At 39.1% G+C, this 70,618-nt stretch overlaps 5 protein-coding genes and 1 pseudogene across 7 annotated transcripts; 3 read left to right on the forward strand and 3 right to left on the reverse strand.

Annotated features, from left to right (window-relative positions):
* Nucleotides 1-1,653: 1,653 nt before the first annotated feature.
* On the reverse strand, nt 1,654-10,168 carry LOC126493240 (C-type lectin domain family 2 member E-like). Its single transcript, XM_050130181.1, has 5 exons — nt 9,872-10,168; nt 9,284-9,370; nt 4,983-5,170; nt 4,398-4,507; nt 1,654-2,579 (listed from the first exon to the last, which is right to left on the reverse strand). The coding sequence occupies exons 1-5, from the start codon at nt 9,939-9,941 to the stop codon at nt 2,465-2,467; spliced, it is 570 nt and encodes a 189-aa protein (XP_049986138.1). The 5' UTR covers nt 9,942-10,168; the 3' UTR covers nt 1,654-2,464.
* Nucleotides 10,169-14,575: 4,407 nt separating this feature from the next.
* On the forward strand, nt 14,576-27,931 carry Clec12a (C-type lectin domain family 12 member A). The gene is made up of 6 exons (XM_050130210.1): nt 14,576-14,885; nt 18,111-18,209; nt 18,860-19,048; nt 20,210-20,361; nt 22,829-22,935; nt 26,337-27,931. Exons 1-6 carry the CDS (start codon nt 14,795-14,797, stop codon nt 26,503-26,505), a joined length of 807 nt encoding a protein of 268 aa, XP_049986167.1. The 5' UTR covers nt 14,576-14,794; the 3' UTR covers nt 26,506-27,931.
* A 5,723-nt stretch (nt 27,932-33,654) lies between these two features.
* Nucleotides 33,655-34,516, forward strand: LOC126493251 (40S ribosomal protein S2-like; annotated as a pseudogene).
* Nucleotides 34,517-42,323: 7,807 nt separating this feature from the next.
* On the reverse strand, nt 42,324-50,623 carry Clec12b (C-type lectin domain family 12 member B). Of its 2 annotated transcripts, none has more exons than XM_050130205.1 (6): nt 50,533-50,623; nt 49,199-49,297; nt 46,990-47,205; nt 46,199-46,353; nt 45,820-45,935; nt 42,324-42,387 (listed from the first exon to the last, which is right to left on the reverse strand). In XM_050130205.1, exons 1-6 carry the CDS (start codon nt 50,621-50,623, stop codon nt 42,324-42,326), a joined length of 741 nt encoding a protein of 246 aa, XP_049986162.1. The 2 variants fall into 2 exon arrangements, with proteins under 2 accessions (XP_049986162.1, XP_049986161.1); XM_050130204.1 differs by having other exon boundaries at nt 42,324-42,474.
* A 5,121-nt stretch (nt 50,624-55,744) lies between these two features.
* On the reverse strand, nt 55,745-56,186 carry LOC126493238 (40S ribosomal protein S27-like). Its single transcript, XM_050130177.1, has one exon. The coding sequence runs from the start codon at nt 56,108-56,110 to the stop codon at nt 55,856-55,858; it is 255 nt and encodes an 84-aa protein (XP_049986134.1). The 5' UTR covers nt 56,111-56,186; the 3' UTR covers nt 55,745-55,855.
* Nucleotides 56,187-61,979: 5,793 nt separating this feature from the next.
* On the forward strand, nt 61,980-69,127 carry Clec1b (C-type lectin domain family 1 member B). 2 transcript variants are annotated; one of them, XM_050130180.1, is made up of 6 exons: nt 61,980-62,203; nt 63,487-63,582; nt 64,639-64,761; nt 64,906-65,057; nt 67,031-67,137; nt 68,897-69,127. In XM_050130180.1, exons 1-6 carry the CDS (start codon nt 62,140-62,142, stop codon nt 69,039-69,041), a joined length of 687 nt encoding a protein of 228 aa, XP_049986137.1. In that variant the 5' UTR covers nt 61,980-62,139; the 3' UTR covers nt 69,042-69,127. The 2 variants fall into 2 exon arrangements, with proteins under 2 accessions (XP_049986137.1, XP_049986135.1); XM_050130178.1 differs by having other exon boundaries at nt 61,986-62,203; nt 64,636-64,761.
* Nucleotides 69,128-70,618: the final 1,491 nt, after the last annotated feature.

Below are 70,618 nucleotides of genomic sequence, written 5' to 3' on the forward strand. Positions count from 1 at the left end.
TTAACTAATTTCTCTGTTTGTCATTTTATCTCTTTATGCACACTAATATTCAGTAAATCAGCTGAAATCTGCTTGCTATCTATTACTGTAGACATTCAAGTTTTATTTTATGTCAGTTTTCATGCATGAATTTTAGGGACAAGTATTATATGTAAGCATTTATGAATACACTAATATATATATAAATACATAGGTATTAATGTATAGCATATGGGTATACACACATTTACATATACACATTATTTAGGGCACACATAAAAACACATGGTTTTGAATACATGAGGACAGAGTCCTGTATTAGTAGAACTCCTCTCCACATCTCTAGGGGTGGTTATATTTGTAAAAACTGTAAAAATTAAAGCTTATATATTAAACACTAAATTATAGAAGATATGAAATTCTACATTGAACTCTCCCAAAGCATTGCACATATTTTCAAAAGAAACAAAATTAAAACCAATTCTATGACCCTAGTGTTGTGGGAGGCCCTTCTATGTGTTGCTTTTATTGGTTAATGAATAAAGAACTGCTTTGAGCCCATGGAAGGGAAGAACAGAAATAGGTGAAGAAAGCTAGGCTGTATGCTGGAAGAAAGAAGGAAGGAGTCAGAGAGAAGCCACGGAGCAGCTGGAGACAGAGTTAGGAGCTTTAGCTGGTAAGCCATGGCCATGTGGTGATACACAGATTACTAGAAATGGGATAAATTAAGATGTAAGAGCTAGCCAATAAGAGAGCTAGAGCTAATGGGTCAAGCAGTGATTTAAATAATACAGTTTCTGTGTGGTTATATTGGGGCTAAGTGGATCAGAACCAACAAGTGGCCTCCCTGTTACATCCTAGGATACTCCCTCAAACTTCTGAAATAGAAATAAGAGTCATGAGAATTTACATAGTGGGTCTACAGAGCTAGTGCCAGGACAGGCTCCAAAGCCACAGAGAAACCCTGTCTCGAAAAACCAAAAAAAAAAAAAAAACAATAAATCATATGACATTTTGCTGTGCAGCAAACTCTAATTAGAAAAAGAAAGAAAAATGTTGGTTGTTGATAAGATAATGTACCAAGGGCTACAATGCTGTTGGAATGACCATCACTGAGTTGGAACTATAGTGAACTTGAGAGTGACAGGGAGAGACATGCTGAGCATGAGAGAATATCATTCTGGCACGAGAGTGTCAAGATGCTAAACATTATATATTATATATGCTAAGCATATATAAGGTTACCCTGTATAAAGGGTAGGAAACAAATTATATCTGAAGGAGAGGGAGAATGTAGTGAAAGATGGCTGCAGACAACAGGCCAATTATGATTTTGCCATTCTAAGGTCTCTGGTTAGCACTTCGAGGAAAATGGTAATATGGAAAATAATTCAGTGTTGTGTGATCCAATATGTATGTGAGTTCTGCTCTGAATACCATCACTGGAGTAAGTTTCGGAGTGGATGAAAGTCACCCACCTGTCCTCCTGAGGGTCCCAACACTCCTTTTGGTGGTCTTCCTGGTTTCATGTCACATGCATCAATTACCTTCTCCCCTTCTTCAGAGCTCTTCACCCCACCCATAGTCCCTTTTTGGGTTCATGCCCTGTACATCTCCACACCTGCATGTCCATATAACACAAACCCTAGGATCAGATATGAGAAAAGACCTGTGGTAGTTGAAGAGATTTTTAATGATGACCAGTGTTAACCTCTTCTCCCTCTTTCCTTCAAGACCATTTCAATATTATCCAGAATCTGAGTGAAACGGCTTTGGGGAATCCATGCTAATCTCTACGGATCCTTCGAGGTCACCAAGGTTCTCCCTTCGTGTTTCTCTCTACTTATGACTGCTCATGTTCAGCTCACAGTGACTCATGACAAAACTTGCCTCCTTTCGCTCTTTCCGAACGATGGCAACAACAAATCCAGGTTATCGTTAGTCCTTCAGCTTAGCAGTATGACTGAGTGTCTAGAGACCTGTTGAGAGGTGTTTGGTCTCCAGTGACAACTCAAGGCTCCGGATCAGAATAGTTTCCCATTATGCCTTCGTTCACAGTTCCACATGAACCTTGTATTGAGGACAAATGAAACACTTCCCAGCTCATCTCGTCTCACAGCTCCTTTCTCCTTTATTCAGATTTCAACCAATTTCAGACAAACAAAGGATCTTTCTTTCTCTTTTCCTCTGCTCTCCCGAGTGATCCACCACAATGAATAAATTCCAAGCAAGGCCCTTCGTTCCCATAGCCTCAAACCTGCCAATTTCGATGACTCAGCAAGTACCATCTCAATCTTAGCCTTCTCTCTAGGCTTCTTAATAACTATTTCGTTGAAGATAAAATTTATATGCATGTTCTTCAGTCAAATTAGATTTCAAAGCAATGTTGATGTGAAGGAAAACACATCACCATGGGTTTAACATGTACAATATAAGACATTGTTACTCTTTTTTTTTTTTTTTTTTTTTTGGACTGAAGAAACCTTCAAGGACACTGGCCTACTTTCATACAGATATAGTCTCTCAGGTCATCACAGGTGGTACTGTCTATGCCCCGTTTGTGCAGGAAGGCACACTCTCCGTAATCATGAATTTCCTTCCTGGAACGAAACAAAGGGTTGGCATCTTTATTTATCAGACTCAGCACAGCCTCATATAATGAATCTAAACTTCAGTGATCACAGTTCAAATGTACTCTGTGAAGAGGATACTACGTCAGCTCTTATTGTCCATCATACTTAACCTCTGGACTCTGCTGGGGAGGTACTATGTGAGTCCACCCCTCAGCAGCACAGCCAGACACTCCATGCTGCCAACAAGGAAAAAACTATCATAATTTTTCAGAGAGGGGTCAGATTGTTCCGTTTATGTTGGTGATGAAAATGACTAAAGGAACAAATTAGGCATTTAGAGATGGTGTCGAGAAGAGTGTAACTCGCATTTCGGGGAATATTTTTCATTTACTGTTATGGGAATCCCATAAGTGGAATGCCTACTCCTCGGGGGTGCAGACGGTAACTGCATTTAAATATAAATCTTTAAAAGGACTGATTAAATAAGATAAGATCTTTTTAAAATTAATGTTTTTGAAATTAGATTCTAGGCACATCACCATCCTCGGCTCAAAATAATGTCTTTTGGGTAAACACTAATCCTATAATCTGAGTGTTTTTCTTTTTCTTTTGCCATGTTGAGAGCAAACCCAGGGGCCCTTTGAATTGCTAGGTAAGCTGTCTACCACTGAACTACACTCCCCTACCCCTTGTGCCGCTGATGCTCTTTGAAGTAGAAATGATTCAAGCCCTTCCTTGAGTGTGTGCACAGGCTGAGGCACTGGAAGTCAGAATGAAATGTCAGGCACCTACACACCAAGGCAAGAGGTCAAAAGAAACAGACCCTGACAACACCTTGACTGTGGACTTCCAGAATCCAGATCAGTTGCTTTAGCTGCTCAGTCTGTGTCATTTATTGTGGTGACCCCAGCAAAGTAACACACCAACTTTAACCAGCTCATACCTTTCCCTCAAATTTCTTTTAAATAGGAATGCATAACATCTTAAACTGTCATTTTTTTTTTCAAGAAAACACCACAGGAATTGTGTTTTGTGCTCAAAGTTAACTTGCATCATAGATTTCTTACATTGGTTTTCAAGTGAAAAACCACAATTATTGGTTATATTGTTGCTTTCAAGTCACTGTGTGTTTTCAACCTATTATAAATAGAATGACCATGGAAACTTCTCCTAGTTGGGGAAACTTTTTTGGTGAGGTACAAAATATTAATACTGCAGAGTGAGCACCATGAAAAAGACATGCAGTGCGTGAAACTTTGCGGAGCCTCTGTGAAAAACAGAATTATTCCACTCTGAAGTTAAGGAAAATTTAAATGTTTCCAGAAAAAAATAGAATCTAAGGATACAATTAATTCTTTACACTTGGGACAGCAGAGAAGTTTTGGAATTTTCAATAAAAGGAAATTCAACATCTCTCTTCCCAATCTCTTCTCATCCATATTGTTAGGCCCCTGGTGGGTAAGGACAATGTAGCCATCATTACATCTTCAGATACTCACTCTTTACCAATGAGAAGTGAAAGACACACACACACACACACACTCAAGTATACACAGACACATAAGCGTAAACTGTACTCAGGAAAGACTTAAACTGCCTAGACTTTTCAAGTCTAGAATGAAAGGAAGATAGGTACAATCCAATTAAACACACAGAAATACACAGTGGCGTTAGAGGGCAGATGCTCCCAAAAGACTACCAGTTTGCATGAAGGTTCTCCTCAGCATCTGCTGAAGGCCCTGGTTAGGAAATGTAGTAAAAGAAACAGTAGATGTAGCTGTCTATAGAGTTAGAATTTTGACCATGATTTATAATTAACACTAAGTCAATTTCACAAAGACTTACAAATCATTGTATTTTGTTCCATCTGTCCAAAGCCAGAGTTTGTCCAAATTTTGTTTGTTCAGTCCAATCCAATATGAAGATCCTTCATTCACAAGGCTCATCAAAGCTTCCTGTGATAAAGAAGAACACTATCAGGAGCATCATCTAGAAGTCTTACTCTCAGTATGTGAAAAGGTACTGCCCTAGTCTGAGTCCCACATGCTCTTACCACAGGCCCTGCAGGGAGCCAAGTACCTAAAGTCCTATCTTTAAATTTGTTATAGGAAAGAGAGTGAATCTGTTAAGACTGAAGTTAGAATGTGGCACTTTTGACCCTAATTCTGAAACACCTCCTGTTTTGCCCGACGGGGGAAAAAAAAATAAAGTCTTTGTACTCAAATGTCATCATTTCAAGGAAATGTGAACTTTTCTCCAATCTACCCTCCTCTTGGAGAAGTGATAAACACTTTGATTGTATCTAACATGCTGTGTCATTTTCATATTTTCTGTATTTCTAGCTTTCTATCTTCCCTGCTGTGCTCCAACTTCCCCAAAGGCAAAAGACCTGTGTTTTAACTACTGGGCATGCTCATTTGGAAATCTAACCAGTTCATTCTTGTTGTTGAACTTAGCCAGGTGTGCTTCTAAGTTTCCACAATTCAGCTTTGCGACGGGCCATGAGTTTTCATGTTGGGCAAGGAAGAAGCAGTTCTGGTTAATTTTATGCCAGGCATTCATGCATATCTTTGCTTCATCGTCACACGTCTTATTTCTCGTTGTTCTTGAGGTTCCAACTGAAATGAGCACACAACACGAAAGACACTGTGAAAAAAGCGAGCCTGACTGTCATTGTAAGAGTCTCCTATATTTCACACTGATGAAAGGAATTCCACTTCCACATCCCATTTCAGTCAAATGGCTGAAATGACTTTTAAATAAATTTAGTCATTTGCTCTGTGATGACAGGTCAACCAAGAGCACAGAAGGAGAGAAAAAAAAAAAAACACTGGAGAATTAAGATCTCCATGTAACTTAAAATAGTAATGAGCAACTTCCAGAAATGTAAAGTCCCCTGACAAATCTTTCTCTGGTATTTTCATACAACTGGAATTTATTTACTAATTCACATCTCTTATAATTGGATATGGTACCTTAGATATTTTACCACATACTAATGGATTCCTCTTTAGTCATAATATCAAAGAGTTGGTCCTTTCCTGTTGGCCTATCTGATATTCAGTTGTTTCTCAGAAACAGCATTTCCTCAGAAGTTGAAGCTATAACTTTGTCCTTTGTTTTAGGGAAAAAAAATCAGGAAGGGGAAAACACTGAAATTTAACTTTTACACCATTTCTCATTTTCTCCTTAACTCACAGCACTGGATATATTAATTTACTTGTTTGTGACTAACCCTGAGAGAAAGTGTTTAAGGTACTTTTTTACCCAAAGACTGGAAAAACAAACAAGTGACCGCTTCCTACTCAAGCTTATGAATGGGAGCCTACTCATTTGGAAGCATTAACTAGCAGTAAGATTCTGTACACATAAAACCTGATGTGATAGCACAGTAAAAACACTCATTTCACTGAAATTACTTGGAAAAGCCCCAACTTACCATAAAATATTGGGTTCAAATATACAACTATGTCAGGAACCAATTTCCTCCTAATATCATTACAGGAACCATCGCCCTGGGGAGTCTGCAGAGAACCCCACACCCATAATTATGTTAAGAATCCTTCTATTGACAGAACCTACCCCACACCCAATTAAGCTGTTAATGGAGAGCTATCTGTTAGCGGAACCCACCCCACATTCCAAACTATCTAGAGAACTAGGTGTGTCAACTCGTGACTTCTTGGCCTATGTGACCTGACCAAACGTAACCTCCTGGCCTACGTGACGAACGTGAACCACGTGACAAGAATCCAGGCCCCTGTGCCCTCCCCCAATTCCTTACCCTATATAAACTGTAAACCTGTCTCTAATAAAACAGGGGCTTCTACAAATTTTTGCCTAGCCTCCTTCCTCTTTCCTAGCTCATATCTTCCAGATAGTGCCTCTCCGTGACCCTGGAATAACTGAACTGCAGGGTGGGTTACAACCCCTAGGGACTGAGTAACCCACCCAAGGCAATCAACACAACTCCTACCAAACAGTTGGCTTAAAACACAAACTATCAGAAATGCAGTTTTATAATTCATCTGCTAGCTTATATTTTCTTTCATTTGTACATCCAACTACACCCAAACTGAGCACTTACCCTGTGGCAGACATTTATCTTTTTGTAGTTCTTGGAATACAAAAATAAATACACCATGAAAAAAAATCGCTTTCATGTAAGTTGCATACCTGAAACCATATAGTTTCTCATGAAGAGCATCCAGGTCAAGGGATAAGTATGACTGTACAACAGTCAGGTTGGGTTAGACACAGGTGATGCCTAGTACCTGAAGAAAGGTGGACTGGGGAGGTAAGTCTGCCTCCAGGGTAAGAACACATTTTTCTAAGCAATGGGAAAAGGTGAGCATGCCTGGCTTGTTCACCAAATAATGAAGATGCCCACGTTCCTATAGATTAAGTGAAGGATTCTGTATTAAGTGAAGGATTCTGTAGTCCTAGTGAGGGGTCCCTTTCTCTAGAACAAGGTGAATGAGTCCTGAAGAAAGACATCCAAGGGTGACTTCTGGCTTCTATGGGAACCTACACTCCTGCATGCACGCACGCACACACACACACACACACACACACACACACACACACACACACACATACAGGTGAGGGAGAGATATTTCAGCATAAACACAATTGAGTTTGAGATGAGCAAGTAGTTAGATTTTATTTTTTTAAATGATTGAATTCAAAAAGTGTCCCAGTTTAAAGATGTTTTTATGTCATAAAATTTTGAGATCTGTTCAGAAGGCCAACAGGACAACAATGCTTCAAAGACTGGGTGCATGAAGAGACATATTGGAACACCGTGCAGGGGGGAAGGAGGAAAAAGTAAGGGAAATAAAGTCAGTTGTGATAGAGGCAGGGCACAAGCAGTAGGACTAAACTGACTTGAAAGCCAAATGGAATTATTTCTAGGAAGGGATTTTAAATGGTGTGAAGAACCAGAGGTTATCTTAGTTGATGCCATCAAAAGGCGAACAATGCACAGCTCTCTCCCCCTTTCGTCAGTGTTAGAGCTCCACTCTTCTGTGATCGTCTATGAGCCTTGGGTGGGGGGAGGGTGGTATAGATGATTTATCCAGAGCTGAGTCCTCATATTTATTACACTGGGCAGCTCAACCAGTTACCTATGTGTCTGCATCAACCACTGCTTGCTTTGAAAAGATTTTTCTCAATATCAAGTTAGTGAAAATTCCAACACGAGTTGGGGAGGCCTTCCCTCTGAGGCCTATCTTTTTTGCATTGAGTGTGGACCCTAAAGAGAAGGGAGTGACTCGCCTTTGGGGACATGGCTGCAAGAAGGCTATCCATATCTAGATATAGGCAGTGCTAATTGGATTGAGAATCCCCTCAATCATCACAGCAACAAAACAAAGAGCATGAAATTGAAAGGGAGTTTCTGTGGATGGTACAAAAGAGATGGATATGACCAAAATACATTGTATAATAGTATGAAATTTTCTAAGAGAAAAATAATTTTTAAAATGAACATGGAAGGCTGGAGAGATGGCTCAGAGGTTAGGAGCACTGACTGCTCTTCCAGAGGTCCTGAGTTCTATTCCCAGCAACCACATGGTATCTAACAGCCTCTATAATGAGATTTGGTGCCACCTTCTGCAATAAAGGCATACATGGAGTCAGAATGTTGTATACATAATAAACAAATAAATAAATCCTTTAAAAAATAAAATGCATGTGTATTGTCAAGTAACATTGAACAGATGATGGCTACTAAGTAGTGGCACTGACTTTTTGGTAAACAGCGACAGGTTTCACAGAAAAGAAGAAGCAGAAACCTGATCAAAGTGGATTTAATAGAAAGTTTGAAAAGCAAAGGCACTGGGGTTTAATTCCACGGCAAGAGCCCATGCTTAGCACGAGCAAGGCTCTGGTTGAACTCTAAACACCATCATGTTTAAGCAAAAACTTAGCCATCTGAGCTGCAGATGTAGTCTGTTGGTAGACCGTGTGCTTGGAATACACGCTGTCCTGGAGAAAGGAAGGACCTACAGACGAATGGAAAGGAGAGAGGTAGGCAGGGAGCAGAGGAGGGAGAGGAAAACAAAATCACAGAAAAGATTTCAAGAAGGTTTCTGTACTAAGCAGCAAACATAAGCAGCACTTATAGCAAGAATAGGGGCTAAGGAGAATTTTTTGTTTTTACCCCATTTGGGAATAAACTGTGACCTTCATTCTGTCGCTGAACAACAGTGGTATACGGGAGACAAAAGGGCAGAGCTAGTGACCGAGTAAGACAATACAGGGTCTAGCATAGAATCTGGACACCCCACTATCAGGAAAACCTCTTTGGTGGTTGGGGGGGGGGAGTATCTCCCACCATTGCTTCTGTTAGAATAAGGTTCCACACACTCACGGGTGGCAGTAGAGGCTAACACACTCCACCGCCATTACAGCCGGCTCGGTTTTCCGACGTGAATACTGTACCTACAAGGTCATGCCCTGGAGTACACACCCAACTCCTGATAAGGCTTTATCTGACCACCAGGACTCACTTTCCTCTTGCTTCAAACTGAACAAACTTCCGCCAAGTAATTACTCTGCCACAGCTGATTGCTTGTGATTGTCGCTGTCCAGTTAGAGAGGGGGATAAAAGCCTTTCTAGGCATGAAGTCCCATTTTGGGATGAATCAGCAGTAATTAGGTGCAATACATATTTATCCAAAGACTGTTTTTTCTAGGAGGCAAACGGACAGCAGAAACCAATCACTTACATTTTCTAGGGAAACTGAAAAACCCCCAAAGAAGCACAACAACACCACCACATAGCAGGGTCCACAGGGTCAGCAATTTCTTCGCATCTGCACATAAGGCAAACAGACATGTCACTATTTATCAGAGAAAAACAGCAAGCAAACAAAACCCCCATTAAACAACCAAAAAAAATACATATTCTCTGTGTCCTATTCACAACTCAGTCTTTGCTCTGAGTAGCTCAGAAAGGTGCTCAGGAGTAGCTTTGCCTCTAAGTGTCATTTCCAAGAACTGGGCGGTGTATTCTCCAACAAGGCTTGCAGAACAAAAACCCAGTCCCCGCCTTCCCCAGAGGGTTTGGTTTCGTTTTGTGGTTTTGTTTGTTTTAATGGTACGTCCTTTTTTTTTTTTTTTTTTTTTTTTCCAGCTAGGGAAGGACGGATCTGGTGGGAAGGTGGTGTTCCTTTTTCCTTTCAGTTTTGAGCCTTTGTTTTGTAGACGACGACAGTGATCGTTTTCATTTAAGGTCCACGTGCGTACCCTCTGCCTCACAGGCTAAGCAAAGGCTACCAGTCTTAGCCAGCAAACAAACCCTGTCATCTCCTTACCAAACTTTGTCCTATGATGTACTGATACATGGCTTGTCTGGGATGCTCTGTATAAATTTTCCACCATCATCTTGAAGGCGCTCCAGTGACTACCGAGACAGAGAAATTTCTTAGGTCAAAAGGAGAACTGATAATCATATCCGTTGTCAAGCCTTTGGACTCTGAGGGCCAAGTTTCTCTGGGGTCAGGGACGGAGCAAGACTGGTGGACAGATGATACAGCACCGCTCCAGCCTGATGGTTAAGCACTGAAGCTGCGCTCGGATCCGACGGGCCACAAGATCTCTCACTGGGCCTGTCCTCGCTCCTCTGTGAGAGTAACGGCAGCGGGACACACCCCAACGGTGTCTGCTAGCAGCCCCGGATTGGCTAGCAGCCACCGTGGGGGGCGGGGAGAAGCTTGATTGGCATCAACTCAACCTGCCGTCCAGTCAGCAGATCAGGGTTCGCCCTTCCCTGGACTTTGTATAATCCTCCCCAAATCTCCAATCTGATATACCTGTGTAACTTCGGGATTGTTTCAACTAACTGTAAATTGCATTTATTCTCTCGTGCATTTTTTGTTTTGTGTTTCAGTATCTGTTTGTATTTTCAATTGTCATGTGGATTGTATAGTGAAATTTGGCAAAGCAAAACCATTGATTTTATGCGCGTTCATGGTAAACTAAGGCTTGTTTCCTACATAGGCACTATCCTCTGCACAGAGGCCTAGCATGATAGATTCCAGCATAAGATGGAATTACGCCTACGCTTTCATTTCGCTAATGCTTTTCTACGTTCATATTTTGAAACAAATTACTTTAGAAAGAATAGTTTTAGACACAAAGGAAATACAGCTTGTTGTTTATAGCTACACTGTGAGATTTAGAATCCAGTTTCCTGGCAGAGCAGTTACTAAAAGTATGTGATAAAATGCTCTAACAGGGTCTGCAATAGCTTGTGACAATGGTTAGAACTTGGTCTGGAGTAAAGCTGGTTGCCTGGAAACATCGAAAAAGCAGTGGCACAGAGTTGGTGGTGCCTTTGTCCCCATCATATCTCTAGTTCTTTCTGGAAAACATAGAGATGATTACAGCTGTACCAAGTGTTCTGTTGTATAGTGCACACACACACACACACACACACGTGTGTTGTGTTGCTTTTACGTTGCTGTGGCAGCCTGGATTTAAAAGCCGGTGCTATGATGTTGCTTTTGATGGAAGCTTACTTTGCAGAAACCTTGCTAGTGGTGTTCTTCCTTACAGTATGGATTAGATCTTCAATGCCTGTGAAAGGCCTATGAGTTATAGACTTAAGCCCTCAGGGTGGCATTAGGGAGAGGCAGAGGAATGTATGTAAGGCAGAGTACAGAGCTGGAAGGGTCCTGGGAAGGTTCTCTTGAAAGGGGGTGACAGGGTTCCTATCCTTTCCTTTTCTGCTTTTTGCTTCTGAGGTGGATGGTTTTGCTTTACTGTAATCCTACTGTGAAGCTCCGCCTCACCCTCACACCCAAACTATGCTGCCATCCAGCCAGCATCTGAAACTCCAAAACCATGATCAAAAAGGAATATTTTCTCCTTGTGCTCTGGATCAGCTAGCTGGCTTGGTCGCATTGTGTACTCAGCGTCATGGGTAGTCAAGAAACAACTCCCTGGTGGTCATTGTGGGCTCTTAGGTCCTGAAAGCTAGCAGACTGGACTGACAGACTCAGAGGCTTGTTTAACTCCAAGCTTTGGGAACATGCTCCAGGCCTTAGGACCCAGAGACAAGCAGTCATCAGTGCTTCAGTTAGAGTCTTAGTGTTTGGCGCTCCTGTTGTCGGTAGCCTGGGGCATCAACAGCTAGTTAAACCTTAACCCAAAGAAGTAGTAGAGGATGACTGCAGGCAGCAGGGTGTAGCAGAGGCTAGTTTTGTAGCTCGGGCTGCAAGTGCTGAGACCTATTATTGCTAGTGATATAGTTCCTTGACCTAGGGTATTTGGACCCTTGGCCTTTGAGACACGGCAGCATTGGAAGTGATTGGGGAGAGTTTGGAATGTTGCAAGTCCAGAGACAAATTATCTTGGTGTATTTTAACTCCTTAAATAGCCACATGTGTCACTTCTGTATATGACCTAAGGTCCTGTGATCATCATTTACAGCCTTTTTCAGTACACTAAAAGAATACTAACTTGTCTTGACCCCGAAATAAGAACGTCATCAGACAGCACTTTAGGCCCTTAGATTTCCCAAGTTGCTGGAACCTACCCACCTAATACGTTCACCTACTGTATTTGGGAAGTTTGGTGGCTGATAGTTTTCTTTGTTCTGTTACTTATAAAACATATAAGATTGTTGCCACGTTGAAAAATGGAATTTGAGAGCAAGTTAAGAAATATAGTTCAGGCCCATTTCTGACAGTAAAGGTATCTTCCCTTCTGCTCTCTAGCTTGGAAACTTGACGCATGGTCGCTCCATGTGTTGGGATTTTACCATTTCTAAGGATGTCCCTGAGCCTTATTAAAGACCAGGTTAACCTCCAAATCTACTTCTTTAAGATGTAAATCCAACTTATTCTGGCAAAACTCAAACCTTTGAAAGTACAGACCTGAGATTATTGATACCACAAAGTAGAAAATCAAAGCAACAATCTAGCTCACAATTGATAGAGTTAAACAAAAGCTCTAAAACCTTGTCTTTAAGATTTGTCTTCATGTAAGATCTGTGATTATTTCATATTATATTGGCTTGTAGGTGGGTGCTTACATAAATTGAGTTGTTACACTAACCCATATTCATTTATGACTGTAGAAAAACTAGAATTTTAAAGGAACAATGAAACAAAGCAAATGCTTCAACAGCCCCTAACGGTTAGACTTGGCCACCTGTTCAAGAATGCTGCATAGAGGGCTAGAGTAATAATGAGGGACAGGAAGGAGTTTTTCAATCTGTATGGCTACGTTGGGGGAATAAATAGAGGAAACTGAGAGGCATTTGGAGAGGTAAGAATAGATCTTGGAAGAGTTGGGGGCACCAGCAGAGCAAATATGGTCAAAATACATTGCACGCATGCCTAAAATTGTTACAGAATTGATACAAATATCACAATACAAAAGGATCCATTGAATAAGAAAATGAGATATAAAGGTTAGTGCCAGGCCTCCTTAGCCTTATTCCTCAGGGAAAGGTGAATGCCCTATCTGCCCATTCTGCAACCCCACAACACAGGACAATCAGATGTGATAGGGAGCCAAATCAAAGCAGGAATTCAGTTTATTACTGTGAGCATCAGCTTATATAGGTTAAGTGACATTGTGTGGTATTGGGGGTACCTCTAGCTAATGACATACAGCCAATCCCTCCCTCTGGCTGGAAGGGTGTCTACCTAGATTTCTGTCTCACCCCCACTCAATAGCTTTGATACTATCCTTCGAACTCAAGCCAGGCTTTTCTCTGTTCTACAAGTCTCAAGGTACAGGCCCTGAGATAATCTTAGCCCAACAGGTTAGAAATATAAATGTAATTTTGGTAAAAAAAAAAAAAGGTTGGAGGAAAAGGAAATGCATTTATGTGAAAAAGGATTTCATATACTAAATTTTAAAATTTTTGTTCAATGCTAAAGGACTGTTTCAAAATATAAAGAGATGAGGACAAAATTAAAATTTTAAATATATTATAAGAGGTTGTAGGCATTAAAACGTAAAAAAAAGATGTTATAGGCATAAATAAATTGATAAAAATAAAGATTATTAAAATTACTAGGGTCAAAATTTAACACCCTGAAATAAAACTGATACCCGAATCTCAGTCTCTAGTAAGGAACCTTTTAAAAGTTGCTCTGGTCTTAATAGTGTTTACTAAAAATATTGCTTGCAAAAATGAACCAGGGGCACTGAACCCCAACTGGAAGTTCACATGCTTAGAGGAACAATCTTTGTTTGCGGCTTCCATCAACAACCCTGCAGGCCAGGAAACCTAAAACCAGACTTAACCTTCTGCACATAGTCTCAATCCACACGCGGTGCTTCAATACGCCACGGAAAAGGGGAAGGAAACTGGTACCAGAGTAACACAGGTCATGGCTTATGGCTTTGACTCAGTATTAGCAGGTTTGAGCTTATTCATTTACCAGTTACACTGTGGTAGTGGTGTCTCACATTATTTATTTATTTATTTATTTATTTATTTATTTATCTGGCTAATTAGTTATTTCAGGGGTGGTGGTGGTTTGAGACAGTGTCTCTCTACATAGTATTGGCTGTCCTGGCACTCACTATGTAGAACAGGCTGACTTGGAGCTCACAGAGATCCACCTACTTCTGCCTCTCCAGCACTGGGAGCAAAGCTCCTGTTAATATAACCAGAACATTTGCACCAGAGATCATAGTGCTTCATTACTCACTCTCTGCATGTCACCTCTTTGTATGTTCAGGTCTGACTAAGCCAGTCTTTCTCGGGGAACTTTGGCAGTTCTACGTACAGAACACCATGCGTGTCCTCTGTGGTTGTATCAGTAAGTAATTGAGAACCGAATCATTCCAATTATTTTCGTGCTAGGCAGGTTAATCCTATGCTGTACCTGTATCATGGGGTTAGAGTGAGTTTTTCAATTTGCACAAAAATAAATCCAAACACAATTTCTAATTTTACTTTGTGTAGAAATGAGAAAAAGGAAGAAATATGAGGAAGAAAGATCCTTCCTCTTTTGACTCTTGCCTGTTCTTATCTGAGACAACAGACGATTTGTGACTCTTGGGCACATATTTGAGAGATTGGCACAGTGGGCTTTTAAAAAGAAATTCTGGCTTGTGAGGTTAGCTCCAGTTTACACAGAGAAAATTAAAATTTCAGATGGACTCATTCAGCCTTTAGCGCTCTCTCTCTCTCTCTCTCTCTCTCTCTCTCTCTCTCTCTCTCTCACCTTTTCCAAAGGGCAATTTTTGGAGCTTTCTTAGAATATTCATCAATGTCTGAAGAAATTGTTTATGCAAATCTCAAATTCCAGGACTCTGATAAGAAAGAAAATCTGCAGACATCTGGCAAATGCGGTGGAAAAGGTAAGATTTTGAGCCAAGGCTGTGGCAATAGCTACAGTCCCACACTTCAAATCTAGCAATAATTCAGTGTGGATTTTTAATTAAGCTTTTTATTTAAACCAAAGTATCAAAGTGATTATAAAGATATTCTTACTTACGGCATAAATTCCTGCAACAAAACACTATATTTTACATTGCAATATGTTTTAAAATACGAAACTCAATACAAGTGACAGGATCTTATTTTCAAATGCTGGTGTTTTTTCTTTGTTTGCTTTTTTTTGAGACAGGGGTTGTCTGTGCAGAAATGTTGGTGTTCTAGTATGAAGATTTTTTATTTGGTTTTGTTTTATGTGTGTGTGTTCATTCATGAAGACATGGAACTATGATTATACATTGTGCAGGAAAGTCATGGACTTACATGTTACTGTTTTTAAAGTTTTGAAAAGTAAAATGCTTGCAGAATAGGATAAAGAGAAATAGAAAGAGAACACGTGTGTGTGTGTGTGCATGCGCGTGTATGTGCACTTGTATATGTGTGTATCCAGAGACAATATTTTTTATCTGACCTCTTTCCTCATTGTTCATGGAGCTTGCTCTATTCAAGGTCTTTTGGGGCTTCCTTGTTTTATCCTAGCATTTGGATCTCTATTTTTTGTTTTAAATTTAGATTACCTCCAGGGATTTAGCTTAAGTTGTCAGGCTTGCACAGCCAGTGCCTTTACCCCCTGGGCTACCTCATAGCCTCTTTTTCCACCGCTGTACCCTCCTACTGTTTTCATAATGCTAACCAGTCTCTTTTAAAATTGCTTTCCTCTCTAGCACTGAAGGGGCAACATTTTAATCTCAACTACTAGAAAGCTTGAGGCAGGTGGGTTATAAATTCAAGACCTGCCTGAGCTGCAGAGTGAGTCCAACGTCAACTCAGGCAGTTAGTTTAGTGAGATCCTGTCTTAAAGTAAGAAGTAAAGAGTGTGAGGATAGAGCTTTGTGCTAGAGCACTTGCTTAGCATGTGTGGGGTTCTACTTTCAACACAACATAACACAACATGACACACTCAACACAACCCTCATACCACACCAAAACCTAAGTGAAATTCTTTCACACCAGGCATTCTCCAGGATACAACCTCTTGATCTTCACTTTTTCTGTGGTTGAGCTGGTTTTGCTGTTCTGTTTGTCCTGACTTCTTGCCTGCGCTCTTTGGTGGCTCACACCAGGGCACTTTCCAGGTCTCCTTCTCCTGTGCTACAATATGCATTTCTAAATCATCTCATGCCTTTCAGCTTCCAGTACCACGACTTCCAAGTATCTGCTCATGACCTTTACTGAGCCCTCGGCATTTGTCCTCTCCTCCACAGACTGGCTTGCTTGGCTTTGAATTTTTCCTGAGCATTCCTTCTCATACAGAGCAATCTTTAGCTACTCTCAATGCCTTCTGTTCCACACATAAAAATCCCCCCCTAAATCAGAGTCAAAGAGCTGGATACTCTTACTCTCATGTTATTCACCCCAACTCTGCACATCTCTTCCCCGTATCCATGACATCTGGACCACATACTTTCTAAAATAAAAGTGTTTCAAAAGCTGTCTGTCTGTCTGTCTGTCTGTCTATCTCTGTATCAAGCACTTAGCTGTTTCTTTTCTGTCACTTTAAGATTCATCTGCATGACAGCATAAACTTGCACATTCTATTACTTTGTTTTATGAGCAGCCACAAGAGTGTCTAGTACCTAAATGGCACAATATGATAACTTTTAAATAATTCAATACATCATAAGTAAGAAAATAATTTTGACAAAAGATAACACATGAGCTTGATTTTTAAGCCTCAGGTAAAGACTGGAACAGTATTTATAGTACTTTCAATAACGACAATTTTTACAAAATATTAAAAAATCAAGTTTTTTATATGTCACTTTTGTGAAATTTTACAACACTGTTATGCTACTAGCTGTTGCTGTAAGACAATTTCCGGAACAGACTAAGAATATTAGGTAATTCTTGAACTACATTCTTAAAACAGTTGTAGTGGCATCTCATTTGTGCTTTAATAAATAAAGCTTGCACGAGGATCAGAAAAGTAAAACAGTCACACTGGCCAGTCTTACAGACCAGGCAGCAAAGACACACACCTTTATTCCCAGTAGCTACACTAGCTTGCCATAGAAACCAGGCAGTAGTGGTGCACACCCTTAATCCCAGAACTAGAGAGGATTATATAATGGGAGAAAACAGCTCTCACTCTAAGTCTCATTCTGAGATTCCTGGAGGCAGGATCGTCATTTCAGACTGAGAGAGAGGAAAGAGCCAGTGACTGACTATTTTGCTTTTCTGATCTTCAAGTTGAACTCCAATTTCTATCTCTGTATTTTTAATTATTCGTGCTACAAACAGTCTTTTCATATATTCATATATGGTGATAATTTAAATCATGGAATGCCTTACCAGTGATTCACAGTTACTTTTAGGAAAATGATCTACTCTGTGATTCTTTGTTCAGAAAATAATAAAGATCATTCCATCACAATGTTTTGCTAGAAAATCATAGAAAATATTGAAAAAGTAATGAGAAGTGCAAATGAGGCAGGGTGTTGTTGAGGGATGCCGACACATAACCAGTGAGAGCCTGCTCTGCTGTTCAGCAGCTCCACCCTTGGTGTTAGAGGGGAAAGTGTTAACAGCTGGGATTGCCCATCAAGCCTCACCTCTACATCCCAAGAAGCTCCTCAGACTGACTTGGCTTCCCTCAGCCTCCAGACAATTGCCACAATGTATCCAAGGATACACTCTGCCGCCAGTCGTCTCCATTTTCCTTCCTCCTCTCTATTTTATAAATTTTCTCTTTCCTTTTTTGGTATCTTTTATCAGCCTAGGGATTAATGTCTTTGTCTATGAGACTTTTTCTCATTCAAAAGAATTTACTACTTTTCTTACTTTAAAAATTCATTGTCTTGATCTTATTAGTAAGAAATTTGAGACATTTAATGAACAAAAGATCTGGACAGTAAAACAGCATAGATCTTAAAATAAAACCTGATGCCTTACTTATGGTTTCCTATCTGATTATTCTTGAAAGAAATTAATGTCTTTGGGTTTCGAACAAATTACTTTTTTATTAGAAAAAATACATAGGAGAAAAGAAATGAGGAGAGGATGAATGAATGAATGAATGAGACAGGATGAATGAATGAAACTGAGGTGTGAACTGCTTCTTGAACACTGTGCTCTTTTTCTTTTCACAGTACCTTCTGCCCCTTCCTATTCACAGCATAAAGCAGTCTTGATTCTAACTGTTCTATGCCTTCTGCTGCTCATTGGACTGGGAGTCTTAGGAGGTTTGTGTATGTATCACATCATTCTTTAAAAAGAAAATCTAAATTTAATTAAAATATAGTTGCACCATTTCTCCCTTTTTCCTATAATCACTCTCATGCCCTTGCCTGCTCCTTCTCAAATTCAGAACCTCTTAGTCTTCAATTATTCTTGTTACGCAGATATATAAATAAATACAAAAATGCAACCTGATGAGTTTGTGCAGTGTTACATATATATTTATATGTATTTGTAAATGCATGCATCTATATAGATATTTTGGGCTAATTTAGAATGCCATGAGTTGCTGAACCAATGTTTATTCTTTTTCTACCACTTTAATACTTCAGTGCTATTTTTTTTAAATATTTATTTATTTATTTATTATGTATACAATGTTCTGTCTGTATGACTGCAGGCCAGGAGAGGGCACCAGACCTCATTACAGATGGTTGTGAGCCACCATGTGGTTGCTGGGAATTGAACTCAGGACCTTTGGAAGAGCAGGCAATGCTCTTAACCACTGAGCCATCTCTCCAGCTCCCTTCAGTGCTATTTTTGAGGGAAAAAGCTCATCAAGTTTTTTCATCAAGTAATGGTGAAAGAATAACTGAGAATTTATAAGTTTTTAAAAATCGTCTACTATTTTCTTCTCTCCTGTCTTTAAAAAATCCTGGAGTTCATACAACTTTATGGACAGAAATGATAAAATCAAATCAACTACAAAACATCAGAGAAGAACTTCAAAGAAATGTTTCTCTACAGCTGATGCACAATATGAACAGCTCCAAGAGAATCAGGAAACTGTCTGCCATGCTGCAAAAGACAGCCACCCAGCTGTGTCGTGAACTGTGTATAAACAAACCAGGTAACCCTGTACTGCTCTCAGAACTATTCCTCGGGCAACAAACTAAACCTTAGGGTCCTTTAAGAGTCACTTTCTTAGCTGAGCAGTGGTGGCACATGTCTTTAACACCAGCAGCACTCAGGAGGCAGAGGCAGGTGGATCTCTGTGATTTCGAGGCCAGCCTGGTCTACAAAAGATCATTCCAGGACAAGCACCAAAGCTATAGGGAAACCCTGTCTCAAAAGAGTTAAATGTGTTTGGTAAACTAGTTAGGGGAAAAACATGAAAGTAGAAATAAATAGACTGCCAATTTACAAGGTTCCACAGTTACATAATGAAACACCACAGAGTATACTCAGTTTCTCTAATCTGTGGTTTATTACCCTTTTCCTAGGCCCAAAGCTCAGGAGGTAGAAAGTAGGGAAGGGTGCCTCTTTGTACATGACCTCATTCCTAAATTTCAATTTGTGCTGAAGGGGTGAAAGATCCTGGCAAAGAAATGAAGTCTCAGGTGATACACCGAGCAAGGAAGGAAGTGTTGCCTTTCAGTGCTTTTGTAGTTATTATGGCTAAACTATGTTCCTGTGCTTCTAAGGTGCCTCTTCAATATTCCAGAAGTTGAAAGCTAGAGAAACACTTGCTGGAGAAAACCAGACCGATTTGGCTCTGTAAACCTGGTTTTACAAGACAGCATTTGCTGTGATTAATTTTTAGAGTCATATGTGAGTCAAAAAAAAAAGAAAGAAAGAAAGAAAGAAAGAAAGAAAGAAAGAAAGAACGAAATTAAGAAAGAAAGAAAGAAAGAAAGAAAGAAAGAAAGAAAGAAAGAAAGAAAGAAGGGAGGGAAGGAGGGAGGGAAGGAAGGAAGGAAGGAAGGAAGGAAGGAAGGAAGGAAGGAAGGAAGGAAGGAAGGAAGGAAGGAAGGGAAAGAAAAAAAGAAAAACTATTCAGGTTCCTAAGATGGACAACATGTTTGAATTTGGCCATGTTCTTGAACCTCTGTGTTTGCCCAAGTATTGTGTCATGTTCCTAGGTTGATGTATAGGGATGCAAATGACTTGGTTTCTTTCTCCTTGACATAAAGAGAAGAAACACAGTAAATCTGATCAATGTCCACAGACAGTAAAGGAATTGTAGTCAAGGGTGTTCATGCAAACCTATAAAACTCTGTCCTCCTTCTAGAACACAGATGCAAGCCTTGTCCAAAGGATTCACAATGGTTTGAGGACAGTTGTTATTCCAAACTTGAAAAGTTTGAAACGTGGCAAGTGAGTGAAATGCTCTGTTCTTCTCGAAATGGCAGCCTGCTGAAGATTAAGAACAGGAATGTGCTGGTAAGGTTCTATGTCTCTGTTCCCTCTGGAAGGAATCACTTCACATCATGGAATGTGGGATGAAGAGGGATGTGTTGGGAAGACATGCAATGATCCATTCATGACTCGGGATTGTTTTCCTTACATGAGGAGGGGAGTGGGACTTGCACTTTTGTCTCAGGGAAATCACAGTCAAGCTAAAACACATGAGCTTTAGCTTAATCAAAATCTTAGAAGTTGCAGATAGGTGGGTAGATCAGGGACCCCCAGAATCCTCAAGTCTATGTTATTTGCAAGTTGGAAGTGTAGTAACAGGTTTCTGTGTATGTCCTCAGAGTAGCTATCCAAAGACAAAAAGTGTGACCATCATGGCTAAGGCTTCCCATTCCCATAAAAACCACATAGGACAATCTTCTTTATTGTCAATATATTATTTTTTATTTCCTATGGAAAGAAGCCAGATAAAGTAAAATAGGGTGATATTTGTTTAAATATGGATACTGGGTTGACAGAGAAGAGGCACATGTTAAGCAGACACATTTGCACAGAGTTATTAGAACTAATGATAAGTGAATGCTCTAGTTTGCTTATTTATTTGTTTCTGTCAGTGGTTCTCAACCTTCCTAATGCTGCACATATTTAATATAATCCTTTATGTTGTGGCAATTCTCAACCATAAAATTATTTTCGTTGTTACTTCTTCATAACTGTAATTTTGCTACTGCTATGAATTGTAATGCAAATATTTGAGTTCTGATGGTCTTAGGTGACCCCTGTGAAAGAGTCATTCGATTCCAAAGGAATAGTAACTCACATAGTTGGAACTACTGATCTAACTAATATCTTTCTGTTTCATGTATTAATAAAGAGTTCTGGCCTCTCACATTGCAATCTTTTACTATTTTCTTTCTTTCTTTTGAGACAAATCTCCTCAGTAGCCCTGGCTTATCTCAAACTCATAGGAATCCTATTGTCTCAGTCTCCCAAGTTCTGGAATTACCTGTGTGAGCTGCTGGTCCTATATTGTAGTCATTCATCTTGGAGTAAAAACATATCCCCTAAGTGGTTCAGCTTCTTTAACATAAGAATCTTTGCCATCTTTTACAAGGGAATTCGATGAACTATTCTGTCTCAGTGACCTTTCTCAAGTAATCATTTATAATTATTTACTTTCAAGAAATGTCTGTCTTTAACAGAAAAGCAGATGTAATTTTGGGTAAAGTGTTCTGTGCTAATTTTGATTCTGTGGTTACTGCTCTTCTGTGGGTCTATTGCATTATACTTCTCTTTTCTGTTAAGTCCAGCTTGTCGTTATTAACCACCTCCTTTGCCCCAGATTGAATATTCACTACCCAAGTACTTATATCTGGAAAATTGTTAGCTTTCATTGACCCTACATAAAGGTGATTCAATGAATCAGCAGTCCTTTTGTCACCTGTGGTGAAGGCAGAAGAGGTCTCAGAGACTTCAACCCATTGTTGCCAAGTTCTGACACAGAAAGTGAAAAGTTGAACCATTTATTAGAAAGCAAAAATAAACCAGCAGAAGGGAGCTGAGCTTCTCAAGAGTCTCATCTCTGGGCTTGTGGATGGCTTGTTTTATGAGAAGTTTTACTTGGAGAAATGAAGCACGATTATAAAAGCTCAGGGTCAGAAATTTTTGGGGTTCAACCTGAAGATCTGAAAAGCAAAACAGCCAACCACTGGCTCTTAACCTTGATCTTAGTCTGAAATGGCGATCCTGCCTCCAGGAATCTCAGAAGGAGACTATATTTTGAGAGCTGTTTCCTCCCATTTCATAATCCTCTCTAGGACTGGGATTAAAGGCGTGCACCGCCCAGTTTCTCCTGTGGCTGCTGGGATTAAAGGTTTGTGTCATTATGGCTTCTAAGATTAAAGGTGTGTGTTACCATAATCTGGTCTGTAAGGTTAACCAGTGGGACTGTTTAACTCTCAAATCTTCAGGCAGTCTTTATTTATTAAAATACAGTTCAAATGCCACTACAGAGAAAAGACAAAGTTTAGGAGGGGAGGAGATTCTGGAATGAACTAGGATTGACCCTTTCTGTTCTTGTGCAGGGCAGGTAGGGATGGGTATGTTGTAGTATCAGATGCATAATGGAAGCTGCACTTTCTGCAAGGTTGATAAAGCAAAGAACCGTTTGTAGTTACCAGGGTCACCCATGGTCCTAACTAGTTTGTGGTGGTGTTGGTTTTTACTGTTTGAGCAGTAGCAGGATGTTCTGTCACAACACAGGTTGGTGGTTACATCAGCCTCCAAATACTGGAGTTTTCTTCTCATACTTCCCTGTGTCTACATAGCAGGCCCAGCTTTCTTCCTGCTAGACAGGAAACTGTGCTGTGAAAAAATGCTGACATGCTACACCAAAACTATAATGTTAAAACAATAGCCTGCAGTACGTGATCCTGTGAGGCAGTGTACAGATATAAGAAACAGCTTAACAAACGGGTCTTCTCTGTTTCTCTAGGAATTTATAAAGTCTAAGAACTTAAAAGGTTATTGGCTGGGGTTATCGCCCAGAACAAAGAAACTACCTTACAAGGAACTGAATGAGAACATGTTCCTCTCTGTAGGGTAAGTCTTTGTTCTTCTTGGATTTTTATGGTTAGACTTGAATGGACACATTTCTTTAGGAGCCTAGCAGAGGGCCTTTCACAGCAACTTCATTTGACACCATGCCTTTAAAGGCAACTGTCTCTGCAGGTGTCTGTGATGTATTTGACTATGTAGAAAATTGCCACACATGTCTTGCCATTAGTTTGGCAAATCTCCAATAACCTATAGGAATCAAAGTACAGATTTCTTGAGGGTTATTAGTATTATGATCTGCTGGCCTGGTCAGTTACCTAGGTACTCGGTCCCTTTAAGAGACAACCCCCACCCACTCCCAACCATCCCAATTTGCCTCCAGGCAAGCAGATCTCTGCCTTCTCCAGCCTATGCACACTCTCTTTCTGTCTGTCTTCTGAAGAGGTAACTACTGTTTCTCTCTCTCTCTCTCTCTCTCTCTCTCTCTCTCTCTCTCTCTCTCTCTCACACACACACACACACACAATACATTCAGTTGTGAGATCTAGTCCATCCACATAGACATTTTGCAATTTTTGTTCTACTTCGGCCCATTCTTTTTCTGCTTCAGTTGTTAATTGCCTAGTACTGTTTAAATCTGAGTCACCTTGCAAAATTTGACAAATTAATTCTTGAATAGCCAGGACTATGGTAGGGTGCAATCACTTAATATTTCCCAATAATTTTTGAAAATCATTGAGTGTGAATTGACCTCTCCTAATCTTTACCCTTTGTAGAGGATTCTCTGTTTACTTAATTTAAATCTTAACTAAGAAAATCTCTTTGAATTTTTTTCAGGAGCAATTTGTAATCCTGATTGGGGTAAAATTTTTTGTACTACATTAAACTTTTTTTTAAGGTATCTGTATCAGAAGCAACAAATAAATTATCATGTATATAATGGTAAATAATTAATTGAGGAAATTGTTTAGGTGTCATTTCTAGTGGTTGAAGCACAAAATATTGACATAAAGTTGAACTGTTTAATATTTCTTGAGGAAAGACTTTCCATTGCTATCATTTTACAATCTGGCATTATTATTAATAGGCACTGTAAAAGCAAAACTTTCCCTACCTTCTTCTTATAAAGAAACAGTCTTAAAAGCCAATAACTGTAATAGGCCAATCTTTAGGTAGTAAAGAAGGCAGAGGAATTCTGGACTGTAAGGATTGCATAGGTTGAATTACTTGTTTTATAGCAATGCTCAAATCAGTTAACATTCTCCATTTTCCAGATTTCTTTTTCATTACAAATACAAAATTCCAATAACTAGTAGTTTCCTCAATGTACTTAGTTAGCATCTAACTGTTCTTTTACTATCTGTTCAAGCACCTGTAACTTTTTCTTAGTTAAGAGGCAGTGGTCCACCAATACAGGCTTATTACTTAGCCATTTTGAAGGCAGAGTAGTAGAGTTTCAAATTTGGATAGCTAATTCCCCTTTTTTCCCCCATTGTTGAATAATCTGTATAGCCTGTGATTTTCCTTGATAATTTTTTTAATACTTTTTCTAGAAATGTACCTCATTTTTAACATCATCATTTGGGCTGTTTCTAAAATTGTAGGAATAAAATTTGAGCTCTCCATTGTTGCAACAAACCTCTCCCCTGCAAATTCATGGCTACATCATTCACATAAGGCTTTAATATTTTCATTTGTCTTTTAGACCTTATACATTTAATCCATTCTACACTTTGTTTCATCTGAGATAATGTTCTAATGCCTAACAACTGAGTAGAAACTTCCTGTAAAGACCAGTTAGGGTTTCAAGACTCGAGAAATTATAAATACATAAACTCCAGTGTCCACTAAACCTTCAATCTCAGTGCCATTTACTTGTAATCTTAGTTTTGGCCTCTCATCATTAAAAACAGTTTACGAAAATACTTTCTTCCCAGTGCTTAGAACATCTGCTGTTCTACATTTTGAGCTGTTTAACCTTTCAGATATGGGAGTAATAACAATTGAGCAATTCTATCTTCCGCCTCTATGTGCATAGTCCTTTTTACGTAGGCCATCTATAAAAGCATGAAAACAATCAGTATAGGAATTAGAGAGATCATTTTAGGCAACAGTATTTTTATAAAATCTTTAAAAGAGGATGCCTTTTTATAGACCCCAAGTGACAGACACATTGATGTGATTTGTCAATTATTAATAAAATGGAAAAATTTGCTTGTATTTTCTTTAGTAGAAAAATAATTTTGTAGGCTATTTATTAGCAAGAGATTAAGAGATTATTTCTATGAACTTTTGCCTAAGCACCCATATTATTACTACCACTCTATTTCAGGTCTTACATTTTTTTATAGAATGTAACTGAAAGTTTCTAGAAAGCAACTTAAAGAGTAGAACAAAATTCTCAATAATGATAAACAGACAAGAGCATGCCCAATAACATTGTTAAAAACATGAATTTTGCTTTTCTTGTTTATTTACTATGAAAATTAAACATTCATTTAAGCATTAATCAGTTGATCAAGAGAAGATACCACCCTCCGTACAATGAATGACTAATACTTCTGGAAATTCAAACAGCATTGGCTTAGTACTTTATGCCCTGACTGCAATTGTTTTTACCAGAAGTTGGGCTTTTTTTAGTTTTTTATTTCTCCCATGAATGGACCATTGATTGATAATGAGTTGTTCCCGCTATTAGAGAGAGAAACAAATAAACAAACAAACAGAAACATTTAAACCAAATTTAAGCAATCAAACAAACAAGAAAAATCTAAGTTCTTGGCCTGCTGTGCTGGCTCACAACGAAGCAGTTAAGCCCCGCCCATCAGTCTTTGACATTCAGACACCACCGCCCTGTGCTGGCGGGCCCTGGAATGAAAGAGCTGATGGCAGCAAGCAACAGCCAGAGAGCTCAGAGTTCTGGTTGTCAGGAATTTCTTTTATTGGAAAAAGCCCCCACCCCCACCCCAATACACACCTATTTTTCTTTTTCTGGGAAGTTTTTTTTTTCCTTTCCTTTATGTTTTGTTTATGGGGCCTCTTTATTATCTCATTCTTGAAATTTTAACTTGATACATCTTTGTACTGCCTTGGGGATGGACCTGACTAGGGTGGTAAGGGGATGAAGAAAAGGCAGGTATGATCACATGGGCAATCTGGGCTCTCTCAGAAGTCAGTGTGTTTATTATATACTGTTGGATGGTATTATTGTAAATCACATCAGCCATGAGAAAAGAGGCTAAGTCGGGAACTGAATGACAGAAAATATTCCAGATCTGAGAAGCTGAGAAAACAGGGTTTCACATCACTTATATATGCACTCCAATCTTCAGCCCAAATTTGACTTAGACAATAGACAAAAGAAATAATCATTTTGTGTTGAAGATTCTCTTATGTGGGTCTAATCAAAATATAACTTGCCAAGTGAACTTATTTTTTTCTTGCAGATTTGAAGGAAGCACATATGACTTAAGTAAAATGTACTGTGGATATATAAATGGAGGTTATGTTTATTATTCATCCTGCACTTCTGAAAACTATGTCATGTGTGTGGAGACAGCCAGGACTGTACAGGTGGAAAGTGTACTGGATGACCTTCCAGAGGGAAGAAAATAGCCACTGCAGTTGCTTACTCCAGCTTCTTTCCTGCTCTGATGGTTTGAATGAGGATGCCCCCCATGGGTTCATATTTTGAATACTTGGGCCCCAGTTGGTGCAACTATTTGAGAAGGAAGAGAAGGTGTGGCCTTGGTGGAGGTGGTACTTCACTGATGGCACATTTTGATTATTCCAAAGTCCACTCCACTTCCAGTTAATTTTTCCTCTGTTTTGTGTGAATTGAGATGTGAACTTTCAACTACTGCTCAAAGCATGTCTACCTGCCTACTGTCATGCTCATCATCATAATGGTTAAAGACTATAACCCTCCAGAACTATGAGCCCCAAATTACACCCTTTCTTTTATAAGTTGCTTGGTCATGGTGTTTTGTCACAGCAGTTGAGGAGTAGCTAAGACACAGAGGAAGGTTAGGCAGTGTACATCTGCTGCTGTTATCTGAGATTTCTGTCCTGCCCTGTTCCCACAATCATTAAGTCCCAAAGAAATCACGCAGAGGTCTACATGAGTTATAAACTGATTGGCCCATTAGCTCAGGCTTTTTATTAACTCTTAAAACTTATATTAGCCCATTATTCTTGTCTATGCTAGCCACGTGGCTCGGTACCTTATTCAGCAAGGCAGTCACTAGCTTGTTCTGTGGCTGAGCCAGGACTGCAGAAAGAGCTTCCCTCATTCCAGAATTCTCCTGTTCTCATTGACCTGCCCCTACTTCCTTTCTGATTATCCAGCCTATACTTCCTGCCTGGCTACTGGCCAATCAGTGTTTATTTAAAATATAATTGACAGGAAACAGAACATTGTCCCATAGCAATCTTGCTTCTCCTAATGTTTATGTCCAGATTTCTTTGCCTCCTTTGCTGACTGTCAGGAAACTAATTCATAGTTTTATCACCATGTACTTATTTTAGCACACATATGCTGAACACCAAACCATGGAATATATTTTGCCTTTTTTTTTTTCAAAGATGAACCAGACAAATTTCAGCCTTAGAGAAAATTATGTCTGGGAACATATAGGAAAAATAATATATGAACAAGTTGTATTAAAAATGTTATGTCCAAATTCGCGAGTTCCCCACAAAAAGTCAACAAGGAGACCGAGTCCCGAATGTAAAAGCAAAGAGCTTTTATTTTAATCAAGTTTGCAAACTTGGTCTCTCCACATGTCCAATGTATAGGAATAACTGGAGATCCCTGAGCTCAATTAGAATAGAATTTTATAGTACTTAAGTTGGGGGTGAGGGGTTTCTGAAGACTGGCTGAAATTTGTCTAGGATGTCCTGGTGAGTGTGTTCTGGCAGGTGTTCCTATCTACAGTGCCTGGAATGCCAGGCATTTCCTTTGAATGGTCTTTTCTTGGTCAGGTAATCTCAGTTTATTGTTCCTCCTGCAACCAGGCATTGCCTCAGGGTTAAGTACTGAGACTCAGGCCTCCAGTTAAATATTTAAATTCATTGATGGCCAGAGTCACAGGTGATAAAGGTTGGAAGTAAAGAACTTCCTTTGGGTGACCTGCCCATACTTAGCTTATCATGGTTGGCTCCCACAAAAAATGTATTAGCCTTTTCAAAGTAAAGTTTGAAGGGAAAAATAAGTTATTCAATAGACAGAGGAAAACATTTGATGAATACTTAAAGCCTTGCTAAGTAAAACTTAGGAAGCTAGGAGTAGAATTCTCAAAGATAATCAAGATTTGGTATAAAATAAACAGAACACAAATAAGCAAATACTCTAATGTTGAAATTATCACCATTGCACTAGTAAGGGAAAACATATTTCTACTTTCAAAACAAAATAAGGATGAACTTCATCAATCACTTCATTCAACAATAAGAGATGGAACCCAGCAGTGGAATAAGACAGAAAAAAGGCATATAAAATTTGAAAATAAAGAAAGACTAAAATAAAAGATTTCTTTTGTGGATAATATAATTATATACATTTGAACCAATATAGGTTTTAATTGCTATACTAAACAGTATATCATATCAAAGGCAATGGATGAAATTTCAACAGAACCCAAACATATGTATGAACAACTAGAATAAAATTTAAATGCAGTCTTGTTTTAACAGCTTCCATTGTAGGGGAAACTCTGCCCAATGGGGGGAAGGGCGTGTTCGCCTCGGGCTAATGTTTACATATAAATCTGGCCCTTGTGAGCCCGCCTTCTATCTCCTGCTCATCGATGGATCCCTGGTGTTGTAAGCTATTCCTTTATTAAAATTTGCTGTTTCATATTAAGCTAGCCTGGTTATTACGCCGCCTACATTTTGATGTCCAACATCGGGCTTTTTGGCCCCCACCCTGGCATGGGGGGGGCAAGCTCAGTCTTTCCCAGCCTTTGCGAGCACGCCCCGACCTGCCCACCAGAATTGCTGGGATCTAGCAAGTGGTGCAAGCGCCTCTGTATTCAGCCCCCCTCCCCCCCCCCAGCACCTAGCAGTAAACAGCCTGATCAGTACACAATGCCACTCTGCGCACGTGACTGCTCTGCGTCCCCCCTCCCCATGGGTGGCTAAGTCCTGCCTTGGCTCTGCCCCATTTCCTGGCCCTCCCTCCTGCTGCTTACTGTTAACTTTCAGTTTTGGGTTTTGAGTAGACTTTTCAGACCAGCTCTGACTTTGGCCACGTGGACTCAGGTGCATTTCTTTCACCACCACTGGCAGGAAAAGGTTGTTACAGGTAAAAAATTTTCTTTTATAAATAAAAATAAATACTGATTTGATTGAAAATGTCTGAAAACGTTACCATTCAAGACTTTAACAGCCTTTTTGATTGTACCATGTGGGAGATTTTACAAGAGGTGTCTGTCACACCCACATCTATGGATCTTTCTGGGATTCGTAGTTTTCCTTGGTACTATATGGTTTGATAATAGAAATATGATAAAGTCTTTATGAGACGAATCCAGGATTCTTAAGGCAGAGGTTGAACACTTAAAAACAATTGAGAATAACAACAGTCTTCTCAAGAATCAGTTTGAAGTTCTCCAGGAAGAGAACAGATCTTTGTTTAACATGACTCGATCAACTAAGCAAAATTTAGAAAAGGTACAGGCTGATGTTAAGGAGAAATTCATTACTATGGAAGAGCGAACAGCTGATTTGGATCATAAGCTTCAGTCCCTTTCTGTAGGAACTGAAATATTAACTGAGAGAATCAAATCTGCTGAATGTGACAATCGGATTTTGTCTAAAGCTTATGACAGATTGGCGGAAAGATTGTCAATATAAGAAGGCATGGTTTATGCCATAAAAATTATGTCCAAAGATGAGATGTTATCTCTAATGGACAAACTTCATACTTTAGAATCCTCAATGAAGGCTTTGGAACATAATTCTGGACAGGAGATACAGACATTGCAGAAGGCAATGGTGAATAGAATTGAAAAGATTGAGGAATTTCTAAATTCTGATGAAGAAGAGCAAAAGGTAGAAAGGCAAATTTTAACTACATCTGTAGGTAAATCTCTCCGGGACAATTCCCACAAAGCTCTATCTACAGCTATACCTGCCTTTCCAGTAATAACAACAGAGAAAGTGGTTGGTTCCAGAAACCCTAGGGTCATCAAGGAAGATACATGGGAGCCTGTCGTATGAATGATCTCAAAGAAATCAAACAGGCTGTGATGACTTTTAGGATGCATGCTTCCTTTGTTAAAGAGATACCCAAACATATGTATGAACAACTAAAATAAAAATTAAATGCAGTCTTCTTTTAACAGCTTCCATAACACAAAATATTAATAAAACTATTGAAAATGTAGAATATATATATGCATATATATATATATATATATGCAAAAGGTATGTCCAATCTAGTCCATTTTCTTTCCTAGGGATCTGTAAGCAGATGTCTGGTTCCAGACTCTCCCATAGAGACAGCCAAATACTTTATTGAGAATATATCCCTGGCCAATTTTTCCTTTTCTTTCTCCTCCATGAGAAATTGAATCTAAAAGCATGCTTTAAATAACACCATGAAAGCCAATGTCCATTAAAGATCAAAGGGCATTTTTCAGGTGACCAAACTTGAAATAATAACCAAGAAAAAATGGTCCAAGAAAGTATCTGCTAAAATGAGATTTGGGGCATGAAAAGCTTGGTGCCCAATGGGATATTGAGAAATCCATCACTGTGTTAAAGGGAAAATATTGTCAAGCTAGAAAATATAATTGTTGTAAAAAGGCAAACAAATTTTCTCTGGATTGGTGAACCAGTGGAGTCAAGAATGTATCAGAAAGATGTATTGGGTGTTTGGAAGCCATGGGTAAAATTCAAATGGGACAGGGAACTGGGGGAACCATTAGCAACCTTGTTGCTTGATCCCTTGAAAAATTAATGGGAGGACCACAAGTAAATAAAAAGAAATGAGATAAAATTTCCCTAAAATGAGGGGTGCCAGCATGGTGAATGAAAAAGTTCATATCTCATTTAATGAAAGATTGAAGAAAAATAAGGATCACTCATGGGGTTTAATAATATGAAAGGCAGAACACCAATGAATGTTAAAAATTGAACCTGGATGAAGTACAGAATCACAATGCTAGGAAAACACTAAATGGAAACATCTTTTGTTGACCCACCCTGGTCAGTGAGGCTAAGTTTCTGTGAATTGAAGAAGATGCCAAAGGTCTGGACTCCAAGCTTTTGAGTTCAAGAGTAGGGCAAACAAACAAAGCACTTCTAATTTTTATTATCAAGGCAATCAAAATGTAAGGTGATGTTTGCATCTAGTTTAAGTAAATAAAAGTATAAGAGGGAATATACCTGGTGCTGTGTCTCATCATTTTTGGTGATGTGAAACGAGCTGAGAATATTTATTCCTCATCGGTCTTTGCTTTCTCCACAGAGACAATGTGGACATGAAAGGGCATCCCCCTCATACCCTTGCTTTCAAGTGCACCCACTTAATCAGTTTATGCAGTTCTTTCTAGAAGGCGACTGCATGTGGAAAACATTCCTGCCACATCTGTAGTTCACAGAACATGCACAGCTTTCTTATACAGGCTCCCACATCTTCCACCTTTTCTTATTGACTTCCAATATCTTGACTTTCTTTGAGTCCCCAAAGATTCCAGAAAAGAATTATTCCTTTACACTTGTAGATAACACTCCCTTTGTTTGAGGACAGTGTCCAGACTTAACACTATCAGTCAACATGCATGTTCCATCTCCAAATCTTCACCAATCCAACTTCATGACCACAAGTTACATAACCAAATCATTTGGCTATGATGGAATTCTCAGTCACTTAACAGAAGGAAAAGATTATAGGCATGCCTAATGTGCCACAATGAATAGAGAAAATCTACATGGAAGATCAAGGTAGAGAAACACAGATGGCTAAGGAAGAGTTTGTTAGTTTAGGTGCACTCTCTTAGATTTTCCTACCTTAGTAAGACACCTGAGAAATGGTGCAAGCACACCAATAGAATTCTGTGTGTCTCGGGGCAACAAAATGTCTGACAAAAACAATTTTAGAAGAAAAAGATTTATTTTGGTTTACATTCTGAGAATACAGTGATGGGGAAGTTGGGGTAACAGAAACTTGAAGTACTGGTTACACTTCATCCACTGATCAGAGATAGAGAACAGTAGATGTTCATGCTCAGATTGCTTCTTCCAGTTTATCCTATCAGAGACCCCAGCCCATAGAGTGATACCACCACAGTATCTCAATTAACCTCCTCTAGAATATCCTATGCAGGTATGGCTGGAGGCTGATCTAATCTAAATAATCCCTCACAGGTGTGCCCAGTGCCTTGCTTCTCTGGTGATTATAGATTCTGTTTAGCAAGAAATATTAACCATCACAATCCTATATCTCACCAATTTGACATCAAAACATTTCAATCTTAAACCATAGACTGACTACTCCTTTTGTCCCTGGAGGGTCATGGTCATCTCAGAATGCAAAACATGCTCAGTTCAGTTTCAAAGTCCCCACAGTCTTGAACAGTTCCCACACTATTGAATAATCCAAAGTACAAATCTTCTCTTCAATTCAAGGCAATCTCTTAACTCTATGTGAATTAATATAAAATAAAAGGTTACATACTTTCAATATACAAATGGCCTAGGACAAACACTTCCCTTCCTAAAGGAAAGAATAGTACTTTAGCAGGGAATTATCAAACCAAAGCAAGACCTAAACCCAGCAGGAAAATACCAAATCCTGCATTTCCTTGCCCAACATCTGGAGAGCACGGTGAGTTGCTGGTAGCAATGTCAGAGGAGCAGTAGAAGGCAATTGACTTCAGGGGACTGGCCCACCAGGAAACAAAACCCTGATGGTTAAATCCTGGGTAAGCAAGCTCCCCAAGATCCTTGGCCCTCGCATGTTTCTTACCACTGCTGGGTCTTTGCATGTTTGCTGCTGCCGTTTTTCTCTGGTAACTGACATGGTGTGAATGGGCATTGTTAGATCCCTACTGTCCTTAATGCAGTATGGTCATCTCCTACCTTGGAAATATCTCATTCTACTGGGCAATTTTACCTGTGGATTATTACGAAGATGATTTCCTTCTAACATGTACTGTTCAACTGAAGCAATGATTTTATACAATAATAGTATTAGTTTAAATAGAATTTTGATGATTGTGTTTTTTTTTTTAATAAATACAGTAAGGAGTTAAGATAGAAGTTAGTTTAGTGGAAAAATTATCGTAAGTAAAGGTAGGACAAATGTTGCCCCTGCCCCTGATAAAGCAGAACCTGCAGAGGATAAAAAATAAAATAAGAAAGTGTCACACAGCTAGAACACATGAATTTCTATTAAGGAATCATATAGATTGTACCTTAGGTTAATAATTAAGAAAAACAACTGAGTCTCAGTTGCTCGGGTAATTTAAATTCTTTTAATCTAATGTTGGGAGGTGTCATAGCTGAAACAAGCCTTAAAATGACTTCATATTAGATTAAGATGTTTTGGCAATAGCTTCAAGGTGAAAACCTTAGGTGAAACCTTCGAGGTGAAAGCAATCTAAAGCTCACTAGCACACATAACTGAGTGATGGATTCATTAGGTTAGGGATCAAACACAAAACTTCCTGATTATTAATAGCTGATGTACTTCTTTGCTAGCATTGCTTGGTGATTAAAAATGATGATTAGGCTTCTTCTTCTTCTGGAAAACACCAAATGGCAGATGATGCCAGTGCAGCAGGAGGGCCCAGAGGACCCTGGGGCCCAGGATTAGGAGGCAATGGCAGCGGTCTGAGAGGCAAGGCTGGGGTGGAGGCTTGGCCTCGGCCTCGGGGCTCACAGAGGTAAAGCTGAAGACAAGGAGTGGATTCCCGTCACCAAGCTGAGCCGCCTGGTTAAGGACATGAAAATCAAGTCCCTAGAGGAGATCTACCTGTTCTCCCATCCCATTAAGGAGTCTGAGATTATTGACTTCTTCCTGGGAGCTTCCCTAAAGGATGAGGTTCTGAAGATCATGCCCTTGCAGAAGCAGACTAGGGTAGGCCAGCCGACCAGATTCAAGGCTTTCGTTGCTATTGGGGACTACAATGGTCACGTAGGTCTCGGTGTCAAGTGCTCCAAGGAGGTAGCCACTGCCATCCAAGGGGCCATCATCTTGGCCAAGTTTTCCATTGTCCCCGTGCAGAGAGGCTACTGGGGGAACAAGACTGGTAAGCCCCACACTGTTCCTTGCAAAGTGACAGGCTGCTGTGGTTCTGTGCTGGTGCGTCTCATCCCTGCCCCCAGAGGCACTGGCATAGTCTCTGCTCCTGTGCCCAAGAAGCTACTGATGATGGCTGGCACTGATGACTGCTACACATCAGCCAGGGGCTGCACTGCCACCCTGGGCAACTTTGCTAAGGCCACCTTTGATGCCATCTCTAAGACCTACAGCTACCTAACCCCCGACCTCTGGAAAGAGACTGTGTTCACCAAGTCTCCTTATCAGGAATTCACTGACCATCTTGTGAAAACCCACACCAGAGTCTCTGTTCAGAGGACCCAGGCTCCAGCTGTGGCCACCACATAAGGGTTTTTATACAAGGAAAATAAAAGTGAATTAAGTCTCTTAAAAAAATGATGATTAGTTTCTTTTTTTTTTTTTTTTTTTGATTTTCCAGACAGTGTTTCTCCATAGCTTTTTTTTTTTTTTGTTCCTGTCCTGGAACTAGCTCTTCTAGACCAGGCTGGCCTCGAACTCACAGAGATCTGCCTGCCTCTGCCTCCCGAGTGCTGGGATTAAAGGTGTGTGCCACCACCACCCAGCGTTGATTAGTTTCTTGAACCCATTCCTGCCCCCAACTTCCAGATATACCTGCCAATGAGTGGATGTGCACCCTAAAGATTTAAAATATAGAAGACTGGTAAAGGTATAAGTCACAAAACAATCCCATACCAGTTTGAAATTATGGTTAATAAAAGGGCTATTCATTTAAAGGGGAATACTTACAGATCGCTGTCCTAGACAACAGCCCTCTGTACGACTAAGAAAGGAATCTAGTAGCCGGAAGCTGAGCTGGAAACAAGAGAGCAAGGGCATGGCTACAGCTGCTTCTTAAAGCAAAAGAGACCACACCCAAGTGGGCTGGTATCCTAAAGGTTATTGGCTGAAGGAGCAGAAAAAGCTCCACAGCACCAGTTCATTTTCATATAGAAAAGTTTAGATTTGTGATTCTTTTAAGATTTCTTGTAAGATCACATTTTGAGATAAATAATAAAATACTTGGTCCTTTCTTTGTAACTGCAATATGCAGCTGGACAGTAAAAGAACTGCTTGCTCATACTCTGTTAATCTATAATAAAATTATAAAAAGTATAATAAAAGTATAAAAAAGTATATATAAAAGTATGTGGTATTTTGGGATGACTTTGCTTAATAAAGTAATGGAAAAGGAAAACACTTTTTTTAAACCTGCATTCATTATAATCTTTCACTTGAAAAATAGAATATAACCACATTGTAATTTTTGTATTGCTTAAAAGATTCAACTGGGGTATATAAGCATTAAGGGAAAAAAATAAAATGAATTAGATGAAAAACACTAAGAATGTGAGAAGGAAAGATACAGAAAAAAATTAAGAAGAAAAGAAAAATTTAAAAGTTAGAAAAAACCCTCAAGAGAGTGTGTGTGTCTATTCTTGTATTCCCTCAGTTAAATAAAAAAAGTCTTAGTACACCGACTCTGTGAATCCTCTTTGAGCCCTGGTCTGCTGGAGACTGCTCCTTTTGGCAGCAGGAGTGAATGTTTTGGGATCTACACACTTCGGGTAGCCACACTGCTCTAGCTCCTTTGCCTGTAGCTTAACATAGTCTCTCTATTGGGATGCCTCTACTCTATGTCTATAGCTTTCCTCAATAGATGGTCCCATGATTCCAGTATCTCTGACATCCTAGGGTTTCCAGTGAAACTACATGCTTCTTCACGGAATGATGCAACAACTTATCAGGGTCTTCTTGCAGGAACATTCCCTTGCTTCACATTGCCTGGTCTCTGGTCTTCAGAACAGTGGAGCAAGAACCTACGAACTCTCTCAGTCTTGGAAACTTTCATACCTGAAAGGCCATTACTACATGGTGGACAACACTGCTGATATCTTGAGATGCCTACCAGTCCCCTTAGTCCACAGTTCCATTGGCCTCTATGTGCCTCCACCCTGAGGAAACACTTCTCTATATAGTTGTCTTCAAGTGGGAAGCACTTCTGGTTGCATTTTTATTCAGGTCCTCTGTTTTACAATAAACTTTCATTTTCCCCAGGGCAACTTTCCTATTGTCCATGTTCACAGCTGATCTTTCTTAATATAGCCATAGAAGGTAAATATGAGATTGTTTCTACAAGTTCACATAGAGGGCACACCTTCCCCTAACAGTGCATGCAATCAAAACCAATTCAGGCTGGACTGACACATATTTTTTGTTTTCTGGATGTGTTCTGAAACATATTTGAGTAGGAACTGGGTATTATTAATAGGTCACAAAGGGAAGTAACTTACTTTTATTGTTCTGGATTCAGAAGTCTAGATTTAAAAGTGCTAGGATTCAGTTTCACTGTTTCCAGGTGCACTGAAAGAACACATTATGGAAAATGCTTATAAATTTTTGTGACCTGGAATCAAGTGTCAATAGTCTCGTGGGTCTCAGAAGACAAAAATATGTTAGTATAATAGAGCATTATGGTACATGTAGAGAAACTAAATAATTTGATGTTTTCTAGTTTCTTCTAAAGTTTGCAGAATTTGCAGAAATGAATGACTAAGGTAGAGTTTTGATTTTTCTTCCAGTGCTAATGTAAGAAATGTAAAAGTCTATGTGTGCTGTTAAAGTCTCTCCTGTGTTCTGTAGCCAAAGAGCTGGACTCCAGAAAATAAACTCTAACTTTGGAAGCCCCAGGCTTTGATTTACAATTGAAGACAGTCTTATAACCTTCATATACTTATCCAAAGGACCACTAAGCAAGAGTAAGACTTGATGGAACTTCTGTAAGATCTGTACAAAGCTGAAGACCCAGAACCTGCAGGACATACAAGGAAATGAATATACCAACTGAAGGTTGTGGGCTGCATTCATAGTTAAACATTCTGTTACTAGAACAAAAAGAGTCATACTTACACCCTAGACCAAAACATTCTGTAGGCAAGCCACTCCCTGAGTGGAATCCCTTGTTATCTCCTCAAGGCAAACGGAGCCTTAATTGGATCCTTAGACTTTTGTTTGAGGTAGAAACATAGCTACTTCTCTATTCCTGAAATAAACGGTCTGGATATTAGCCACACCTGCCGACAATAACCTTAGGAGAGCAGAACCCTCTGATCTGAATCTATAAGGAACCTTTACTTGAGGTAGATACACTGTAACTTTGAAGGAGAGAGTTCCAACTCTCTGACCTTTGGTCAAAGTCAAAATAGGCTCACATATTTTAGGCCTTTACAGGATTCTATTCTAAAATTTGCTTCATAAAACAATTTATAGTGTTAGCAGCCGAACAACTGTGGCAAGAATGAATATCTTGTTAGAAGATTTATCATAGAATCTGGACACCCAGAATGTCAACAAAGAAAACCTTCCTGAGGCTGGCAGGGACCAGTTTTATCCTTGAAGGCATACTGCCACCTTGTGGTGATATGGAAGAATTGTACCCTGGTGTTTTATGATAGGAAACTGAGGGATTAAGGTCCCTGAAGAAAAACCACCACATAAGTCTGACTCTGCTGGAAATAGAAGACCTGGTGTCCATGTACAGTAGTCTCTGAGCCACTCCCATCCAATCCTACCCACTTTGGATGACATTGAACAATACTCAACAAGGAAGGATAGTACATATCTACAGTCTTAGCACTCAGGAGGCTAATGCAGGACAGCTGAATTCTGGGCCAGCCTCAGCTACACAGAGAGGCCCCTGCCCATCAAATGAAGCAAGGAGGAACCTTTACTGGTCCTCTCAGCATGTGTTCCTTCACTTTAAAGGTGGCCTTTTTCTTCAGAAAATTTGGATTTGCTTTAGATCCCAGTTGGTTTCATAGACATCTACAGTCTCTCTCTTTCCATTTAGGAACTCTGAAGATTTTCCAAAAAGCCACACACTTTTGGGAAGCCATATTCAATTAGCTATATGGATTCGACTTGCATTTTTAAATGAAACTACCTTTGGTTATGCAAGGAGAAAATCCGTTTTATTCACAACAGCATCACTATGACCAGGGCATAAAGTTTGGTCGCCATGTTTATCACAGCAACAAAAGGCAAACTAAGAAAGTCTGTGAGGTCCCAGAATTCTGAAAGTGGAGGAAGGAGGATCAGAAGTTCAAGCTGATCCTCAGCTATATAGCGACTGCAAGAACAGTCTGATATACATTAGATCAGGTCTGCCCCCCCTCCAAAAAGAGCAAACAAGAAACAAAAATGTAGAATTCCCACTATTCAAATGATGTTCCATTAAAGCAAAAGTCTTAATACACTTTGTGTCTTTTGAACATCATAAATTGTAAAACTAAAAGTTTCAAATGAATGTAATCTATTGGTTAGAAGCAACACAGAGGCAGAAGGACCTCCCACACCAATATACTTTTTTCATGGAGAGAACATGGAGTACTTCACAGACTCAAGTAACGATAAAAAATATACTTGAATGCATCAAAGAAAGAAAAGGTTGGATGGAATGTAAAGAAAGAAATCAAGTGATGCTAGAGGAACTAAAAGACTCACTGCTTTCGGGGACAATGAAGGGAATTCTACATTTATAAAAAGAAAGCAGCTGCTACTTATTATGGAGACTTGTTTCTAATGACTGCCTTCTACTCATTGTAGATGATATATATCCCACAGTGGACCTTCTACACAAACACTAGGAAGGTAGTACTCCATCTCTAGAGAGCACCACATGCAATGAGACTAGGACTAATTGCTGTCTACCAAAACTCCTTTTGGCAGAAATGAGATGCCAGCCATTCCTTTCCACGGTGATCTAATTTTATTTCTGCTGTACATTGATGCTTTTGTCATAAGACCCCCTTTCACACCACAGTGGGGTCAGCTGTGTTCTTAAAAACCTTCATTCTGTTTCTGACTTTTTCCTTCTATTATGCTATGATACACACTGGTAAAACCATCTGTTTGTTTGTTTGTTGAGACAGGATTTTGCTATATAGTCCAGGATACCCTCAAACTTGTGTGTTCCTACCTGGTTTGAACTCATGGTCCTTTTGTTTATTTGTAACAAAAAATAAAAATCTTGAAGACTAATTACCATTGAAGAATTAAATTCTGTCTAAGAGCTGATGGCATAAGACATAAGAATGCAGAAGTAATTTTTCTGAAGAAATTCTCTCCTCTCTTCCTCTCTCTCTCATGCACGTATACAGTTAATATACAACAAACTAATATATACACTGTGAATTATAGCATGCTCACCCATTTTTAGAAGAAAAAAATCTAAGACAATATTGAATCAAACCTAAGAGGTGTAGGATTTCCCACATGACTTTACTCATGGTGGTAATTTTTTCAGAAATACAGTTACTTAACTGGAAATAATGACCTTTTAATCAGTTCCTCTGGGGTTTGTTTTTGTTTCTGCATAGTTTTCAATTTCAACTAATAAAGATTACAGAACGTGAATGGGCAAGGACTCTGTCTTTGTCGACTTCATTTCTGGCCACCATCTTACACTGGACACAGGAAACAAAAACAACCCATGTGCAGCAGTCCAAGCTCTAGAAATTGCCTAGGCTGATCTCCTGGTGTGACCACCACCTAACTGCTGGCCCTTAGCCCCTGCTCTTTTATCCCCATAAGCTGATTCTTGACTGCATGAAAAAATGTTGCTCTCCACACAGATGAATATCCTGGAACAAACATTAGAGAATTAAAGATTTTTTTTTTATTTCCAGAGCAAACTATTGTCCTTACAGATTACAAAACCAAAAGCAGAAACTTGGAAATATTAACTGAAACATAGTCATGGAGACTGCAGAATACTGGATTGTTCTCTATGGCTTGATTAGCTTGCCTTTTAATAGAACCCAGGAACCCTGCCCAGGAGTGGCACTTCCCAGTGAGATGGGTCCTTCCATATCAAACATTACAGAAGAAAATGTCTCACAGACTTCCTAACTGGCCAATCTTATTCTCAACCGATGTCCCCTTCCCAGGTGACCCAGGGTAGTGTCAAACTGACAAAGCAAGCAAGCAAACCTAACCAGCACAATGTTGAGCATCTCCATGGAAGAAGAACATCAGTATTGAGAACTATGCAGAACACTTTGGGGGATGGAATATAGGTTAGAAGGACTGGAACAATCTGTCACTCAAGGGCACACAGGGAGTGGTGCTAGAAATAACAGCTAGACTAATTAGTAGTCACTACACCCATCTTTTGTATAACCTTATTGCTGCAAATATATATATATATATATACACACATATATATACATATATATTTCACTTGTGATTCAGCTCTGAGTGAGAATTGGGATTTGCTCTGCACTTACTTGATGATGGAAGTAATAATCTGTGTTTTAAAATGTGTGCTTACATTCAGTTTGTGGTCTTATTAGATAGTTACAATATTTACACTGAACCTATTCCCTTGTTTTAGAGTTTCCTTGGATACATATAATATGATAATGAGGTCATGATTTTAACATTTTAAAGATAATAAGATACTGCATAGTATTGTGAAGTTGTTGTTTTAATGAGCTATTACAATATTCAGAATACAACTGTTTCCAGTAAATTTTAGACCAGTGCTCAAAATTGGTAGCACAAGTTAATTATTATTCTTTTCTGATGATAAATATGTATAATTAGTAAATAATTAATTGAAGAGAAAATTCAAAACCATATCCTTTGTGATATCCTGAAATCAGTAATTTTGCTCCGTAAAGATTTCTGATGCCTGGATTTACAGTATTCATCTCCTACAGGAACATAAGCAAACTGTTTCAGAAAAGTTTTAAAGAATAATTTTTCTGGAAGCATGTATTTGAATAATATTTCAGTATTTTTGGGTGGAAAATAAAACAGTAACAGAGAGGTGTCCTAATGGTGATGAACACTTGCTTAGCAAATATGAGGATGGGAGTTCAGATCCCAGCACCCCAGTAACAAACCAGGTGTGGTCAAGCACACACCTGTAAGCCCAGCATCTAGTGAACAGAGGTGGAAAGAACACTGGAGATTGCTGGCTTCCAGCCTAGCTGAAAAGAAAATTCACAAACTCCAGGTTCAGGGTGAGAACTTACATTAAAGATAATGTGGAAAGAGAATAGAGGAAAACACCTAATGCTCTCCGATGGTCTCCATACACATGCACAGGTACAGTAATCTACACATGTGCACATATCCACACATACAGGCATGATATACATACATATACATAGAAAATAAAATGAAATATCATACTAATAATTATCTTTATTATTCTGATAAAACCAAGATCACAAAATTGATAGCCTGAATATTATTAGTTTAGATAAATGCTGAAAATATTAAGACACAATGTTCATCCTATTTCATCTAGTCTATAAGTTATAAGAATTGGTAGTGTAGTTTCATAGGAAGACAAAACAGAGTTAATCTCTACATGAAGACTGATTAGCTGTTTAAACAATCTCTAAAAGAGTAAAGTATTTCTAAGTCAATAATATAGCCCTGCTGTCCCAGGTTCTTTACTTTGGGCTTCCTCAAAACTCTACAGAATTGGGAAGTCTTTATAACAGGGGTCTTCTAGAAGCTGCTCCATTACAGGGGCTCACGTTGGTCTGGTAGTTAATATTTAAATAATATTAATAATACCAAGTCTGTGTGTGAACACATGTAAGAGTAAAGCAAGGAACAGTGTTTATGGAGGGGCAGCCTGAAGTGACATGTTACTTCCTCGGTACTTAGGATCACTGTAAGACAGAAATAATGAAAATACCAGGTCAAGAGGGTCAGACAGTGAAGTGGAGAATGTTCTGTGAAGTAAGTTTGCCTGTGTGCTAGTTGAAGTAAATCACTTTTTACTCAGTTTTGTAGGCCCATATTTCGGTATGGCACGAGAGCCATTAGCCCGGTCTGAGTTGATCACGTAACTCTGCAGACAAGCTGTCTCTGTCTAACAATAGCCGCTCAATTGATGGGTTGATATATAAGATGTTTGGAGAATAAAGAGAGATCTGGCCTTTCCATGAGGACCGTGTAGGCTGTGTCAGTTTTATTTCTCGCCACTCCGTTCCAGCCGAGTTAGGGAATCTGTGTTGGACCCACATGGGCTCTGACAAGTTTTTGACTCAAATACCAAAGCTTTCTCCTTTCTTGCTTGAGTTTGCAACAGGCCCTCACTTCTTGATACTCTTAGAAAAGTCAATCAGTCCAAATCTTCAGTCTTCACCAGGGAAGCTGTCTTCTCACAAATCCAATAAATTTCAGCACTACAGCGAGAAATGTAAACATTCCCTCTTTCAAAGTAAGCACAACCTCTGGATCCATTGAACCTGGAGTGCTCCTGATCACTAAATCTGGAAAAAATTAGTTAAAAAATTATATATGAAATTTAATTAGAATTAAGTGTCATCCTTAGAGGAAAAATCCATACTAGTGTGAGACCCCAAAGCCCACAAAAGATCAGGTTCTGCAATGCCAGCATATCTGAGATCTTTATTTCCAGTTAATTGTGATACCAGGAAAAATATTTCTTTAATAAGAATATATTTAATTCTGCAGGAAATACTAGTGCATTAGTGGTACAAAGTTGTGGGAGTAACCAACCACCATCTGATTGAACTTGAGGCCTGCTTCATGAGAGGGAGCCTATGCCTGACACTGCTCACATTTTTTATTGCCCTGTTTGCTTTCTAAAGAGAGAGAGAGAAAGAAGGTGTGGAGTTGGATGAGTGGGGGGAGGTGAGAAGGATCTGGGAGGAGATATGGCTGGAGAGACCATGATCAGTATATATTATATTAAAATTCAATAAAATAGAAAAATATTTAAGATATGGTTCAGAAATTATTATTCCTGCCAGTAATATGGAATTCCACTAATGGAATTCACCCCATGCAGATTACATTAGAAACAATAGTTTATTTTGACATTTTAAAATTTAGTATGAAAACTAAAAAGATAAAGTAATACCATGTAAAAAGTTGTTATGTTTTCTACACAAAAAAGTAACTATGCATGCTTTCTACACACTTGAGAAAACAAGACAGAATTTGAGAGAAAAAAATTAATGACTTACTAATGGGATTTAGTGATCAGGAAATTGAGTCCAGCTTCTTGGCTCAAACCTAAATGTGTGTTACAATCACTGCTTTTTCCAAGTGATGCACGCTGGGATATCATGTTATTTTATTCCTCGGGGTTAAGCCTATTAAATATTACTATTTAATTATATCTAAGTCAGAGAGTCCTTATTCAGGATCCAAGGAAGAGGCTGCACAAGCCTGAAGTCTTCCTAGGCTGAGTATACAGAGCTGGGTTATTTGACAGCTAAATGACTTATGATGGTCATCATCTGTGGTCTCTGTGTGCCAGGCATAGATCATTTCCTCTATATGTTCACAGGAGCCCATAGATGAATGACTGCCATCACATAGGAGAGGAGAAATGTATATTCTAACCTGGGAACTGCATTGCATTTACACGGTGCTGGGTCACAGTCCTGGATGATTTCTGTCTAACAGTCCTCCTCTGCTCTGTCAGCTATGAGCACTGCCCACCCCATTACTCCACTTTGTAAAAGAGTAACTGTCCTTTTCATCTGTGTTGTTTTGAGTGAGCCTTTGTCATTGTTACTAGTGTGACAATGAACTAACCAAACAGGGCAAGCAATGGTGATAAGAGCCTGAGAGATAAATATTTGAACAGGAAAAGTCCTAGAATCATCTTTGTGGAGTAGATCTTTAGGGAGAAAATAGTAGACATATAATTATTTGTTATTCAAGGCATTTGGTGAGCCACAGCTGAAACCAAGCAGTTCCGAGCAAAACTGAAATGATTATAATTCAATTTACAAAATATACATGGAAGAGAAAAACAGAGCAAGTTGGGTGGCTTGAGTACTTGGAGGTGGGAGAGATACAAGTGATATCAGATCTCATTTAATGTAAAAATAACAGATTGTGAAAATATAAACACAGTTATTTTATTTAACTGAAGTTTTAATATAGGATGTTTGCCATTTTTGTCTTTGTTTTAAAGTCTTTCAAAATTCTGAAGCCATGACTTCTTTTAAACTTTTAGTCTTTTATTTACTTATTTGAAAGATTAATTTATGTATGTGTACATCTGTGTATCAATGCACACATGAGTGTAGGTGCCCTCAGAGGATGGAAGAGCGCGCTAAATCTACAGAAGCTGGAGTTAGAGGTGGTTGTACGTCACTTTGTGGGTGATGGGATCTGAACTCAGGTACTCTGTAAAAGTAGTACATGCTCCTAATCAGTGAGTGGTCTTTCCAGTCCTTGCTTTAAAAAAAAATGGTTTGTGAGATGGCTCAGTGGGTAAGACCACTTGCTACCAAGCCTAGAGATTTGAGTTCAGTTCCCTGAACCCACAGAAAGGAAGTAGAGAACTTAACCCTGCAGGTTGTCCTCTGACCTCCACATGTCTACTCTGGAACCACACAGTGCTGACCGCTCCAAATAAATTAATATAAAATATTTTTAAATATTAAAGTAAAAACAAAGCAAAATTGTTCTTAAGAAAATAAGGCTTTGTCCCATAGGACGATTTTGTAGATGGAACCAACACTAGTTTTCTTCTCCCAACCCACAGCAATACCCACCCCTCCCATACACACGGGCTTCCTCTGTAAGCCCAGTATGACTTCAAGCAGCACCTGAGTTTCTAGCTCCCAATGAACTTGAACCTCTTTCGTAGGAGTCTTTTGAAAAGTACAGAAGATCAGATGGGACAAGACTTTGAATTTTTTTTTCTGACTTCTATTTTGTTATAATTTTGAATAGTTACAAAGCTTCAATTTCCCAAACTGTAGGGATTTGATGTGTACTTTCAACATTGTCATTGAGACTACGCAGCAGTAGATTTTGCCTAGAATGCTTGCATGTAACCCAATTGGTGGTCTGCACTCTGAAGCTAATCTGGAAATTTATCATGTAGTTTAGACTTACTTTCTGTGAGAAAACAATTACTTAATATGAGTACACTGTCAATGCTTCAATGTGTGTCCTTATGGCAAACACCACCCTTGAAGGTTGTAAAGGCTGGAATATAAAATAGCTGAGCGAATGAGTATCTAAAATGTTCAGACTTGATTTGATCACCTTTGAACTCGGCAATTTTGAGCATGTCACAGAATCTCACTATGATAATATTTTTATTATATAATGGGGATGTGAAAGTGCATCCTTCAAAGGTTTATATTTGCAAAGCACTTAGAACATAGTATTATATGTACATGCTTAATAAGCAAAGCAACTAGACAGCACATTAAGTTTAGCGCATTGGTCTGAGTTTGACAAATAGATGGAATTGCTTACCAGCCCTCAGTGTGTTCCCTACTGCAAATCTCTCTCTTTTAAACAGTGGGTTCAGTTCCCTGAACCCACAGACTGGAAGTAGAGAACTTATCCCTGCAGGTTGTCCTCTGACCTCCACATGTCTACCCTGGAACCATACAACCCTGACCTCTCCAAGTAGATGAATACAAAAATAATTTTTTTAAATATTAAAGTTAAAACAGAACAAAATTTGTTCTTAAGAAAATAAGACTTTATCCCATAGTACCATCTTGTAGATGAAACGAACACTGGTTCTTTTCTCCGAACAACAGCACAAACACACTGGCTTCCACCACCTGGCTGGAAGTACTATCTTCCAGCCCCAACAGTTAGATACTTACAGGGTTGGAGAGGGAGATGAACCATCTTCCCATAGCCAGTGCCTGCCAGTTGAGTTCCAGGACAATCCCAGCCAGAAGAACGAGAGAGTGAGTGATGGCTGTGTCTGAAGAAAATTCTGGGGGAGGGAGAAAGCAGAACAACTAAGAGGCCATCTGCTAGTTTGAGGAGGTATGAAAAAAAATTTTGTTAAATTCCTTAATTGTCTAGGGATAGTTCAGTGGTTAGATCACTTTCTTAGCATGTGCTGTGTCCTGGGTTTCATGCCCAGTTCTTCAATTCATTTATTAGTTCTCATTCAAAATCCATTAGTCTCTTACCATGAAACGGATTTCATTGGGTGAGCCATTTCTATGCCCTGGGGAGGAGAGTCCGTCATACCCTTTCTTTGATGCTGTCAATCTTCACCAGAGTGGCATTCCTGTCTGAGCAGTCCTTTCTGCTGTCGCTCCAGGATTTCTCCTCATGAACTGTGAAATGGTAGCAACTGTTTCCGTGCCATTGCCATGTCTCAGGACAAGGATTGCACTTATGGTCTGGAAAGGAAATTATATCCAAAAGTACACACTCTGTGGCGTGACTGCAGAAGCCTTTGGGAACTAAGTCATGCACACAGACAACAGATCTGAGTGGCGGCAGAGTAACCCTGGCTGGGAGTTGGACAATAAAGATTCTCTTTGCAGGTCCAGGCTTTTAATATTCTCATGATAACCAAAGCATCTAAAAGTGATCGATAAAGTGAGGGAGAGAGGTTTAAGTACTCAAGCTGATAATGTTTGGGAACGACTATAGAATTCTTTTTTCTTTTCTTTTTTTTTCGGGGGGGGGGATTTTCGAGACAGGGTTTCTCCGTAGCTTTTGGTTCCTGTCCTGGAAATAGCTCTTGTAGACCAGGCTGGCCTCGAACTCACAGAGATCCACCTGCCTCTGCCTCCCGAGTGCTGGGATTAAAGGTGTGTGCCACCACCGCCCAGCAGGGAATGACTATAAAATTCTCCTGTGTTTTCCAAAATATTAAAGAAATCTGTATTTCCTTGTCTTTCATAAATTTAGAATGGCATGGTCAAGGGATTGTTAAAGGACTCAACTTCTATGAGGCTGTGCTGCACATGGGTACTTTGATCAAAGTGACAGACTTGATCTTGCCATTTTACAGATGTAAGTCAAATTACCAGAAGTGTGGATGAGGAATTCCTTGCAGAGCTTGGTAGCCATCTGTCCCTGCCTCTCTAGGAGGGCAGAGATCTGGGACTGGAGAGATTCCTCTGTGGGATCCTTTGTAGAGATGTTCAGTGGCTCAGACAGATTGTTCTTCTGTGGGTGGATGATTTTCTGAAGCTGACTTAACTTCTCTGAACCTGAGTTAATATCATTAGACATCTGCAAAACTGCAAGACATAATGAGACAAGTGCATGTTTCCTGACACGCTCACAAGGCCACCAGGCTAATGTGAGAGAGTGATCCCCAGGCCACCGGGGATTCTTTCTCTCCTTCCTCCACCTTCCTCTTCTCTCTCTCTCTCTCTCTCTCTCTCTCTCTCTCTCTCTCTCTCTCTCTCTCTCCCTCCTTCTTGCCTTTTCCCCTCTCTTCCTTTTGTCTTTTCTCTCCCTCTCTCCTCTCCCTTCCTTGGAGAGGGCACTAGATCCTCCTGCTCAACCTCTACCACCCTCCCTCATCCCCCATCTTCCCTTTCTTTCATCCTTGGCAGGGTTTTGCCAATAATTCCAGATTTGTTTTGGACCATTCTAACCATTTCTAGTTCTGGATCCATGTATTTATTTAAAAACACATTTATTTTTATTAAGCTCTTTCAGAGACTCAGCAGCACACTGTAACAACCACTTCAGCAAAAACATTGCAGTTTGCAAAAATAAATTAGACTTCATTTAATGATGAGTCAACATTATTTCACTTGAGTTTGTTTTTGGGCGTGCATCTTTTAAAGATAAATGGCGTATTCTCCTAACAGCATTTACTGAGCACCTGTTACCTCAACAGGAACATCCAATTTCTTTTCCGAAGAACAAGATAAATAATTATTAGGCTCTGTTTACATGTCCAAATCATAACCATCACTGAAATCTTTCATATAAGGAAATAAATGGATACAGCATGTGAGACATTAGTGTCTGTGATTATTAATCTTTATTTTCAATGTGACAGGATATAGAATTACCTAGGAGAGAAATTTTGGGAGGTGTCTGTACAGGCATTTCCAAAGAGGTTTCACTAAAACATGAACTCCCCGCACTCCCCCAAGTGTGGGCAGCACCATCCCCTGGACTGAGGACCTAGACTGCATATAAAGGAGGAAGCAAGCTGAACATGGCATTCAGTTCCCTCTGCTCTCTGACTTTTGATGTAATGTGATCCATTACTGTATGACTTTCCACCCTGAGGGATTGTATTCCATCGTAATTAAACCACAAACCAAAATAAGCCCTTCTTTCTTTAAGCTGTTTTTACTGTCACATCAACAAGAGACAGTAACTCATACAGCATCTTGCAATACAGTTTTGATTACAAGTCACCTTAGAGTGGGTGCTGATCACATCAGTGCTCTTTATTCCACACACTCAGCATTTTATAACCTGCATCTTCTCAGGATGGCTTTCCATTTACCATAAGGCACAGTGCCCAACTCAGTCCACCTGCAACTGCACGTGAGTCAAGAGACTCTTCTCTTAGGGTCTGCTAGGATCTGGTTTCCACTGTAAGATACATGCACGGTTCAATTCTGCCTGCTAGGTATGATGTAATTCCTGTCCCTTATCTTCCTTCTCTGTGTGTTTTTCCTCATTCAGGCAAGTCAGGTTGTTGCTGTCACTTTAATTCTTTCTTATCCCATAAAGGTGATGGGTGGGCAGACTTAGCTAGCCATCTGCTAAATTTCAGGATAAACAAAGTGTATGTCCTTCTGCAAGTACATCTCCAGGTTGATTTTCTATTTTTAATGGAGAATATCAGATGGGTATGTCTGTTAAGAAAAGAGCTTCTCAGTTTTAACCAATAACTAAGAAAAGATGAGTCTGCATACAGTATGATCTTGTTCATCAAAAGACAAAAATAACTGGGGGGTAGAATTCCCACAGCAAAGAAATAGGACCCTTGCCAGTGTTTCTGAGGTATGGTGGAGAATGAAATGGATCTGGGGTAGCAAAAGTGTCTGGAAGAGTCTGTGTTTATATGTCCAAGTCATAACTATCAGTGAAATCGTTCATATAGAAAATAAGTGAGAAGAGCTAGGTAGACATTAGTATCTGTGATGATTAATCTTTTTTAATCAATCTAGCATACTAGTAGCCATGTCCTTCATGAATTTGCATACTGTGTCAGGTTTTTCTAATTGTTTTTCTTTTGTTTAATACAAATTTACTTACACTTAATCCCCAAGATCACAAGTCCCATCACCAGCAACAGGCAGAGGGTCATCAGGCTCAAGGCAGCTCCTCGCCAAATGGAGAACTGAGCTGGGTGTCCTAGAAGCCAGTGGGGGATGAGTAAGTAGAACCATAGCACACTGTTACATTTGGGGTTGCTTTTCCCACCCAGGAAGTTTCTCGATATTAAAACCAGCAGGCAACTCTTGGACCATGTTATTCATGAAAATATCTGTTACCTTCCTCTTCTTGATTCACACAATATTTTTGCTAGGTGAGTATGCTAGCACATATAGAATAGTCACCTGACCTCTTTCCCCAAAGGTTAGAATGAGAATTAAAAGGCAGAACAAGATTAATATGCATAATCATCTCTCCTTTGGAAAACACCACAAACTCTATGCTAGGTACTGTATATCTTCTCTCTTACACACACACACACACACACACACACACACACAAACACACACACACACACACACTGTAAAATGAAATCCAAGAAGCGGAAGAAAGCAATTCAAATGACTCAAGATAACAACTAGGACTGTAACACAACTTTTGGAAGTGACGATAGTTTTATAAATTTAATGATGTCTCTGACTCCAGAGACTTGGCATTTCTGCCAACTGTACATAAGGGAATGAGCTGACATGGGAAGACTCTCTCCACCACACAATCGTATAAACTCAGACAAACTCCCTAGCTTCTTTGAGATTCAGTGTTTCCATCTGTAGTTACATAACTAGAGAAATCATGGTTTATTTACTTTACTTTACAACTACACTTAAATAAAGATATGTAGAGATAGAATTTATTATTGATAAATGCTCTGAGTTGTACTTAAGGTTCCGATGACATTAAATTAAAAGCAGCATAAAAGAAAAAGGTAGATCTTGTTCACTTGTGATTTATCTATACTTGACTTTTTCCTTAAATTATTGCACACACTAGCAAAGCTTTCTCTACTTACTTTAGAATCCTTTTTGGTTTATATAAGGACATCTCTCTGTCATTGCTAACAAGGCATTAGAGTCAAGGATGGTTATAAATAGAAATCTCTCACTGCGAGACTCAATCTCTGACATAACCGCTATTTTTTTTTCTTCAGTGAAGATCTTCATGACAGTAATTCCATTTGGCTCACACTGGTCTTGAAAGCCCTTCATATTCTCTGAAGGACACTTGTTCTGCTGACCTATCCAAGGACTGTTTGCCTCTATTTAAAGGATTATATTGCATGCTCTCCCCTCCATTTTAGTGTCAAAACCCACATCTCGAAACACTTAACAGCTGCCATTTCCAAGGTTATAACATGCTTTCTCTGTAGCTCTTACCTTCTCTTCTTAGGTTATTTCCATCCTGATGATTGCCCACTCTCGCAGAGTCCTGAAGCATAAGCGTTGCATAGGTCACTTCATCAGACATCATAGGAGAGAGTGAGTCTACCAATTAATGTTGCAATATCTTCAGGCCCAGTACAGGCAGTGCCTTTTCAAGGCCAGATGGCTTTTACACAGACAAATAACTGACACGAGACAGTCCCTATCGCTCCTTTGTAAGGACAGAAAGAAAGTGAATTTCTCCATAATGTGCGAGAAATCAGAAACTGTCCTTAAAAATTAGAATGTTGCCAGCTTTCAACTGTAGTGCATTGTTCCTTGTTGTGAAGCCAAGAGGATGTCTTTGTAGGCAAGCAGGAGTTAAGGCTTCATGTTGGAATTCCCATGGTCCTTAGGGAACTCGGAATGTTTGAATAATCAATAAACAATTCCGTTTTATTCTATGCATGTATGTAAGGTGAGTTAATTCTATAATGGATCTAGTCTGTCCTCAGTCGTATCAGATTCCAAGGAGAGTGATAATAAGAAGAGCAGTGTCATATATGCCTGCATAGTGCAATAAGAAAAGTGTTAGAATTGTTTGTTTTAGTTTTTTTTATTCATACAGGGTTTTTTTTTTATCATTTTGTGTCTGATTTACTTCAATTAGCATGATATCTTCTGGGTTCATACATATCAAAATGACAGTTTTCTTCTATTTCTTATAGCAAAATCACACACACATGCACACATTCACACACAAACACATATGCACGCATACACACATACCCACCCAGCCACAGATGACATAAATAAGAATCCTGCATGTTGTAATGCTGTAAAGGGATAAAATCACACACACACACACACACACACACACACACACACACACACACACACATGTTAGCCCAGGCTGTCCTTGCACTTACAGTGGAGAGTAGGCTGTCCTTGAACTTGTAATCATTCTGCCTTAGCCTCTGTAGTAGGCTTGTACCATTGCACTCAATTTCCATGTGTATTCTTACTGCCCTTGTCAAATGTAGTTGACCATAGATATAGGAGCTGTCAGTTTGGTTTAACAGAGAGACACATTGGGCCATGGGTTCATTTTTATGCTAGTGTCCATTCTGCTTCCATACTATAATTTACTTTGCAATATAATTTGAAATCAGAGACTATGAGGCCTCTTGTTTTGACTTGATTCTGTTTTTGCTATTCGCTTCTTTCTTTTCTCACTATTTAGTGCCCCTTGAGAGTCCATATGAGCTTCAGGGTCAGTTTTTCTGTTCATGAAAAAGTCTTTTTTTTTTTTCCTTTCTTTTTTTTGAAACAAGGTCTCACTTTGCAGATAAGGCTGGCCTAAAACTCACAGTAATGCCCCTGCCTGTGCCTCCCAAGTGCTGGGATGAAAGCTTGCACTCCATACCCTCAAGCTTCATGGTGATTTTGGTTTTTGGGGTTTTTTAAAATTATTTTATTTTACTTTTTTAATTTATTTTTTTATTAAAAATTTTCACCTCCTCCCCACCTCCTATTTCCCTCCCCCTCCTCCCCCTCCCTCCCCCTCCCTCTCCAGTCCAAAGAACAGTCAGGGTTCCCTGCCCTGTGGGAAGTCCAAGGTTCTCCCCCCTCCATCCAGGTCTAGGAAGGTGAGCATCCAAACAGGCTAGGCTCCCACAAAGCCAGTGCATGCAGTAGGATCAAAACCCAGTGCCATTGTCTTTGGCTTCTCAGCAGCCCTCGTTCACTATGGTTAAACAATTCTAACACAGAAACAGCAAACAGAATGGTAGCTCCAGGGACCAGGAAGGATGGGACTGGGCAAGAATGAGATATTATATAGCAAAAGGTTCAAGCTTCTATGTATTAGATGTACATGTCCTTAAAGGTATAATGTACAGCATGCTGTCTATGATTGATAATATTTATTGTGTGACTGAAATTGGCTCAGAGTAGACCTTCAGTATCCCCACCACCCATGGGTGGAAGTATTAACTATGTAAGGTAACTGAAGGATGTCTTAATTAGCTTGATTGTGATAGGTAGTATTTATTCTCTCCCTCTTCCTCCCCTCTCTCTTTCAATTAAGTCATCATATTGTACACCATAAAACTATGGGATACTTGCCAATTATCCCCCTCTAAAGCTAGAGAGAAACAGCAATCTTCCCGGGTTGCACAAATTTGCATTGGGATTGGCAGTGTGCGAAAGCCATCTCCCCACTCCTTTGTGGTGCTGCATGTTTAACAAAGCTTCTAGAGACTTCAAAACCCTTGGGAAATGGACAGGAATATTTCCATAGTAATAAAGAGCAACTCACCTATCTTCCACTTTCAAATTTCTATTATTCATTACAACAAAGTCCTGCTCATACCCTCCAGCTGTTAACATAGCCACAAAAAAGTTTGGATGACTAGCAAATCTTGTATATGCTGGATGCTTTTCCGAAATGCCTGTTTATGTTGTAATTTATTTTCTTAATAAAGATCTTTCCCTTTTGGTGATATCACTTACAAAAGAAAAAAAAAAGAAAGAAAGAAAAGTGTGTGTGTGTGTATCTGTGTGTGCACCTGTAAATGTGTGTGTGTGTGTGTGTGTGTGTGTGTGTGTAATGGAGAAAGACACAGAGATGGAGAAAGACTGAAAAGTAACAATGGGAAGTTGTTGAGCCATGAGGGAGAAGTTATAAGGTGCTTAAATTGAGTATAGGAAAGAGTCCCTTTCCTGTCTATGTGGTTGAGTAAAAACCCAGCACAAACCTTTCAAACAAGGCCTTGCTGTATTGTAATGTAAATGGAGTCTGGTATTTATTTATTTATTTATTTATTTATTTATTTATTTATTTATTTTTGCTTTCCAGCAGCCCAGACCCAAATAATCTTACAGAAACTATTAATTACAGTACTGTTTGGCCAATGGCTTAGGCGTATTTCAAGCTAGCTCTTTCATCTTAAATTAACCCATTTCTATTATTCTGTGTATGGCCATGAGGCTGTGACCTACCAGTAATGTTCTGGCATCTCTCTCTTTTAGCAACTATATAGCGTCTGCCTGACTCCACCTTCTTTCTCCATGCATTCAGTTTAGTTTTCTTGTCTGCCTATATTCTGCCCTGCCATAAGCCAAAGCAGTTTCTTCATTAACCAATGGTCATAAAGCGTATTTATAGCATACAGAGGGGAATCCCATACCAAAATGATAAAAAGCAGGCAGAAGGAGGCAAAGGAACACTCACACTTCTAATTCTTTAGGTCTTTTGAACCTTGAAGACAGCTTACAGTCATTTCCCCCCAGGAGAGTTTAAATTCTTACAGAAAACATATCTTTTCAGCATAAAAAAACCAGAGGGGGTTTATAGTTGTGGACATAAACAGTACAGATATAATCAGGTATCTATGTGGTCACTAGTTTCAAGGATGGTCTAGATGGTCACAGAACCTGAAGTCTCTTTAAGCTACCATTCATTTATATTTCTTTCAAAAAGTTTGATACTATAACTTGTCTCTACTTTCCCTATCTCGATTTTCTTACCAACAAATTTGGAGTAAGGCCACTGAAAAACGACTCACATTGCAACACTAAATATCTTAACAATGGGGTCACGGAAAATAGTCAGCAATAGCAGAGGACTGTGGTGGTATGAAAAAGTGACAGCAACCATAGGTTCATAGGGAGTGGCACTCTTAGGAGGTGTGGCCTTGTCATAGTAGGCATGGCTTTGTTGGAGGAAGTCTGCCACTAGGGGGTAGATTTCAAGGTCTTAGGAACTCAAGATAGTTCACTTCCTGCTGCCTGAGTATCAGAATGTAGAGCTCTCAGCTGTCTTTCCCACACTGTGTCTGCCAGTGTGTTGCCGTGATTCCCACCATGACCGTAATGGACTAAACCCCTGAAACCACAAGCCAGTCCCAGGCAATTGTTTTGCTTTACAAAAGCTGTTTGATTCATGGTGTCTTTTCACAGCAATAAAACCTGAATATGGCAATTTATGAGGAAAATGAAGAAAATTGTGTTAGATTACCTGAATGTACATAATGAAATAAAAAAAAAACCTTAAATATCACAGCAATAGGCAGTAAAACTAAGACACATCCTTCATTGGCTTTGAAGTGTTATGTGCCAGCATTCAGCTCTTGGCCCTCTTTGTCTGTTAAACTCATCCTTAGATGAAACCCTCCAGGCCAGTGACAAGGGATGAGACATCTAGCTATTGACCCTGTTCTGCTACCTATCTCCAAGTTGTTTAGATATATTATATGACTTCAAACTTAATGTATCAAGAAACAAATGAGTTTCTTCTTCTCAGTAGCCAAGAACTCTATGCTCACAGGTCCTCAGCCAAAATGTCCACGGTCATTTGTCTGGTTAAACTAAGTGTGTTCCAAATGAAACAAAGAAACATGAAATTAAGGAGGATTTGAATGTTGACGGGATGAGAAGGAAATAATCTATCATAGGACTTTGGGTAATTTGAATGTATTATATACATGTATTAAATTTTTAAATAACAAATTATATCAGAAAAAAATCTGCCACAGGGCTAGAAATATGGCCCAGTGATTAAGAACACTTGCTGGTTGCTCAGAGAACTTGGGGTTGTTCTCAAAAGTCACGTGTGGCTCACCACTACCTGTTCCTCTAGTTCCAGGAGATCTGACATCCTCTTATAGACTCCACAGGTACCTGCACACATGTGTACACATGCAGGGACATACACAAACACACATTAAAACTCTGCCGAAAATCCCCAAGCAACTTAGAATCACATTCAACATGCCTTGTTTCTTTTATATAAATTCAATGCATAACGTACATAACTAATAAAACTCAGCTATAAATATAGAAGTGTATTTGCATTAAAATAAATACTTAGTTTGTGTTGTAGGAAGTAGTACCCTCTCTGAGTTCTTCAGCAATCACTCCACTCACATATTGAGACTACAGCAGAGAACACTTCTGGGGAACAGACTAGAGTAGCTAGTACCCAGACAGTGTCCACAATAATTCAGAATTATATAAGGAAAATTAAAGATCAAAGCCAGAGGTACCAAAGACCCAAAGGAAATAGGGACAAGAACATAAAATCAGAAAGAAGTACAAATGGCCACTAGGAGGAGACAGAGGATACATAGAGGATGGCATTTAGTTAGAAACCTGATTGCAAACTATCTTATTTTTTTTGTCTATAATTAAAACTTTATTGAAAAACTGACACCAAAATAGGAGATCACTGTTGTATACTTTATAAAATCAAACACAGTTACATTGTCTTGGTAGAGTCACTAAACTTGATAAGGCTTTCTGTGAAAAACGCAAACTCAGGAACTTGTATAGATGTTTAGTGTTGCTTTCTTCTAAATGAACAGTCTTCTGTGAGCCTGGCTTTTCCTCCTGTGGGCTGGCACAGCACTGTTGAACAACCTACACAAAGAACCACTGTCTGAGCATGGCTGAAAACTGTAGTAATCTTGTAGCAGCCTGGACATTTCACATCCATGAAGTAAGAATTTGGGCTCTGAACCAGCCGTTTCTTCTTATGTTTTTTCTTTTCGTCTTCCAAGGAAGGGTGTAAAAGGTCTCTTGCCAGAGGCATGGTGACGGCTCGGCCAGCACCGATGCTCCAGATCTCCGAGGTGAGGTGCTTGCTAGCGAGTGCTCAGCTACAACTTCCGGGGGACAAACTATCTTATTTTAAATAAAGGATTATCAATGATTCACTACCAAGTCTATCTAATTTTCTTACTAGTAAAATTTGCATACATATAATACTTACAGCAAAGATAACTGATAAGAATCTAGAGAAGCAGCCATCACTTCCCCCTTCCCCACAGCTGAGGTAAATTTGGTGTAATGTAGATAATTCTTAAAATGGAAGAAGCCCATACAGATTCTGAAATGCTGTGAAACTTGAATAAACTAATCCAAAAAGTTCAACCAGCTTCATTCTATTACAGTGATTTCTCTTCCTTCAGAGCACTGTGTGTGCAGTTCTGCATATGGTACATTGATGTGTTTATGTAAGTATGTGTGCGTATATGTTCACATACATGTGCATACAGGTGAAAGCCAGAGGTTGAAATCTAGTGTCTACCTCAACATCTCCCTACCTTATTTTTTGAGATAAGATCTCTATGAGTTATGCAGGCCACTAATTGTTCAGGCTAGCTGGCCCAGAAGCTCTAGGGATATGCCTATCTCATGTCTGGCCTTTTTGCCAGTTACCCAATGCCCACCATAGCTCCTGGTTTTTTCAGTAGATTTTGGTAATCAAACTTAGGTCCTCATGCTTGGGCAGCAGGTACTTTACCCACTGAGCCACCTCCCACCCAGCCTCCTTCACAGCATGATGGTGAGACATTATCTTGCGCTCTGATTTCACCACTCTCCATACACAACTTGTGTGTTCCATTAACTATTTGGTCCCAGAAAACAGAACAGTGGCAGGGACATTCACAGTGATGAATAAATACAGGTTTGGGTAGTGGGTGGATTGATTATCTCTGCCATGTAGGTTTCATTGTGACCTACCACTTTATATCTCAATGCAGTCTGGCACAAAGCCCCACTTAAAACATGCTTGACCATGGACCTTTTTCTCAATTACACCATACTTACTCAACTGTCCATATCCTTATCCAGATGTCTTCCTTGCCTGATGACCATTCCCTATTCTTTTCCGTTTTTTTGTGATTTTTGCCTTTCTTTGGAATTTTTTTTAAAATTATTTATTTATTTATTTATTTATTTATTTATTTATTTATTTATTTATTATGTATACAATGTCCTGCTTGCATGTATGCCTGCACACCAGAAGAGGGCACCAGATCTCATTACAGATGGTTATGAGCTACCATGTTGTTGCTGGGAATTGAACTCAGGACCTCTGGAAGAGCAGGTAGTGTTCTTAACCTCTGAGCCATCTCTACAGCCCCTTTCTTTGGAATTTTTATCTACAGCATTTGACTGACAATTAGCATTGTACTTAGACAGGATTTTTAGGCTTATTCCTGGTAACCTTATAAGATGGTTACAGCCTACTGTGTTGTCTTCATTCTCTCTGTTATGTAACCAGGCGCTCTGCCTCAGTTGCCTGATAATTAGCATAAATTCAGCAACTTTCTAATAAAACTCATTTAAATCCACATGTTTGAGGTTCCTGAAAATTAAAGAATAAATGTTATTTATACTTTGTTTCCCACAACAGAAAATCCTGTCATTTTCCAAAGATTATCAACATTTCATATAAGTGTGCACAAGTTAAGGAACCAAAGGCTAGCCAGCAGTTTTAATGTGGGAGACTGGGGGGCAAGGGTAGGGATTGGAGATGGGGGTGGTGGCTATTGGGAATGCACTGGTGAAAGGCCTTTACCTTTGCAGTGAAAGTACCTGATAATCAGCTACAAAATACTGTTTTCATCTGAAGGCAAGGTAGTAATGTCCACAGTGGTCAATGCCTCATAATTTGATGTCTTTCTCTTTTTCACAGCACCATACTGCTACTGTATCTTGGTCAGTCTTAGCCTCAAGGTTGCTCCTTCTGTCTTCCTTTCTGATTCACACCTTGCCACTCGGATTCTGCGATCTGTTACCTTTTCTTCTTCTATAAACATGGGTGACACATCTGGACAACACTGAAACTTGAAAGACATCTTAATGAGCTAAAACCAATATGAAACCTAAGGAGATGCTGTCACTTTTTAAGTAAAATCATAGAAAATTCCCAATTCTTTTTTTTTTTAAAGTTCATGTGTATAAACAGGAATATATGACCTGGAAGTGTTCTCAGTGGCTAGAGTGCCAGACTGCTACTTACAAAGCTCTCTGATTGGATACCTTTCCTTCAGAGAGAGAGAGAGAGAGAGAGAGAGAGAGAGAGAGAGAGAGAGAGAGAGAGAGAGAAAGAAGAAGAAGAAATTAAATGAAAAATATAACTATGTGTGAATAATGGACAAGAGTGTGAACTGCTGTGTAGTGGGTTTGAAGAAGACATTATCAATGTCAACAAAAGGTTGTCAAATTGCAAGACTATGCCCGAGGGCCAGCATCACATTGTCTACCATGAATTGCTAAGCACTCATTTCTTATAGATAATCAGTATGGTTTAGATATATGAGTAAAATAAATAAATACAGTTCACAATACAGTGCTTCTTAGATTCTGAAAATGGGTGAATTTTTATTACAAAGTAGAATTTCATCATTGGATGTTGAAGGAAGGGTTTTGTCTTCTGTTGTTTTATTTTTGTTACTGTTTCTTTTTTTTTCAGGTTTTCAGCAGGAAACTTCTTTTTTTATTGATTTTTATTGAGCTCTACATTTTTCTCTGCTCCCCTTCCTACCTCTCCGCTCCCCACTTCAATCCTCCCCCAAGGTCCCCATGCTCCCAATTTACTCAGGAGATCTTGTTTTTTTCTACTTCCCTTGTAGATTAGATCTATGTATGTCTCTCTTAGTGTCCTCATTGTTGTCTAAGTTCTCTGGGATTGTGATTTGTGGGCTGGTTTTCTTTGCCTTATGTTTAAAAACCACTTATGAGTGAGTACATGTGATAATTGTCTTTCTGTGTCTGGGCTACCTCACTCAAAATGATGTTTTCTAGCTCCATCCATTTTTTCCTGCAAAATTCAAGATGTCATTTTTTTTCTGCTGTGTAGTAATTCATTGTATAAATGTACCACATTTCCTTATCCATTCTTTGGTAGAGGAACATTTAGGTTGTTTCCAGGTTCTGGTTATGACAAACAATGCTGCTATGAACATAGTTGGACACATGTCCTTGTGGCACGATTGTGTTACTGTTTTGTGAATGAAGAAAAGAGGAGGTAAGTGGAGATAAGAAATATCAACAGAGTGGTTGATACTGTAGTGTGATTAAGAAATATCTATTCAAACTCTGAATTTTGTAAAAGAAAAGAAGAAAAAATTGGCTTACCTCTTTTTCTCTGCACTTCTTTCATTTTTTTCCTTATAAATCTTAGCTTATGTTCATATAAGAGAGTAAAATTAAGTATAAACGTCTTTGGAGACTTATTTGATCCTGTAGTTCTCTATATCTGGGTTGTATGCTGATAACACAAAGTGCTATGCCTGGAGGAAGGAGGATAGAATACACATAAAGCCAGATAATTGTTTAGTGGAATGTAGATTTAAAGAGAAGAAGGTTGTGGCTGGAGTGAATGAGGAACCAAACATCCATGACAAATTACAAGGTGAAAGGGGAAAAAAAATCAATAGAAATATGCCTTAACCCTGGTTACAGGAAAGGGTATCATCCTACAGTCTGAGGCTCAGGATTAACCACTCCAGATATGTCTTCTTCTGACGCTAAATATACAGTTTCATGAACTAATGGACCTGTAATGTGAAGTTAGCCTGGCCCCCTGTTATTTTATAGGAATAAATAAGACTCCAGCTCTCTAAGACTCAAGAGAATCCGAAAACTTCTTTAAGCAAGCTAATCATTATGTTTAATTACTTAAAGTTTATATTAATTAATAAAAAAAAACTTTGTACCATAATTGTCTATGTCCTTGGAGTTCACAGTTGCACATTCAGTTTTATTTACCTGATTAAATTTTTCAAAAGGATTAATTTCATTTCTAAGAAAATGTGTTGCAAAGGGGGCCCACTTGCTCTTCCCAGCCTACTGGCTAGCTTAGTCCTGAAATAACCACACAGAAATTATTCATTTAAACACTGCTTGGCCCATTGGCTCTAGCCTATTATTGGCTAACTTTCACATCTTGATTTAACCCATTTCTATTAATCTGTATATCACCATATGGCAGTGGCTTACCAGCAAAGATTCAGCATGTCTGACTCTGGTGGTGGCTCCATCGTGCCTCTCTGACTCTGCTGTTTTTCCTCCCAGAATTCAATTCTGTCTTCTCTGCCTACCTAAGTTCTGCCCTATCAGGCCAAGGCAGGTTTTTTTTTTTTAATTCATTAACCAATACAAGCAACACACAGAGGGGACTACCACAAAAAATGGAGTGAAACTTTACTGAAAAGAGTGTCTTTAGAATCATAAGCTCTGTACATGCTTTTTTTCTTTATTAAATTGAAATTATTCATTCAATTGTTTTGTTTCTGTATATAATTAAGTAAAAACACTGAAATAAGGCAGTAGGGGAAGAAAACACCCTTGAACTCAGTTTGTAATAGATACGAGAAAAGGAAGAAAAAGTTCAAATTGATCTGTTACTTTTCTGGAAGACTGAATTATCTATCACTCTCTGCTGGGGAGAGGAGGAATTTTTGGCTGAGGTTGAAACTGTACAACCAGCAACGGCCATAGGTGAGCAATTTGCTGGCTTTGTGAAATCATTTGAGGAGTGTGGAAAAAGGTATTTAACAATATAATATCTTTTCAGTAAATAGACAACAAATTCATAGCAACGTAGGTAGCAAAGAAGAAAGGAAATAAAACCATATAAAAGACATCAAAGGGAAAATGGGCAAATAAACATCTGCCAGAAGGTCCTGTATGATTTCTATGCAGAAATGTGAAGACTGGATTGTCTTAATAAAGCAGAAGGGTAGTGATGTGATCACATTCTAAGGCAAACGTCAAGTGTCAGGGGCATGAAAGCAGGATGCTTTACTGTTACCTGCTATAAGATCACAAAAGCGCTATTCTAATGTTAAAACCGGCAACACTCACACCAGCATTCCTACAGTAACCACCTTGGCTAGTTCTGTAACGTGCTTCTGTGGCTGGTGTCGGTATAAGCCAATGTAATTCTTTAAAGCTCGTTTCCTTAGAGCTGAGTGATGGAATGTTCATCACATTGTGATTGAAAGAGCTTTAGGAAAGCAACCCCCTTTTGCTGAGCAAAATCACCCTCAAAATCAAAGAATATCATTGAAATTTAGATTTTTTTTAAATCTAAGAAATTCATTTTGAAGTGAAATATTATCTGAGGCAAAAATATTGTCACAAGTTATGTAATTATTGGATTTTTTTTTCCTTCAGTGCCTAGGACTAAGCAGTCTTGGGTTTATCCCATGTGGAATATTTAATCTTTTTATAAAAAAAATAAACTGATTATATTAGATGTTAGACTCTGAGTGAATTCTGGGTCATAATGAGGAGTGGTTACTTTTAATGTAGGATTATAAACATTTATTTTTAACATCAGATCTAATAATTCGATATTAGATTTGATGTCACAGTATGATGTGCTGTATATCCACAGTTATTTTTAACCCATGGGTTTTTATAAGGAATCGGTTCACTGAAGTGACATTGTTTGAACTCTCCTAGGGTTAAGATGAAGTGTGAACTTTTTTGTTCTTTAACAGGATACTCATGGTGGAACATCCCTTCACTCAGAACTGAAGATAAGAAAGCAGGAAATGAGCCTCACATCTACCCTTTCACCACAAGTTATTATTATTTTTGTTTTTAGGTTCAAGTCCACGTATCTCGGAACATCCATGAAAGGGCTTCCTGGAAAACAAGGAAAAAACAAAACAAAACCCAATAGTCCCCATGAACATGAATCTACACCACCAGCAGAGGGGAACCCACTCTGGCAGGCACTGAAATGATAAGAGTGGACACTGGACAAGTTCTGCAAAGTCTCTGAACTCTGAGCTCATTTGCAGTTCAAAGGGAGCCATGCAGGATGAAGATGGATATATCACTTTAAACATTAAGCCCCGAAAGCCAACTCTCAGCTCAGGTAAGAAGGCTCATTCAGCAATGTGGACATTAGTAGGTCACTACTACCTTCCCCTTCTCTCTCCTAGTGACAGGCGGCTTAATTTTATTTGTGTTTTCCTAAATGATATTCTGTCTCTGAAGCAAATAAGTGGGGCCTACAGAGGCTTTTGCAGACATGGTTAGAATACAGGCAGCAAAAATAGAAAAAGGGATGTAGTCCTAAGACTATTAGTATGTAATGCTGGGGCTTAGCAGCTGGTGGGACAAAGGGAATGACAGTTTGAATACTCAAATGTCCGACGAATACCTTCACATTTTAAATTCCATTGTCATTCATATGACTGGGCGCGAGTGAGTAGTCACTGAACACGCTTAGAAAAAAATGAGAATTTTTTTCAAAAAATATTATGGAGGGAAGGACTTTTTAATGTGACCTTTTTAATTTTTCTTCTCTTTAAAATGATATAAAGTGATTGGGTCATAATTTTATTTAATATGCAAACTTTTGTAAATAAATATTTATGTAAAATATAAACTAAAATGTTTTTAACTTTTTAAAAAAAAATCTCAAATTTTAAATTCACCAGAAGATCCAATTCTCCACTAGTCTTCAATGGAAGTCATTGTTTATGTGAATGAGGATGCGGAGAGGGGAGAGAAAGAGAAATACATGTGGCCCTGGAAATTATGTTTTAGAATATACAGAGAATAGTCTATGGGGAACAGAGATGGATGAATGGTGTAAAGTAGGCTATTCTTTTGAGGATGGACACCAAGGGAATGCAGGCAAAATACCCAACAATTTTGTTTTTGTTGTTGCTTTAACTATATGTGTGTGAATGTGTGTCTGCGTGTGAATGTGTGTACATGTGTGCACTTGAAAGTTCATGCTGTGTGCATGTGTGAGTGCGTGTGTTAGCAGGTATACATGTGCCCTGTGGAGATCAGTGGGCAATTTTCAGAAGTAGGTTCTTTCCTTCTACCCCGCATTTTAGGAATCAAGCCCAGTCTGTCAGGAGTATGTGGCGATAAGTACTTTACCTGCTAAACCCATCTCACTAGCCCAAGTTCAGTTGTGTTTTGAGACATGGTCTCATGTAGCCCAGACTTGCATTGAATTTGCTATGTAGCAAAAGCTGGCTTTGAACTCCTGATCCTTCTGCCTCCGTGACCCAGGTGTGGGGCTGTAAGTTTGCTCTCTCAGTCATAGCTTGCAATGCTGGTTATGATAGTTCAAAAATCCCGAGAAGGACAGGGTGGCCTGACTGTCTTCTCTTTCACACCTTTATTGTGCTCCCACAGCGGACTCTGCTTCTTCTTGGTGGCGTGTGATGACTTTAATTCTGCTGATCTCATCCATGGGGCTGGTTGTTGGGCTCGTGGCTCTGGGCATCGTGTGTAAGTATTGGCTCCTTGCCAGGGTTTTGATCTGAGGAAAACAGTACCCAGGAGTTCCTGGCATATTCTACTAAGCTTCCTAATTGTCACATCTGTTTGTCACCTACTCCAACTGTCCTGCATGCGACTGTGGATAGACCCCCAGGAAAGGAAAACTCATAAGGGAGCCCTCCTTTTAATTTTTTTCCTTAGTTAAAATCTTTCAGAATGCATTTGAGACACTCAGTATGGGTTAAAGCTGTCTTTCTTTCTCCCTCTCTGCCTTGTTTAATCTAAGGCAAAGGCAATCCAGAACTTTACTAATTTCATCAATAAAGCTGTGTCTTCTTGTGTGGAATCTTATTTGTTGTAGTCTCTGTACATAAAATATGTCCCATCCCATTTTATTTACTGAAACACTGGTTTTCTATTCATGAATAGCTAATCATAAGACTTTATGAGGTCAAGCCATAACGTATGCTGCTAACTCATTTATTTTCTTGTTTTTTAAAAGATTTTAGAAAACTTTATTCAATTTTATTTAAATGGATATAAAAAGCATTTTAAACACCATAATAACAATATGTATTCTTTTCTCATGTTCTATTAAGTTAATTAGAATTTTAAACCATTTTTATAAAAACTTAAAATAAGAAACCACACAGCTAAATTAAGCAGACTGAAAGTCCATGCATTTCAATAAACTTCTACACAGTTAGGACAGCCATCTGCCCACACATCCCTAGATGGATTAATTCATTATTATATGCAGAACAGAATGCAAACATAAGGCTCCTCTCATCTCTGTGAAGCCCACTTAGGAACTATCAGAACAGCTGCTTAGTCACGTGTTTTCGCCTCAGGACTTTCTCATCCTCAGTTAATTCACATGCTCTTTCATGCAGCCCTCGCTTGGTTCTTCATATTTCATTTTTCACTATTCATTGGTTTTTGTGTATCCGGTGAACTTTTCAACTACTGGCAGGCTTATAGACATGAAAGTTCACCGGCGAATCCTGCCATCATCTTTCGACCTTGAGACCCAGGGGTAATTTATCTCCTCTCTACATCTAGCAGTCACACAGCAAAAGTACCTGCTAGCTGACAAGGAAAGTCTCTCGGCCACTCTGCAACAATTGGCCAAGAAAGTCTGCCAAGAGTTGATTAAACAATCAGAGCTCAAGACAAAGAACGCGTTCGGTAAGTCTGGCTTGGAAATGTCATCTCTCCAAGCCCTGTGCGTCTGTCATGGTTACCGGAGGGAGGCCAGCCAGAGCAGGAACGCTGCACCTGGGAAAAGCTTCTGCCAGATTCTGACAGTCCCAAACTCGGTCTCCCTTTCAGAACACAAGTGCAGCCCCTGTGCTACAAAGTGGAGATACCATGGAGACAGCTGCTATGGGTTCTTTAGACATAACCTAACGTGGGACGAGGGCAAGCAATATTGTACTGAGCAGAATGCAACGCTTGTGAAGGCTGCCAGCCAGAAGACTGTGGTAAGGAGGGTCCAATGTCGAACATTTGGGACTTGAAGGAGAAAGCTCTCAAAGGAAGCAATGAATCTGTTTGTTTGTTTGTTTTTCATTTTTTCTTGTGCTTCTTAATAGCTTGTAGTTAGTGTTCTTCTGAGAAATTTAGGAAGCTTGACAACAAATATAGAGCTTAAACATTCATTACTGTCATATTCCAAAATATCACTAGAGTGTTTTATTAAGATTGGATTGTGTGTGCCTCCATAACAGCAGAAGTGGACAGTGGTTCAGGCAGGACAAGTCAGAAGGGATGTTCCCACCACACTGATTCCAGTCTACATGAGCTTCTGTCCCATGCTGTAATCCCAGGTTCACAGAGAAGTATAAAATTTAAATTCACTAAGCCGGGCGGTGGTAGTGCATGACATTAACCCCAACACTCAGGGATGCAGAGGCAGGTGGATCTCTGAGTTCAAGTCCAGCCTGGTCTACAGAATGAGTTTCAGAACAGCCAGAGCTATGCAGAGAAACCCTGTCTCAAAACAAAAACAAAAACAAAAACAAACAAAAAAACAAGTTCACTAAATAAATTTACTCAGTCAAAACAGGTGAGTTCTAACACGCCAACTCCATTATAAAAGGATTAACTGCAGACGTAAAACTTATCATGGCTCTGATTACTACAGGCCAGTACCAGTTGAAAATCCGTAACATAACAAAGAAGCAATGTTACTTTTTGAGAAAAGATTAAAGTTAAATATTAGTTAGATTTTCCCATCAAGTCCAAAGGAGAGATATCTTTGGCAGTGTAGATTTATGTCTATATGGATATATTTTAAAGAAAAGATCAGCAATTGATGGATTACTGGAAAGGTGGGTAGCTCACACTTAAGGGAAGTTAGACTAACAAGTGTCTTCTATGGAGTGTTATTCTGAGAGTCACATGTCTGTCCAGAAGCTCAAACCATTCTTTATTGCTATTATTACATTCCAAGAGTGGATTCTTGCCTACTATTGTGGGATGTACAAGGGCATAGTGAACATTTGGTTGCCTTTTGCTTTTCTAAGAGACTGTCCATTCATCTAATAGTCAACTCATGTGTACTGGAACCACTCCAGGACCTAATCTACATACAATAAAACCAATACCCACAAACTTTTTTTTTTTTAAAAAGAGTACTTGAGCAGCCTTTAATTCCAACACTTGAGAGGCAGATATAGGCAGATCTCTGAGTTTGAGGCCAGCCTGGTCTACAGGGTGAGTTCCAGGACAGCCAAGGATGTTCCATAGAAAAACCCTGTCTCAAAAAAAAAAAAAAATGGAGCAAACTAACTAACGAAAAGCAAGTTATAACCAGGCAGGAAAAAGTAAATCAGAGCCAGATGTGGTGGTACACGCTTATGTAGTCATAACTGAGGCTAGGACCACATGTTTGGAGCCAGTCTGACCTACACAGTTAGAATCTATCTAAAAGGAGAAAGAAAGCATAGGAAAATGAAAACTTGGAAAGGTAGATGAATGTTGTTTACTAATTCCTTTAAGAAACACATGTATAGTTCTCTTTATCCATCCAACTAAAAAAAATTAATATTTCCATCTATAAGATAATCAATAAAATCCAAGAACTTAATTTCAGGAAATGCAAAGCTTCTCAGGAGCACGTTGCTTCCTGTCATCTGTAGTTGGTGCATTCACCCTGACTTGAATCATGTCTCCCTGGGACTCCAATCTTGAATTGATCGGAAATAGAAAAATGAATTATAAAAGCCCAGGAAGAATAGAAAAATAGCTGTTTAATACAATTTCTCATGGCTCTATAAATGTTTTAATATCTCAAAACAAATTAGCAAAATCCTAGACATGAAATATAACCCATTAGTATCAACATAGCTGCATAATTCCATAATTTGCTCAAGGCTTCTTTCGTGAAGCTGTGTTGCTGCCAGTGCGTAGTGCTGTGCAGACACTTACCACAGTATGGATTTGTTTGCAATAGGAATACATCACAAGCAGGACCACTTCGGCCCGTTGGATTGGATTATCACGCCAGAACTCTGATAAGGACTGGATGTGGGAAGATAGCTCAATTTTTCCCAAGAATATGTAAGTCCCTGGAAACTGAGCTAGAAGGCATTGCACAAAGTTTTGAGTCCCATATTTCTTGTTGAACACAAGTTGCCTGACTACCCCACTGCAGGTTGTAGCTGCCAGTCATATGTGACTAATCTCCCCCCCACACTTTGTGCATGCATGTGTGTGTGTGTGTGTAAATTGGTTGATTTTTTTTGTGTGCTTTGAGAATAAATTTATCCTTTTCACTATTTTATGATTAGAATATTTACATCAAGGATATTTTCAGTATCTTTTTGACCTATGAATCTCCACAAATCAGGTACATTGTAGATCACAAGGCAATTCTAATGTCATACAATGAGGTTCCACCCTTCTAATGGCATTGTAGGCAAATGACCTCATTTCATTAAGAGTTGTGTTATTCAATATGACTCTGTTTCTCCTTAATTTTTTAAAATTTAAAATTTATTGTGTGTGTGTGTGTGTGTGAGAGAGAGAGAGAGAGAGAGAGAGAATATTTACATACCATAATTTATGTGAATGTAGGAAAGAGGACAACTTTAGGGAGTTGGTTTTCTGCTTCCACCATGTAGGTCCTGGAAATCAAATACAGGTCAGCAGACTTGTGAGTAAGCACCTTTCCCCATGAACCATCTTGCTGGCTCTCCATATGGCCCTCTAATCACTAATTTCAACATCTTTTGTTTATTTTTAACAATGCTACATTCTCCCTGTCTAGAAATTATGATAAAAGCTTATACAATTTTATTATGTAAATAGACAATTAAGTCAACATATTATTTATGATTTACCTTGGATAGAATCCCAGAACACACAAATACACACAAACCTCCTGCAAACCTTGAGCTTATTGCTCATTGCTTACTACCTTGCTCACAATATTGCAGCAAAGTGGTGTTCTCTCTAAATTCTCAAGGAGTCAAATTCCCCTTTCCCTTCTACATTTCTTGACGAAGCCATCTCTGTTGGTCAAGGCTATTTGAAGGCCACTTTCTCAGTGAGAGCAACTCTAATGGCTCACACTAAATCCTGCTCCTTTCGGCACACACCTGCCCTGTTTTCTCTTTATTGTTTTATTGTCTCATGGCTCTTACAACTTTCTGACATTTTCCTGTCTGCTTTTCTCTGGGCATTATACCAATTCCTCCTCATTGGAATTTGAGTTTTTAAAAAGAAGAGACCTTGTCTTTACTCCTTAATCACTAAACTATTTTGACAACTCATTGTTTGGTGTCCATAATTGTCTTCCAAGTAAATTAAACATACTTCCCTTGTCTCTCATTGTAAACAATTATTTGGGGAATAGAGACAAACTTTCAGACATTTACCAGGCGCTGTTAGTTCTCAGCTCTACAGTACTTAGCCCATCTTACTTCTTGAGGATTTCCCCATGTTGTGCAGCTAGCTGCTGTCTCTATAAGAACATCCCATTTCCTCTTTGCTCATTTAAAATTGAATCTTATTTCAACACCGACCCAAAGTAAATTGTAGATAAAGCTTTGCTTGGCCTGCCAGAGCACAATGTGCCTCCTCCTCTGGACTCCTCTTGTACTTGTATTGACTTTCTCCTGACTTACACTGTACTAAATCGTTACTGAACTTTTCAAGTATGCAGTGGATAAAGGGTTTCTCAAAGATACATATGCTGGTTTTTTTTTTTTTTTTTTGCCCACCTCAAGCCTCTAGTTTGATCAGCAAAACATGCATGTTCCTTGCTTTCTTAAGTACTGATTTTTTTGTTAATGCTCTCTTCCTTTCTCATTTGCAGGATTGATCTTTCTGGGAATACAAGAGAAAACATGAATTGCGCTTATCTTTATAATGGGAAAATCCATCCAGCTTCCTGTGAGGACAAAAATTTTTTAATGTGTGAGAGGAAGGCTGGCCTGACAAGAGTAGACCAACTGCTTTAATGCAGAAGAATGAACAGGATGTCAGATAAGTGGTTGGTCATGCAATAAAAGATCTGGGCGAAAGAATTCCCCAGTCATAAAACTGTTTATTTTGTTTTTTATATCATCCTTATACCACATATCTCGTCCTTTCTCTGCATATCAAAAAACATAAAGTGAGCAGAGCTAGTGCTTTTCAGTATTTCACGTTCTATTTACTTTCCTTTTCCCTTTCCATTTCTAATTTTCTTAACATCATGTATGTAATCCACTGCATCTTCAAATATACACCATAAAATTAAATTAGAATAGGGCACAGAAGACAGCACTGTGTAAAAACATCATAGTTTAAAAATGCATCATGTGACAGTATAAATAATGTAGACTGAATCTTTACAATAGTTTAAATGGTATGACCCCTTAACCGAAGAACAACCATGAAGAAATTCATCTATCTATCTATCTATCTATCTATCTATCTATCTATCTATCTATCTATCTATCTATTTTTGAGACAGGGCCTTACTTTGGAGCCTTATCTCTCCTGAAACTAACTTTGTAGACCAGGTGCCTTCCTTTGCATTCCAAATGCTGTTGTTAAAGGGATGTGCCTAGCTAATGAGACAATTTTGTATTTCGTTTAACTTCCATCTTCTCATACTTAAAATAGGTTGGTTTGGGAGCTGGAAAACAAACCTGAGTGAGTGTGTGTGTGTGTGTGTATAAATGCTAAAATAAATTAAAGTTTATGATATTGCCTATCTTATATATTTCACCAAAAAATAGACCTCAGAGTTTTATATTTATACAATGACCATACAATTTCAATTATCTGTATAATTTATATACTTACAAGAAATTTTCAGACTACTGATACCAAAAACTCCATGAATATGGTCCCCATGACTTGACAGTCCATTGTCTGTGACGAGCACCAAGCATGTCCCTGACTCAAGGAAGTTATCCTAGGAGACAAAAGTTCACTCTCCCCAGTTCACATCTCTTTTCTCTCAGTAGTGGTCACCTTCTTTACAACACAAGGAAGCTGGATTTGAGGAAGACCTCATGGGGTTTATAAAACCAATTAATATTTATTGGCAAAACAGTGTACAGAAGGCAGAAGAAGAAGCAGAAGTTTTTATCTGGTCCTTTTCCTGATGGTTCTATGTTTGGTGTTTGCTGAATAACTCAGAAGTATTTATAGGGCCTGTGAGGAAGCACCTCTAACAGGATAAGAGGCAGAATTTGTGCTTTCTCCCCACAGCTTCCTTTGTTTAAGTAATGACAAAGTAGGATCATGAATACAATTCATCTCAGCTGAGGTCTCTGTGAAAACTGAACGTGCTCAGAAGGCTGAGGAGACAAGGAAATCTGTTTTAACACACATTCCCGTGACCCTATTGTAAGCTGTCAGCTCCTAGTACCTTTCAATAAATGTTACCTTAACACGTATTCCATGTGTGGTTTGGGACAAATGATTTAGACTCTTTAACACTGTTCCCTAGCTTATATAGTGAGGAGTTACCTTATCCAGAAGAGAATTGTGTTGATCTTTGATGTAATTATATAAAATATTGATCAGAGCATCAAGCAAGCAA

The sequence above is a fragment of the Alexandromys fortis genome, unplaced genomic scaffold (assembly GCF_014885135.2).
Source record: "Alexandromys fortis isolate MF-2015 unplaced genomic scaffold, M_Fortis_MF-2015_v1.1 scaffold_307, whole genome shotgun sequence".
NCBI lineage: Eukaryota > Metazoa > Chordata > Mammalia > Rodentia > Cricetidae > Alexandromys > Alexandromys fortis.

What these genes read in the sequence shown, in the direction of transcription:
- Clec12b (XM_050130204.1), bottom strand. Translation starts at nt 50,623, where the DNA reads ATGTCTGATGAAGTGACCTATGCAACGCTTATGCTTCAGGACTCTGCG. An exon ending in AAATAACCTAAGAAGAGAAG is followed by an intron (nt 49,298 to 50,532) that starts GTAAGAGCTACA and finishes ACTGGCTTCTAG; the next exon opens with GACACCCAGCTCAGTTCTCC. An exon ending in TTGACAGCATCAAAGAAAGG is followed by an intron (nt 45,936 to 46,198) that starts GTATGACGGACT and finishes TCCCTCCCCCAG; the next exon opens with AATTTTCTTCAGACACAGCC.
- Clec1b (XM_050130178.1), top strand. Translation starts at nt 62,140, where the DNA reads ATGCAGGATGAAGATGGATATATCACTTTAAACATTAAGCCCCGAAAG. An exon ending in CGTGGCTCTGGGCATCGTGT is followed by an intron (nt 63,583 to 64,635) that starts GTAAGTATTGGC and finishes CTCTACATCTAG; the next exon opens with CAGTCACACAGCAAAAGTAC. An exon ending in TCAATTTTTCCCAAGAATAT is followed by an intron (nt 67,138 to 68,896) that starts GTAAGTCCCTGG and finishes TCTCATTTGCAG; the next exon opens with GATTGATCTTTCTGGGAATA.
- Clec12a (XM_050130210.1), top strand. Translation starts at nt 14,795, where the DNA reads ATGTCTGAAGAAATTGTTTATGCAAATCTCAAATTCCAGGACTCTGAT. An exon ending in TGGCAAATGCGGTGGAAAAG is followed by an intron (nt 14,886 to 18,110) that starts GTAAGATTTTGA and finishes TTCTTTTCACAG; the next exon opens with TACCTTCTGCCCCTTCCTAT. An exon ending in ACTGTGTATAAACAAACCAG is followed by an intron (nt 19,049 to 20,209) that starts GTAACCCTGTAC and finishes TCCTCCTTCTAG; the next exon opens with AACACAGATGCAAGCCTTGT.
- LOC126493238 (XM_050130177.1), bottom strand. Translation starts at nt 56,110, where the DNA reads ATGCCTCTGGCAAGAGACCTTTTACACCCTTCCTTGGAAGACGAAAAG.
- LOC126493240 (XM_050130181.1), bottom strand. Translation starts at nt 9,941, where the DNA reads ATGATGGTGGAAAATTTATACAGAGCATCCCAGACAAGCCATGTATCA. An exon ending in ACATCATAGGACAAAGTTTG is followed by an intron (nt 9,371 to 9,871) that starts GTAAGGAGATGA and finishes CCTTATGTGCAG; the next exon opens with ATGCGAAGAAATTGCTGACC. An exon ending in TCAACAACAAGAATGAACTG is followed by an intron (nt 4,508 to 4,982) that starts GTTAGATTTCCA and finishes TCTTTATCACAG; the next exon opens with GAAGCTTTGATGAGCCTTGT.